This window comes from Parus major, chromosome 1 (assembly GCF_001522545.3).
Source record: "Parus major isolate Abel chromosome 1, Parus_major1.1, whole genome shotgun sequence".
NCBI lineage: Eukaryota > Metazoa > Chordata > Aves > Passeriformes > Paridae > Parus > Parus major.
The window spans coordinates 8106939-8178625 of record NC_031768.1 but is presented as its reverse complement, the minus strand read 5'-3'; the positions used below and the strand labels follow the sequence as shown (position 1 = coordinate 8178625).

The 71687-nt window shown below is 44.0% G+C and overlaps 1 protein-coding gene across 1 annotated transcript; it reads left to right on the top strand.

Annotated features, from left to right (window-relative positions):
• The first annotated feature begins 26681 nt into the window (after positions 1 to 26681).
• TSPAN7 (tetraspanin 7) lies at positions 26682 to 45767 on the top strand. Its single transcript, XM_015636298.3, has 8 exons — positions 26682 to 26696; positions 28125 to 28313; positions 30473 to 30547; positions 32014 to 32109; positions 33832 to 33987; positions 38068 to 38151; positions 44219 to 44291; positions 44630 to 45767. Exons 1-7 carry the CDS (start codon positions 26682 to 26684, stop codon positions 44285 to 44287), a joined length of 684 nt encoding a protein of 227 aa, XP_015491784.2. The 3' UTR covers positions 44288 to 44291; positions 44630 to 45767.
• Positions 45768 to 71687: the final 25920 nt, after the last annotated feature.

Below are 71687 nucleotides of genomic sequence, written 5' to 3'. Positions count from 1 at the left end.
CAGCGACTTGGAATATATATCCTTTTCCCCGTGCCATAAGGTCTTTCCCTGAGCTTTCTTACATCGGGAAGGGCCCTGTGCTCCCTGTGGGCACAGCACACGAGGACGGGCCCTGAAGGAGCTGCCGTGGCCCTGCTCTCCGGAGCTGGCCGTGGCTGCTGGGCCGCTGCTACGAGGCGGAGGCGGGCGGCAGCGGCCGGCTCTGGAGAGCTGCTGGTGAATGTGTGACGGAGCTGCTGCCTTCACACCGCCCCGGCAGCCAGCAGGCCGCCCTGCCGTGAGCCCAGCGCTATAATTAGCTGGTGGCAATCAGCAGCCGCTTGCTGCTGTCACAGGGACTCAGGCTGACTGGAGCGGCAAATGCGCAGAGCTGCGGCGCGTGTGCTTTAATGACTGTATTTTCCCGGTGCCAAAGCCAGCTGACTTTTCAACCTGGATTTTGGACTGATTTGCGGCTTTATTTTTGTAATTCGGGAGTGGATTGGTCTTTGCTTTCCCCGAGTAAATTCCAGGAGATATGCTGGAGCGTCATAGGCCTTACTGACATTTCTGTGCCGCCCTTTCAATTTACAGGAAGCTTTCATCAATTAAAAGACCTCGCTGATTGGAATATGTGCAAATCGATTTCTGGAGATGGCTTCAGTACATTCCTTAACTCATTCTGTTTGTATCACTTGGGAAGGAACCCTTGTGGGGTTTGAAGTTCTGTTTTCTGAAGGCATTTCTTTATGTCAGGAGATCTTGGGTCTTTTTTAGCTAAGATTGCTCTCAGCACTGATCAATTGGCAAAATTATGTATCCCCCTGACCTTCTGACTTGCATAATCTACCGGAGAAAGAGGATGGAGAAGAGATTGTGACACTGCACACCACCAAATGTTTCTGTGGGAGCCAGAGCTAGGAAAGGACGAGACCACATTCTGTTCACTCTATTTTTATTTACAACATGATAAGCCAGTACATCAAGATTTGTACTGGCTTTTAATAGATTTGGGGAGTGCAGTTAACTTCCATTGTTCTCAGTTAAGGTACCTGCCTGCTGTGGCACACTATCCGTTTCCATTATTTTGTTCTGTGGTGGTAGGAAATATGCTTCCCCTCTCTGAAAATGATCTCTGTACCTGAGGTTTGGGGGTTTTTGCTGGTATGTCAATCTGCAGCATAAGCAGTTCTCTGGCAGTTTTTAAGAGCTTGACTGTGGGCAGGGAGAATGAGGTCTCACATCTCGGTGAGCGGGGTAGGACCCAGAAGTCTGCATTACGTCAGAATGAGCAAGACTGATTTTGACCTGATTCTATCAAACTCAAATGCTGGCAGTAGGAACTGGAAACATGAACTCCTTTTGGTGCCTGCAGTTGCAGGGTACGATCTGCCCTGCATTTGGCTAGAGAACTGGACAAACAGTGTCTGGAAGTAAACTGGGCATGAACAAACTTGGGGGCTTCTTTTTTAAAGGTGCTTTTTTCCCTCACTCTATCAAGTAAGTTCAAGTTTGCTTGTTGAAGGATATGGGGTGTGCCCTAACAACCCTCCTTTGCAGCTGTGATCAGGCCTTGAAGCACATCTGTCCAGGCTTCGCCTTTAATTCAAATTACTGGTTTGCATGGAGTCTCCTGTAACACCTTCACACAGCCTCCTGCTCTCCTATGCAAGGATAAAGCCATTTATTTGAAAAAGCCCACAGCAAACTCAGCAGGTCTGTGCCTGGATCTCTGTGGTGAGGCTGTGAACCGCTAATCTCTCCTGTGGTTCCTGATGTGTATTTGGAAGAGCAAAATGACATCATAAGGCTTTAAGACAACTGTGCAGTCTTATCTTTCAAAGTCAAAAGATTTTATACAAATCCATATGTATGTTAGAATCCTGGGCACCTTGTTTGTACCCATCTCTTCCCTTTGTCTGCCCCCTTTCATGATTACTCACTGATTTATAAATAAATAAGGATGCAAATACATTTTGGGAGATTTTTTAAATGTTGTTTGTAGAATAAATTTGTTTGGTACAAAAGATAGCTCTAAAAAGCTATTTGGCATCAGATAACAAGACTGCAATCTAAGGACCTGCTTCACACCCAAGCTGCTATAACCTGAAGGATTTTTTGGGAGGCAGTACTGCTTGTAGTGTGTGATACTAGAAGTGTCTGATGCCTGATGTACTGTGGAACTAATGCACAGCCTTAGTGGCTGTATTTATAGCATGCAACAGCCAGATCCACGACAGCAAGCAGAGCTGCTCTTCAGTGTCATGGGATTTCCCCAGTGTTCTGGCTTAACAGAAGGATGGGGACATCTCCTTACTGAGACATTTGGAACTCGAGCCCTCCGAAACAATTTCCATTAGGCTGTGTCATGTGCTGTGTGTACCGAGTGTTTTATGCCGAGGCTGGCACAAACCAATTTGTAGATGCTCTGTTTACCTTGCACTCCATACTGTGCCGTGTTCCAGAGAAGAAGGGAAAGCATTGGGTCTGCTGCTCTCATCACCTGGGAGAGGGATTATGAAGGGAAGCAGAGCATCCACTGGAGCTGGAGCTGTTGCCCATGTATCTGCTGCTCACATAACCGATAATCTCCTACGTTCAGCACGAAGCATCCGGAACAAAGTGCTACCCACGCCGCTCCCCTGCTGACATCCATCGTTCCAGTTCCCATCTGCTCACAGGTTTCCAGGGCATCAGCTGTGCTCCCAGCTGCTGGTCCTCTTCACGTACCACCCAGGTCCTGGGACAAGCTTCCTGAGGAGTTGTGCACTAAACCAAGCCCTAAGAGCTGGCACATTACCCCTTCAAAACACAGCTCCTGAGATTTTTTTGTACTTGGATGTCAATATGTATGGATATTCATTGAATGCAATGTGTAAAATTATACATGCAGAACTCGTACAAAGAATAATTAGTTTTTCATGTGGTATTGGCTGCTTTTCCAGGCTTCTCTCTCTTCACCTGATCACTTTCAGCCCTGTTTCAGCCTTCAGTGTCTTAAAGCCTTAGATGTGTTTTTCAGTCACTCAATCTGCCACAGAAACATTTTTCTCCTCTGGACCTCCAAGTTTCTCTGCCTGAAGCGAATCAAAGGTGTAATTTAAACACCCACAACTTTGAGCGTGTTCTTGGACCACTCCTCAACAAGATGTGCACTGCAAGAGAAGTAGGAATTTTCCTGTTCCATTGGGACTTGTAGCACTTCCATCTTACTTTGGAAAGGACCCAAGATACCAATTTTTAAAATTCTTACTCTCTTTACAGGAAAGTGTAAGTGTTCTACATCATGTAACAGACTTCAGCATGCTCCAAGCCTTGTATCCATCATATTGAAGGGATACAAAAAAATAGCTGTGCTTGGATTTGACAAGCCATCTGATGCATTTCTGGAAAGGTGACATATGGATGATATATACAGGGTAGCTCTTTTTCAACATTTCTATCTTGCTACCCAAGCCCAATTGTGCCTTCACCACCTGTGAACAATCCATGGTTTCAAACTCTTGCTGCAGTCACCTTTTATACCCTTCCTCCCCATCACATATTCCAATTCCTGCTCTCAGACTCTGCTAGGGAGTGATTTGAAGGGACTCCTCAGTTTTGGCAGGAACAGTGTGGCTGCTATAGAGCCTCTAATGCATCCTTCTGCATTTTCTTCATCACTGAAACAGGATTTGGAGAGGGTGGGGATTCTGAATAAAGTGTGTAAAATTTTGCTGCCAGCAGGATGATAATTAAAGGGAGAAGAAAGCAGTACATGTAAAAATATTGTTACATGTGCACAAAGCAGGGCTGATCTTAGTGTTGGAAGCTGGGTATTTCTGAGCCGTGTGCCTTTAAGACCTACATAATGCTGTTACATTACCTTAGGGTTTTTCTTTTGAATTTCCAGCTTCAGAAAACCAAGCTTGATTTTCCTTTTTTCCTTCCATCCCCTGACGATGCTCTCAAAACCTGGGGGTGTTTATTTGAAAGAAGACTCCTTGCATGTAAGATATTACGGTGTGATAAGACACTGCAGTAAATAGGGGTGGAATCATGTGGACATCGCTGTCAGAGCTGCCATGGCCGGGTGATTGTTACTCCCCCTTTACAATGCCAGCTCCGTGATTTAGGGCAGCCACAACTAATTTTTCTCTATTGCTCCCTGACATCTCGTGGCAGCACCAGGTAATGCAGTTTAATTGCTTAAAATTTTGCCAAGAGAGTAGCTCCGACATGAGATTTTGAAGCTTCAGTAGCTTTGCTGGAAAAGAAACTAACTTAGCTGTTGGTATTGTGTTTTGGAGTGATTTTTCCCCCTGCTGGGGAAGAATGCTTCTCTAAGGAAGGATTTTGAACAGGCCAGACCTTCCAATAAATTGTGAGTGTTTATCTATATATATATATCTCCATATCTATATCTATATCCATATCCATATCTATATTTATATCTATATCATCTATATCTATATCTAACATTAGACATTAAATTAAAAGCTTGCACTAACATGGTGCATTCTGTTATAAAATGTTGCCAGTGCAATTTCACTAAGAACTGCTTTGATGCTTGGAGAGGAAGAGGTTGATGATAGCAAATGCTGCAGAGGAGCTAAATGCCGTTGGCTGGCTCTTTGATATTTTCTTGCTCTAACACTTAATTCCCCAAAAGAGTTAGAGTTTGCTGCTTAGCTTTGAGAAAATGGCCAAGTCTGGGAACAAAATTATGCTTCATTCTGAGCTAGAAAGAAACGTCCTTTTGCTAGAAATATCTTTTCTATTTCTTTCCCTTCCTCCCTTTCTTAAGTGCTGAGTAAAGACAAAAATGAGGACAAAACAAGCAGAATGGGCAGTAAACGCACATGTTGGTGTGGCAGGTGTAACAAAGCTTAAGAGTGAGACTCAATAATCCTTCTGGGTCCCTTCCAACTCAGACTATTCTGTGATTTCTATGATTTGAATATATGAGCTCACTGCAATTCCAGCTCAGGGGCTTTGGGTTTGTGTGTGGCTGTTAAGAAGGTGTCAGTGAACCTCCCCCTGGTACTCAAGTTTTTGTGTCACTTAGAAATAACAAGAATAACTTCTCTGTGAAGACCAGTAGCAGGAATGGATGGATAAAGCATTGCTAATAGGAAGGGTGGCTTGCTCTGTAATGGTTTGTTTTCTGTTCACACGTTCCCCTTGTACCTGTTTTTGCCTCCTCTCTGGGTAGGAGCAGTGAGACCTTGGTGGGAATGTAAACTGATAGTGATTAATTTTGTGTGGCACACTGCAGATCGGACTCCTGTTCCAGTTTTAGGTAGAGTGCCTGAAAATCCATGTTTCTTTTCCTCTCCAATCTCCAGTCCCAAGATAAGAAACCAGGTAAATAATACTGAGAAGTGCAATCCCCACAGCTTCTTACCTGTGCACTGAGTAGTGCTGTATTTCAGAAGGGGCTTTTCCACCATCTCTGCTGGTTTTGTCATGGCAGTTCTTTTATATGAATGCCATGGAATTATCAGTAGCTTGTTCCATCTTTCTCTGGCAATTTAATGAGGTAACAACTACAAGTGTCTTCTTTTTATTCTCTTCCTTGTTTTTTGGTGTTTATTCTTTGCTTGTTCCAAAGCTCCTCCTCCATCCTGGATTTTGTCTAAGGGGTTTCCCACCTTTACCTCTCAGGTACTGTTGCCATTTGTTTATCTCCATGAGTAGATGGCCACACATGCCAGCTTTTGCTGTTTGAAGGGAGGGCAGAACAGGAGCAGCAGCTGCTGGCTGCCCCCAAAAGAACACCTGAGCCAAGCGCCCGGGTTTATTCATGTCCTTAGGTCAGCATTGCAGGGCTGAATTCTGCATAGAAGAGACTTCAGAAAACACTGGCTTTGTTCAGCATGTGGGGCAGTTCTGTGGCAGCCTGAATTTCACCAGAGACCCAGTGTGTGTCTGTGTCCACTGAAACACAAGTCCCAGTACTTCAGCATCACAGAGGATGTTTTGGAGAGAGCAGGAATGTTCCAGCACAGTAGGAGATACGGTGCCTCTGAACCAAGCACCTTACCTTGAAGAGCAGCCCTTGGAGGGGTCTGGCAGATGGAGCCATGCTGTGACCAGAAGGAGTGAGAGATCCACAGAAAGGTGTCAGGGCAAAAAAAGAGAGCAACATGAGGATACCGTGAGTTTATTTATCCCCATCCTTTGCTTTGTAAAGTTTTAACAGAAATCGTGACGTAGGAAGGTGCCCAAATTAACATTTCCTTCTCCCTTTGTCCTGTTATTGGTCAGACTATGAGTTTAGTCCATAATTTTGGAATTATTTTCCACAGGGACTTTGGTGATAATATCAGAATTTTGTTCTAGTTGGACTGTTACAGAGTCGTTTCATGGTGTCAGTGTGACATCCCATGTAGAAAACAAACACCCTAAAAATTAAAACCTGCATTTTACAAGGATGTTTGTAGTCTGAGTTATTCCCAAGTCCATTATAGTTTATGGAGTAAAATATTTACAATAGGTGTTTCCCCACTGGGAATGCCAGCTAGACTTGATTAGATGCTTAAATGATCAGATATTTTGAATGAGGAATCAAGGGAAGGCTCTTGGTTGGTGGCAGAGGCAGCATTAAGGGACAACATCAGCCTGTGAACTGCCACATCATCTCCCAAGCAATAAAACTGCACTCTGCAATCTTTTGTGTTCAAGATGACTGAATCTTAACCTACATAGCAGTAGTTTCCTGCTCACCAGCAAATGAGTGATCACATGAGAGTCTGCTCAATCCTTTTGTGGAGAAGGAGTGAGTGCAAAGATCTTGGGTTTGCAGTGAACCCAGGGGACTCTACCTCCTGCCTTGGAGAATGGTGTCTCCTTATCAACTACTCTCCTCTGTGTGGCAAAGAGTAGTTTCTCCTCTCCTTCCTGACAGCTGGCTTTTGTGCAAAGGTGAAATAAACTCATTATGCTGAAGGTTTCATGCAGTGCAGTGGCTCCAAATCCTGCCGTGCAGCCCACGCCTCAGCAGAGGGGTTGTTTCATGGCACTTTACTATTGTGTAGCACCCCTGGGTTAGTTACACCAGGCACTTCTGCATGAAAGCAATAATTTTGTGTATTTTAGTTGCATTTGCTGCAATTTAGCAATTGGTTCTAAATAGCAGCAGCACAGCTCTGTGCTTGCTGTCACACACAAGGTATGACTTGGGAGCCAGTAGCTCAGCTCGTTTGTGAAAGCATCCCAACACTGCTGCCTTTCAGCATCACTCTGGGGTAAATGAGCTCCATTTTACCAGGACCTTGCCACCATCAGCCAGGAGGGGTTTGCTGCTTCCTTCTGTACAGCAAATGCCTCTGCACTGGAATAGATGATTTTGATTTAAAACCTTCATTTAGCATTTGAGAGAGGTTTTTTTCCTGTCTGGTTATAATTGTTAAAGTAGGTCAAGGTTGAGATCCAGATCATTGTAAATCACTCCCCTTTAAAGGCAAATGTTTTGCTTTGTGGCCCAAGGGACTGAAATCAAGTCTGACAAGGCGCACAGAACTGCATTTTATTCTTGGCTTTTCCACGCTGCCTCTGTCATTTTTTTCTCCATCTGGAGAGCAGTGCTTACCTTGCTCTGCTGTTGTGGGGATTAATTAATCCCTCTATTTGCACAGTGCTTTGAACATGCCCAAACGAAACGCTGTTATTTTAATTGCCTCGTGGCTCTGCGCAGCCTCCTGTGACAGCAGAGGCTGAGGGACAAATGGATGGGCAGAGCGAGGCCCCTGGGCCAGCCCAGGTGCTGATTTCTGAGCTCTGCCTGCCATCTCCCAGGCAGCCCAGATGGAGAGGAAAGCAGGTGTGACAGACCTCTAGCTTGGGCAGAGGCTTGTGCAGATTCCTGTTTTCTGTGCCCTGTGGTTGGACCAGCTGGTGAGGAGTCTACAGCAAGACTGGCTTGCAGGTTACAGGTTGCTGTGCATCTAGCACTGACTGCTAGAAATTTGGACATAAATTTAAGAGCCAAGTGGCTATCTTATCTGTTGGTGTTTGAAGCCCATGAGTGGATTTGACTTCTGCTTAGAAGATATCAAACCACCACTGGATGACAGTATAAGCATCATGCAAGTATCTAAGGACCAAATGGTCACTTAGCCATCATAAATGTAGATTATCAATTGCATGTGTAATCTATTAGTCATTTAGGTCCGCATTTTTGTGTATTTTTTTGGCAGAGGGCTCTTTGATACGCTTGTGATCTCACCTCCTAGAATTTTCTTTGTTTTACTGGTTCACAGTGAAGCTGGGGCAAGTTAAAGGTGTAACAAGGATATTACCCAGTTGTAATTACAGCATGAAGTATTTGCATACTAGAGATGAATTTTTCCTAGCATCTCCTTCTACAACGGAGATGCACTAGTAAAGCATGTAGGGCTCCACTGATCGGCTGTAAAAGAACAATAGGAACATTGTAGCTGTGTTTGCTGTGTCATTTCCTTCCATCTATTCATTTGCTGTCTTACTCCATCACTCTTCCTTTTTCTGTCTTGTCAGTCCCTATTTACTTTGCTCCTTGCTGGCGGAGTTATTTCAAGTGGAAGTGGATGGTTCACATCACATGGTGATACTCACGCAGTCGTGTCCTCACCAGCTCAGCCAGGCTGGCTGACTGGGAGCTGCAGAAAATGCAGTCCATAGCAAGGGATGGGAACCCAGGATTTACTTTGCTGCCATCATGACAGTGGATTCTTTTCCAGTGATGTATTCAGGACACTTGGATGCCACTGGGAAGAAACTGAAGTTAAAAAAAAATAGAGTAGGAAAGGCCTCCAGAAAAACATTTGAGTTACTAATGATATGCCAGGAAACAAATTTGGGATGACAATGCTGCATGGGCAGGGTTGTCTCTGGTCAGCCCATGGTGACCTGCTGGAGCAGCAGTTGGGAATTGTCCTTGCAAGGAAGAGGAGTATGGAAAGGACACTTTTCTTAAGGATGCTTTTCTTAAGTTTCCTAAGCAGAAGAGATGCTGCATAGGTGTAGCTTTCAGAAAATCCAGTTCAGGCGTGAAGGAGGAGCTTGTGGAGAAAGCTTGAATCACTCGACTGAAGAAGAAAAACAAAACTTGATGATAGCTACAGAAATCCATCCAGGAGAACCACATTGTGTCACCATGTTTCTGTGACAAAATGCAAATGTCATTATGGCTGTGAACATGCTCACTGCATGGTCTGAAAAGATGCATTTTGATCCAGTAACAACTGGATTTCACCCACCTTTATTTTGTCAAGCCATGCTGCATCACACATTCCTGCTAACTGGAAGTTTTGGTGTCCATGGGAACTATGGTGTGAAACCTGGGCGTTGCTGGGAAATCAGAGCTTGGAGCTGACAGACTCAGCCCATGCCTCGTTTTGGAGTGATATCAGTGTGTTGTGATGTATGGATTGCTGTTGTTTCCATCTTTCTCCGTGTGCTTTGCCACAACTCAAAGGACTTAAAGATGGCATTTGATATAAAGCACTACCTGTAAGAGGGATAATTGATTATCAGCACAGCTGACTATGTATGTGTCACTGAAACATGTACTGACCTGCCTTCTTCATTTAAAGCCCTGTTCCCTCTGCTTTCTTCCTGCCATGGACTACATTCCACAGAACAACCCAAAGCCTTTTTGAGGGCATTCTCTTAGTCACCAGTTTCCTGTTGGCCATCCTTGGATCTGCTTTATACCTTCTTGCCAGTGTCCCTCATGCTAGCTGCTCTGATGTGAGCTCCTCCTTCTCAAAAAAAAATAAAAATTAACCCAGTTGCCTTGGGTAATGTTCATTCTACTAATGCACATTGCTACGATAAGAGGAAGGGCTGTCACTTGAGATAGCTGGGAAAGGAAATGAGGCATTTATTCAGCAGAGTGAAAATTCTATTGCTTTCTCTTGCAGGGACCCAGCAGGTACCAGTGGTTGGTGTGAGGTGGAGAATTGCTTGGTATTGGATACATGACTGTGGCCCTCACCTGGGTCTCATCTCTGCTGCCTGGGCAGCCCTGGGCTGGGAAATGGGAAACACCCTCTTGTTTTTCAGACTGAGGTCCAGAACCTAGGCAGGACTTCAAGCCTTGAATATACTGATGTGGGGTTTTGTAGGAGAAAGCTATTTGAGCAAAGTGACCCAGGTTTATTTGTGAGTTTGTACAGGGTGAAGGGAGTGGCTTCGTGTTTAGTTTTGATCAAAATATTTTTAGAAGCTGGTCAATTACACAGAGCATTTCTGAGCTTTCATTTCCCTGTCAGTCATTTGAAATGTTGCATTTTTGTTTCCTTTCACCTCTAAATTGAAATAAAGGAAATAAAACTTATTGGAGTGTATTTACTGTGCTCTCTCATTACCTCTTAAATGCTTAAAGGTGGTTCAGAACTGAGTATTAATAATTGCATTGTATTCATTTATTTTTAACTTGACTCTAAGCCTGAAAGCAACCAAGCAGAAAAAGTATTTAATAAACAACAAACTTAGGGGAGCAGAATACATAGCCCAGTGCTGTTAACATCCTTCAGCAAAAAAGATTAAGTACTGCTGTTGTCATTTAAGCTTTGGGGGGTGGGAGGCAGTGGGGGAAGGGAGAGAGATGTCTGATCCACTTAATGCAAAGTATAAATTGATGTCATTTTAATTTTCTTCTTATAAGATTTACCACTTTACATGTAAATACCAGGCAGCACTGTGGCTATGCTGGATTTCTGATTCATATGGAGAATGTGTTCATCTGCTGGAACTTAACTGATCACACTGAGTTAAGAGGAGGATAATAAAAAGCTATGGAGTGAATAATGGAAGGATTTTAAAATGAGGCATGGGGGGCAGAAGATAGGATACAGAGTAATTTTGGAGGTAAAACTATAGTTGAGATTAACAATATATTTCTGGACATCTGGATGATCTGAAGTCTGTCTGATGATTGTTTTGTAATTGTTAAACCTTCTGCCTTTATGTGTGGGATTAGGCCTGTTTAAATATGCATGCAAAAGGCAGAATGGTTATTGATTCTGTGCAGCATAATTTGTGTGGATCTGAGTTTGGAGTCAAATGGAGTTTATTTCTACTTTAGTTCACACATACTCAGTTCTTGTTAAGCTTTTTTCTCAAATGCAATGTCAAAATGAGCATCTGTGAGAAACTTAGTGATAGGGATAGAGTTTAAAACAAAAGTTACCATTTTTAGAGGGATTGATTTATAAAGGATAAATGAGCATCTTATTAGTTACTAAAAGTATACCTTCTGAACAATTTTGTGAAAAGTTAGCATCTAATAATCCTGCATCTGTGTTTAATCCCTTTCACTGCCACAGATCTTTAATTAAAGACTCTTCTATCTTTATGCCAATTAGTCTGGGATCCTAACCTTTGTGTTTAACAGAAATGGTTGCAGGAGCTCTGCTGACATCCTCAGTGCTGTTTGTAAAGAAAGGAAACTCCAGGAAAAACACATCAATATCAGCCCCCATGGAAACACCCGAGCATTTCATTAGCGGTTGTAAGCTGCAGAGACAATAAGCTGGAGGGAAGGCTTTATTAGGCCAGAGGTGGTAAATGGAAAATTGGCAGCAGAAAATCAAAGTTTGATCATGAACAGCCCCTCACAACTGCAAACAGCATCTTATTGTTCGTGTGTTTGCATTTCCATCATGCCCTGATCACAGCTGTGTCAGGCCACGTAATAAATAAATAACCCAACCTTCTCGAGGAAGGAAAAAACAATATGATGGCTCAGAGCCAGCAAAAGCTGCTCTGCAGCCATCTGCTCAGCATCAGCCCAGCACCAGCCTGCACGCTGTGAACGAGGAGTACAGATCATTCCCCAAGGCCTGGTGGTCAAAATGTCACTGATTTTATGTTCTTTGCAGAGTATATTTAATGTGATCTTTTCCTTACAGCAACCATCTCCGCTGGTGTTCCAGTTACATGGCTATATTAGAAATCCACTGCAAATATGTTGTGTCTATATTAACAGGCTGAGGGTAGAGAGCTGAAGTATTGAATACTTTGATTTGCTGTTGTAAGATGGTTTAAATGGAAAAAATGAACGCAAGTCAAGGGATGTAAGAGAAGGGACAGAATAATGCTGACATGGGAGTGATTAGGAAAGGTGATGTTTTATGTAGAGTCACATTTCCATTTAGTTACCTAAAAGTGCTGATAGGTCCTGGGTTTTTCAGATGGTCAGGCTGCTGGACCTCTGTGCAATGAAAGGCAGCCTTTAGAAAACTGGATGCCTGTTTTTTACTGCATTATCTCTACTGGATATCTTGGTGCTTTTGAAATGTCCTTATTCACACGCTAGACTTTTTGCATCTCTGGCAATCTGGTTTCAGTAGGTGTGGAAGCTGTGGCCTCTGTATTTTATCCTCTGCCCTGTGTTGCCCATTCTTGGGTGCTTCATGTTTTAGTAGTGTTGACAATCAAAGTCAACACTGGGTTTTTGGACAAGAGATGGAAGAAAGAAATAGAGGACCTGGGAGCTCACAACTCTGGTTTAGCCTTTATATACCTAAAATCTGTTAAAATAAGTGACCTGTAGTCTACTAAGTGTTTTTGTGGATGGAGAATTATAAGCCTTTATTTCACTGTTTCTGCTGTCAGTTCAGGCACTAGTTTGTGGGTGTGGGTGCTCTTTGTCAGTGGGGGAGCTAAACACTTTAAGGTGTTAAAAAAGTAAAATTGACACCTGAGAGCTCTATTCAAGTAATTCTGGGTGGATTTAGAGAGAGCCATGTGCTTGATGTTTCGGAGATGGGGATTGAAAGTGTAGCAAAAATTGTCAAGTGTAGCAGGAATTGTCAAGTTGGAACATAAAAGCAGTAAATGAGACTGAGATCTACCTTTAATCTTCTTTTCCCAGCCAGCTCTAATTTAAACTGGCTGTGTAACCAATTTTACACGTGATTCACAGAGTCACGTAGGCCATGCGAGCTTACAAAAAGAAAAAGAGTTAGGAGCATGACTGAAAACTGCCAGTAAAACTGCCCTTAGACCTTGTGCTTCTATTGTTGTGAGCATGACAGGTGCTGCTGCTGAAGGAAGACAAGGAACCGTCTGAGCAGCCTAGAAAACTGTGGTTTCTGCAGCATTCATGGTGTTTTCCATACTCATCATGTAATAATCTGAATGTGCACAGCTCAAATCATACTCTGCTCCAGAGGAGAGTTCATCAGGGCTTTGTTCTGTAGTACCCATATGTGCTGGAAATCTATAGTTTGCACAAGCATTTTTCATTCCTGCTTTGCCCTAGTAGATAATACTCACCTTCTGAGCAGCTGGTGCAAGTCTTCCATCTGTAATTCCCGAGCACCGAGCCCAGGCTATGCCAGAGGTCTGTATACATGTGCTCAGGACATTACACAGTTATCTATGCTCAGGAAATTCACAGTTATTCAAGTTCCTTCTCTTTTGGTGTGAAATGTCTCCATTTCCTCCAGTGTCCTCTGTGTGACAGTGCTGGCCATTTTCATCCTCAATGAACTTTCCTTAGGATGTCCCTCATTTTTTGTGGCACTCATAAAAGCAAGCCAGCTCCAAGGCTTGCAGAATTTCTCTAACAACTCCTACTGGCACAGGTGATTGCAGCTTCCCCTGTGTTGCCAGCTCCTTTGCCATCAGGCTGTTTCAGTACAGCTTTTCCATGTTTTCCACGTGCTGCTCTGTCAGCAGGTTCCCTGCAGAGAACTCAGATGGTTCCAGTGGTATTTCTGTTGCATAAAAAGTGAGTCAGCTTTTCAGAAAGAGTTATTTGGGTTAATTTGCAATAACCAAGCTTTAGTGAGCCTTGCTTTCTGCATGGTTTTTATCCCACTTTCTACTACCTCTGTGCCTTCATTTAATAAAGCAAGTAAGGCAAGCTAGAAAAAATATTTTTATGTTAATTTTTTTTGTGGTCAAAATAGGACATCTGTTTAAATTAATAAAACATTGGTTTTTTGCTCCATTTAGCTGCAGTTTTGCAAGCAATGCTGTTAAAGATGACACTGATCATCTGGATATGAAAATTAATGTCGGTTATAAGTTTTGAAATGAATGTTTTTTAATATTGTTGCATTTTGATGGGACATTGAGAGTTTAGGAAATAACAGTGAAGATAATACCTTGCTGATGGCTTGCTTCCAGGTGCCACCCATTCCAAGAAGTGGAGGCAGTGGCTTATACCCAGTGGTATGACCATGTCTGATGGTAGATGTTGCAAGAATATTAATTTATTTTCAATAGATCAGCCCTACTTTCCCATTTATATTGACACTTTATAAGCTTGTACAATGAAAATTATATCTACATTTACTTAACTTTTTTTTTCTAATTATTCTATTGCTTTTCTTACTTTCTTTTTGTATTTGCATTCTTAAACAGTGCAGTTGCTGTAATGATGCATCAGGGGTGTATTTACTTGTGCTGACATTAAAATATCCATTTGAATGAGAAAATATTTTCCTCAAAAGAAGAGTAAATGTGCTTTTGAAGCCCTTACATTTCTGTTTTGATCAGCAAATTTGACTAAAGTAAATTCAGCTTACTTTGTCACGTTGGCATAAAGCATTTGGCTCCGTTTGAGCAATTCTGTTGGGGAAGAGGGCAAAGTATGTAGAAAGAATATTTTTTCATTATAGTTTAAGCATTTCTTTGCTTTGAGGCATCTCTTGGGGTGCACTTGCCTAAGCTGTGTTTTATAAGGCAGCCTGATCTGATGGAGGCACCATTTATCCCATGTGGAGTATTCCTGGGATGTGTTCTTATCTGGACACCCAGTTTGGGAGCATTTGTGCCTTAGCATCCAGCCACAGCTTTTGCCTCTATGAGTGGCATGAATATAAATCTTTATGTCCAGGTTGCTCTGCTAGCCAAAGTGTTCAGCCCCACTCCCTGAGCCAGAGAGACCATCCAGACCTACCAGTCATCCCTCTCCTGTCTCTGGCAACACCACATTGCTCTTGAAAGAGATGCATCAAGTCCCTTTTCTGTGTCTAGGACATGGATGTGGTTGGTTGGATGTTTCACCTATAATTTCTCTAGGAAGATACAAAGTGGGAAGCTGGAAGATGGATAGTAAGAACTTGGTGGCCTGAGAGACAAAGGTTTTTGCCTGATTTGTTGAAATGGTGTAATGGTAGAAGGGGTTAGTTCTAAGCAATTTGCATTTTGCAAAGAACTTTGTAAGTCAGGTTGTTTGTCTTGCTGTATTACAGAGTGGTACTTTTCTTTTCATTGACAAGGCATTCATCTGCTGTTTCATTTGTGGTGTTTGAGTGACTTACAGGTCAGTGAGTTTCATCCCTTCTGTGCTTAATTCACAGTGTATCTGGAATATCTTTTGAAAATATGCCCCTATTGGCACAAACAGAAGAAGATTCATTTTTGTTAATTTTAAATCTTCACATTTCTTGATGTGGCATGTTTTGGGATGCTTTCTACTGATCTTTATTCTCAGTTTCTACAGCTGCAGTGTGACAAAATGCACTGCAAAATGCATCAAGACCTTGCAATCTAGAAACTTGTAACTGAAGTACCAAGATCAGTGTAAGTGAAATGTGAGTGGAAATGCCCATGTGTGAAACTGCTATAAGAAACAGCAGAATAAGGGCTAAAGGAACAGCATTTTTTGGTATAGAGGATGCTTTGTGTGAAGTTCAATGAAGGAACCAAACAGCAAGAAGGTAAAGAATGATTTTAGACTCTCTCAGAGAAGTTCCTGTTACTTGTTGGATTGTGTCTTCTCCAGACATTGATTTTGGAGTATTCCCTGTCAGTAGCACTTAGATAGGAATAGCATGTTTTGTTTTTGAGGAAGCAGAACTTGCTGGGACTGTTTGACAGGGCTGTCACAGCTGGAAGCAGCCCTTGTTTTCTCCCTGTGAATCCTAGGAAAGTGCATGATTCCCAAACTTTGACCTCTGCAACATTCACACAGGAGAGCTCCCCAACAGCCTGGCATGCTTGGAAGCTATAAGGTCCCCCTTATAATAGAATCCATATCAAAATGCAGACCTTTATATAATTTTGTATGTTAATTAAGTAGGAGGATGTGGTCCTTTTGTAAATGCCTGGAGTTTGGAAGAGAACCCTCTACTTACTGTGTGTTAACAGCGTGCTTGGCAACATGAGGTGGAGAAGGGGTGTCTGGTCTTTTCCCATGCTGTTCAGTGTCAAGGTTTTCCATTTTTTCTTTAATTATTATTTCTATATATGGATGAGTGTAACAATTTTATTTTTGTTTCCTTCCTTGCTGCTCTGTCATTCCTCCCAGGCTCTGATATCCTAGGCTTAGAGCAGCCTGTTTGGTAAACCACCGTGGTGCTGGTGGATCATCCTGGATTAACAGTGTGCATCACCTACAGCCAGCTAGGATGGCAAATTTGGGAGCTACATCCCTGCCTGGAACCACTCACAGTACAGTCCTAGTGACAGCTGCTGGCAGGGTGTAGTAAGAGCTGGTGGAGTAAAAGAGGAAAGCTTGGTAGAAGAATCAGCTAGGAATTTTTATGGCTCATGCTCAGCCTTTTAACGTTTTCTATTTTCTGTCATTAGTAGGTGGTTCCCCAAATTGGAACCTATAAAGAGCATAGATGAGGCTTGAATAAGATCAACTGGCAACAGTGCAAACATGAATTTTACAATAACCAGTCAAATGAAATAAAACAGAATGATATGTATAATGATGGTAACATTAGCTTGCCTTACTGCTCATATGAATGCTAGTGAGATAAATATTGGAATATCTGTAAATAAACTAGCATTATACCAGCATGAAACCCCCCTTCCAACTGTAATTCTTCTTGAGAAAGATGCAGTGGTTTTCTTTAATCTTTTCAACAGGGGCTCTACAGTGAATCATTTCCTTTAATTGCTGTTCTGAAACACATAACAGGTTTTTTAATGCCTACTTTTTATATTTGTCTTTTTTCTTTCCGTTAATTGCAGTACTTCCATTCAAGCTTGAAAATGAAATTGCTTCCTCAACATATTTCTTCTTTGCTTTATGTAAACATAGGGGGTTTATTAGCCCAGTTTCCAGGGAAGATGGAAGTGCACTAAGGCCGAGCACAGAGAGAGGATTTTGCCAGTTGTCGTAGTTACAGGCACTTTAAAAGAAACTCAGAAGAGTTGCCAGGCAGAACAAACCTCATCTCCTTCTCTCACTCTGTGGAATTTATCTCATGCCTGGGGCACTGAAGAGCAGCACCAAAATCCAGTGGGATGGCTGCTCCTCTCTGCTTTTCCAGTGCCTCATCCAAGAGGCTCAGAAAGGCTTTGCAAGGTGCACTCTGGAACTGTGTGCACCAGGGCCAAGGATCAGAAAAAGTCCTCCTCTTCATTTCCTTTAAACAACCCACTTACTTAATTTATTTGCATTGATTGCAGATTTGGTTAGCAAGTGTGTTAACTGTATATCAAAACCTGATTAAAGCTGATGAGATGAACAGGAATTAAAAAAACTTGAAAGTATTTAAAAATGAATCATCTTTCATAGCAATAAGATATGCAAAATACCATCCAGTTTCGTCCATCTGTCATTTAGGACATCATTTCAGCTGCTTCAGGAAAGGAAAACTTGAAGGATTAAGCAGCAAGTGAGCCCCAAGTACTATATGTGGAAATCTAAGAGTTTGATTTTAAACCCTAGAGTAATCCATCCCTTCTGCAAATCTTACCCTGCATCTCAAATAGCAGGAGCATTCCTGCTCAGTTTTGGGGCATTTTGGTGGTCTTGACAAAGAACATTTTACAGGCCAGGTGGAGATCCACGGCAGGGATGAGGGGTCTGCAGATGGAAACAGAAGCCATTGTTGCCTCTCAAGGCTCTTCTGAAGGGGACTGGCAGCAGCTCAGCCACAAATGACACAGACATTTGTCCCTGTGCTCCCACAGGAGCTGTGGCAAAGCTTCAGGGTGGGGTGAGGGAATCCTGCATGATGGAATCCCACAGATTCTGCACCCATGCTAAAAATGAGTTTAAGTAGTGGGAGACCTGTGGTTCAAAGGCTTTCCTGGTGCCATCACTGTCCTGATGGGGAGCTGCAGGTTTCTTGTGTCTCAAAAGGGCATTTAAAGTACCAGCAGTATAGTTACATGTGTGTTATCAGCAATATGATAGTGTCACCTTGGAACTGTAATTATCTGGTATTTTTTACTGGTTTTGCTGTTGTGGTGCTGGGTTTTGGGGTTTTATTGTTGTCATTTTTGTTGCTCGGGTTCATTTGTGTTGCTTTGGTTTGGTTTGAATTTTTTGCTTTAGTTTGCTTTTGCTTGGGTTTTTTGGGGTTTTTTTCTTGTAGTGTTGTTTTGGGTTTTTTTATAATCAGACATCTGGGTTGAAAATTTTTAAGTTTTGTTTCTGCTCTGGCTGTCGTTTTTTAGTTTTGTTTGTTTGGGGTTTTTTTTTGTTTCGGCTGGAATTTAGCAGTTTGAGTGCAAGCTAAACCCAACTAATATATGAGGAATATACCTTCATTTTCAGACACTTACTCAGGTGAATACCCACAAACAGGAACTCTAGCATCTCAACCATTTAAGCAGTCTATGTGTATATATAGGAATAGAAAACACAATTCAGTCATTTCTTTTAATTTCATCCAGAGAATTTTGGTGAATGGTTACAGGTCTTAAACTATTTTGAAATCCTATTTATAAGCTATGGTGTGGAATTTTGATTTTGCAATCCTCTTGGGATTTGGGGCAGATATTTCCTTCCTCTCTCTAAAAAAGCATTGAAGTATTAAAAGCAACTTCTGGCTTTGACTTTGGCTCCTGTAGCAGGAGCAGCACATGAAAACTAGAGCTGTTCACAAATGAACAGAGCAGTATGAAAACTATTGTATAGATGTAGAACCAGAGTGCTGGACCTTGGATGGGGAAAACTGGGTTGTTTTAGAGTAAAACAGACCTTGTTTTTGCCATCCTTAGCCTTGTCTAGTGACCTTTTCCACTTCCTTGACTGTGTTGCTGCTTGTGTTTGGGAGGAAAACAAGTAGTAGCCAAGGTGTGGGTGAGAGCAAATGCAGATGGTTGTGGAGAACATGGCTGGTTTTGAAGGACTGGCTGAACTGAGAACATTTTATTTCTCATATGAGCTGTACAACAGTGTAGTGGGGATCCATCCTATGTGCACTGGCTCCACCAGGAAAAAAGCAAACCACCAGGAAACGCTGGAGCATGGTGTGTGAAGAACATGAGGGGAAAACACAGCTCATGTGAAAGGAGAAAGAGCCAGAAGTTTTAATGATGAAAGAAATGTGTCCTTTCTGGGGAAAAAAAATACAACAGCCCCACAGTAGGAATGGCAGTTCTCAGCTCATTTTGAGTGTGATTAGGAGGATGTTAATAACCCATGATTTTCCATAAAATGGGATCAGGACATGAGGGGCTTGGTTACAGTAATAAAATCCTTTTTTAAACTTTAAACAAAACCTTATCATTACATGTGTCCCCAAGCCGATTTTTGGATGGACTGAACTGAAATTAATGCTGCAGCTGATGACCTTGCCAGAGCCAGCCTGGCTCTGCAAGGACAGAGACTGGGACCCCGCTGTTCCCCCTTACTCTTCACAGGCTCCAGCCTTTTAGGCATTCAGTGGGACCCCCCAGCTCTCCATGTGTGCAGCCCCCATGCCACGGTGAAGGGATGAAAGCTGCCCAGCTGTCACCCTCTGCAGGCTCTGGTTGTGTTGCTGGCTTCACCCCCTTCCCTGCTGCAGAGGAGGAGGAGGAGGAGGCTGCTCCCACCCTCATTACCCTCATTTGCACCCTCAGCGCATCATGGCCAGCATGTGCTCGCTTTGTTCCCAGCTGGGCTGTCCTGTGGCTTAACCACAGCTCTCTCTTGTCCTTGGAGTGTAATCCCCTTACAGGCAGGTTTACATCCCCTCATCCCTCCTCATCCCGCTTCACGCCAGGCTTTGGAAGCCACGCGTCTCCGCTCCTGCTCGAGGGGCTCTCCAGGGCCTCCTCATCCCGGCAGTCCTGCCATGGTCCTGCTGCAGCATCGCCTCAGCTTTCCTGAAACAGCCTCCTCTGGAAATGCCTCACCTTTGGAAATGCACCACTGGGTTGTGGGTGCCTTCTTCTGTGGGTGTGTGCCATGAGTGGCTCCTCATAAACACTGTGCTCAGCTGGCAGTCAGAAATCCTTTTCCACCACTATTATTTGCAAATGTAGGGGCTTGAAACTGCTGGAATTGGTCCCAGCACCATGACCTTGCATTTGGTACTAGTGAATTTATCATGTCACACCTCAATGCCATATTCTGCTTTTTCTGGAGGTTATTAGGACTGTAGTTGCTTGAATAAAAAATGGTTCTGAAAAAGTTTCATGCCACTGCTGCTGTGTGCAGTGACTAATGAGCTTGTTCATCTCTTTTTAATTATTTTCAAGTTTTCTTACTGCTAAATCCAAACTTTGTAAGGCTGTTACATGTGCAGGGAGGAATTTATGCACTGATTGATCACTGAAATTACCAAAACTCCTTGACTGGGGTCTCTCTCAAAGTCTTCTCTGCCCTGCTCAGTCCTGAGGAACAAGGGAGTCTTTCCACTGAAGTCTGACTTGGCCTGGGCTTTGGACACAGTGCTAATCTCATGGACATGGATAGCACTAGAGGCTATTCTTCAGAGTGTTTAGTTTTATTCCTTTATCTTGTTCACACAGGGATTATAGAAGTTTAGATTTTGCCTTGATTTATTAGGAGGCAAACAAACAACAAGAGCATTTAAGGAGCAAAGTATTTAAGTAGAGGATAGTCCTGTTTCAAAACATTTTATTGTCTTGTATTTTTTATCATGTGAACTCTTATATCTCAGTAAAAGGGGGGAACTGTTTTAAAATTTGAGGCCAAGCTATGTCATGCTGTGTAAACAACGTTTCTGTCACCTCTGTGTATTGCTACTGAAGGGATTTGAAAGTGTGAGTATGAGGGGCAGCTGTTGCATTTAATCTTCCAAAAACTTTCAGGCCCCACAGGTAAATATTCTCTGCCTGTATTACTTTGCTGATGATCAGTTAGTTCCTTCTGTTCTGTGTACTACTAAACCTGCAAAACAACCACAATTCCTATGGCTAGGAGTGTGCCTTAGCCTTGCAGAGTGGGATGCTGCTTTTGAAGTCTCCACTCTCTAAGTTCTTTTCCCTGAGATGTTCAATCATGCATATTTAAAGCTACATTTCAAGAAATCAGGTCTGAAAATTCCCAGAAGAAATATATTTTTGCTTTTTATTTTTATCCAGAGATGACCACATTTTTGTCTGCAAGCTGGCTTAAAAGATACGTCAATTAATAGAGCCACTGGTGATTAAACTGTAAAGCAGAGTATCTTCTCTCGTTTAATGAAGTGTCTTACATAGAAATAAGTATAATTCTCATGATAAAGAACTTAATTTTACTGAGATTTCCAACTTCGTTTCTGAAAGTGCAAGGTGTAATAAAGCTACATCTTCAGCATATGAATATGGCTGTTTATTATTCATCACAGGCATGATATTAGTATAGAGTTCACATCCCAAATGTCCTTATTCTTCTTGAATCTTCCTGCAAGTGGCATGTGATCAATTGTTTCCTTATAGAAAAATTCTCTAAGAATAGATATTTGCACTGTATTAGTGAGAAATCCTTAGTTTTGAGCATTGCTGTGAGGTTGTTTTCAAGTTCTTGTCTCCCCACTGCAGTCCTTGTTAGTGCTCCTAGGACTTCTTGGGCCATGTCCAATTTTCTGTCCTGCAGCAAACAAGATTGCTGTGATGTTTTCTTCCCTGCTGTTCACTAAATGATCTGGTTGCAAGGAGAAGGTTGCACTCACCTCCATGTGATTTTTCATCTGTTTTCCATACAGAGTAAGTGATACAGTCCTGGTTGTTATTTCTGCCCCAGCCTGCAAGCAAAGCACTATTAGACCTTGGTGTGTGGTTGGTGTATGGATGGGTGAGGGTGCTGGGAAACTTGTTTATAAAATGTTCACTTCCTTTCAGAGGTCATTTAACTCTGTACTTGATAGAGGCATTATTAAAGTTAGGGATCAGTGCACACTCTGTTGTCTGCAGAGTTGGTGGTGAGTGCCCAGATCAGCTCCATGATAATTTGGTATTCACTTTGTTATCTGTGTGAGAGCAAATATTTTAATCTCTTTTCTTTTTTTCTTTCTTTTTATTCCTTTTCTTTTACCAGCACTACAATTTGGCCTCTGAGGACCTTAATCTGATGTCATCTCACTTGGGACAACTATTCATGTACTTGTAGTAGTGTCCCAGCTAGGACAAACATTGAAAATTAAAAATATTTTTGAAAAGGGAATAGGATAGTAGTCCACTTAGAGAAAGGAGCTGTGTGACAACAGGTTGTTAAGCTTGATTTCAGTGTGTGTAATAAATCTCCTCCACTGTATTTCAGGGCAGATTCAGTGTCTGTCCCCTGACTTGAGTGCTCTGGCTACTCAGCTCTGACTGGTGCTGACATGAGAGCAGGGGCAGCATCCCCTCTGCTGTGGTTTGCATGTGATGCTATCCCTGATGATGGTTTCCACAGGGAGGACGTGGACCAGTAGTTTTAATACACAGGAATCTCAGTTTTGCACAGAAGCAGCAAGGGCTGTGGTGGATAAGCAATTTTGTGACAGCAGCTAGCTCTAGATGGATGCTGAACACCAGGGATCATAACTCAAACAGATTCCTGAGGTGAAGGGAGGAAGCAAGATTTGTTGTGCTGGACATTCCACACATGCAACAGGGAGAGAAAACCCTGAGCCCAAAGCGTGGCAGCCTGCCCAGGTGAGACAGGCAAGGGATCACAGAGAGGAATGTGAATTAATTTTAGGGCATTTTTCCTTTAAATCCTTTTGGCTGTGTCTTTTTAGGAAGGAATTATTTACATGGAGAACTGTAAGGAACAAAGAGGAAGAGGGACAGGCCTGAGTTACAAGAGCAGAGGGACAAAATAATCTTGTTCAGTACTGGGGAATGCATTAAGAAATGGTGAAGTCAGGAACTAGAAAACACTAGAACAGTTCCATACAAGAATGGCCACTGCAAGTGTTTTCTCCTAACACAGTGACCTTTATGGGCTGCCTCTCAGTTTGCAAAGGGGCCAGGAATAGTTATTAATTGTCTTGCAACTTGTTGCCTTCTTCTAAAGGTACAGGTGGCAGCATCTTCATTTCCTGTTCACTCCATCAGAGATCAGTCCTGTGCAAAGGTGAGCCAAGTTGGGTTTGCAGGTGTAGTCAACATCAGCAGATGTGAGGACAGAGAAGGCAGGTGGAATGGCTTACAGGCATTTCCATGTTCTCTTGTGTCTTGGCTTAATGCTTTGCCCCTACCTGTGAAGAGCTGATGCTGAAGCTCAAAGGAAGATTTATGTTAGTTTTAGTCACCTGCCTGGTGAGAGCCCAGGGGCTAAGGCAGGAGAAGACTGAAAACCAGCCACTCCCAGTGCTTGACAAGCTGCAAAGAAAGAACATTTTGAATGTGATCCACTGCCTATTTTGGGAAAGTTATAAAATTTTCAGAGGTAGGCCAGTTATTTTTAAGTCTCTCTGGACACGCTTTTAACGCAGGATTTGTTCTGGATGTTGTCAAGGTCGGACGTTTTCCTCATGAAAAAGTTTTCCTCCTTTGGGGAAATGTCTGGGAGAGCTAATTAGCTGTGTGCCTTGGTCCTCTTCATTTCCTCACAGCCTGCTAAACCTATTGCTAGACCTTTCAGCTTCATCCAAGATGGATTGAGATAGCTCTTGTCTGCTTTCCCCTGGCTTCATCCATTTTATGCACAGCCTTTCTCTAGCCTGTTTGAGGAGAGGGTTGCAGGAGGGCTGTGCAGAGACAGCATGCCTCTACCAAAATGCAGGGAGGTTGGTGTTTGGAAAAGGAAGTATTCAGAATTGAGAAACTGAATATGCCAACAGCATGGTTATTTTCCTTGTATCTGATTCTCTGCTGCTGCTTTGAATTTATTTTTAAGTTGCCCACATTTTACATTCATTGAGCAAGGTTGAAAATATGAAATAAAATAGAATTATACCTATGGTGAGATCCTCATTAATGAAGTTGCCCTTTTGCATCTCACTTCTGTAGATAAAGAGCTGGTCCAGAGAAATGCTGAATTCTTCCTGCTGCTTTTGGGAGCAGTAGGGATTGCTGTGTGCTCTGCAGCAATCAGGATTGGCTTCCAAGTTTTATTTTGACAGACCTTAGGAATCAAAATAGCTCACATCAGTAATAAACAGGAGGACATGAATTATGTGAGCCAATAAACCAGCAATTACTGCTGCACATTTATCTTCACCTCGGTAATTGACAAACTTTAAATATTCCATATGGCAGTCCTGAGTATAAATAAGGGTTTGAATTAGGGTCTTGAAACTCTGTGGATGTGAGGTGTAGAACCTTTCATGCCTCCTGTGTTAGCAGCAGCAACCTTCATATCATGCCACCAGTGCTCTGTGTGTTTTGGGTGTGAAGGCACCAGACTCTTTTAGGAAAGGATTACATAGTGTTTTCCTGCCTAATTCTGACAGAATTAAAGAGAGTACACTTTCAGAAGTTATTTTCTGAACACTCCTCTCTGCATACTTTGCTGCTGTTACCAGGAAGAAGGGGGTTGATAGTTTATCTGTGTTTTGGCACTATTAAAAGAATTCCCAGACATTTTTCTGTTGCCTTTTATTGAGAAACTGCATGTGTTCAGTGTTAGTTCTGATTTCAGCAATGGCCAGTGTAATCAGGACATCATTCTCCCTGTGTCCTGTAAAGCTGTGGCACATGCCCTTGTGTCAGTGCTGTTGGCCATATCTTTGTGTGTCCCTAAAAGGCAGCTGGTTTATTGGGCAGGTGAAGTTAGAGCTGGCAGTCACTTCTGCTTATTTCTGCCTGCCTGTTGCATGGTAACTTTTCCACCACATCCAGAACTGGGAACAGTACTGCAGGTACCACTGGAAGCATCTGTATTGATGCTGGAGGAAGGTAGGAGGACTAGAAAACCTGCCTTTGACTGAAATCAGGGATTGGTGGGATGTGCCTGTGATACCATGCTTGAGGGGAGGCAAGAGGTAGAGTTGGGGGGGGATTGGTTCAAAGTTTTGTTTTGGTTTTTTTATTTTATTGTTTAAGCCAGAACAATCCAATTCATCCAGATTAAAACATTCTGTGGGAACATCTTGATTTCAGTGGAGTTTTTTCTTAGAAAAAGTCCAGGTGGCCCACCTGCTTCATTTCCTGCCATCTCATCAGTCAAGGGCTTCTGGGGTGTGTTTGCTGAGCCTGAGCTCAGAGCACTGAAATGTGAGACCTGCTAGGGCTAAACAATGTGGTTTCTACTTGTGTGTTGCCTTTACAATCCTTGCCCTACTTGGATATCTCCTGTATTGCCTTTTTTTTTTTCTTTTAACCTTTAAAATTTTGACCTAAATGAAGGGCAGGACTAATAATGTTTTATGGAATGCTACATCTCCGGTTTCCTGGCTGAGGAAACATGAGTCCAGGGGCTTCCACTGCCATGAACTTTTGTAAGGAAGATAACATCTACCTTTGATGAAATCCATGATGAAATAGCTTTCTAGTAATTTTGCAAACTAGAGGAAGAACACAGAAAAGAAACAGAAAGTACAGGAAAAATCCATCAAAACAGTGGGAGAAGATGAGGAGAGGGTGCAAGCATGAAAAAGAGACAACCAAAACCAGCACAAACCACTTGCAAGCCCATTTGTGGACACAAAACCTGAGTTTGTGGGGCTTGTTTTGATCATAGGAACTGGTCCTAAGCTTGGATAAATCAGGGCAGCCCTGTCTGCTGGCAGGAATCTCTCCAGTGATGCTGTAGGGTTGGGTGTGGATATGAGCTTTGCCTGTGTTATCCAGGGTGGGCTATTACTGCTTAAACCAAGGCTTCTATAAAGTCCAAGGAAAACTGCAGATTTTTTTTTCTGAATCAAAAACATTCAATATGTTTGTGACAGGCCTTGAAACCTGGTATTTGGGGTAGTTTTTTTCTTTTGCTTTCCCTTAAAAACACCAACATCTTTACATTTAAATGGGTTGTCCCTGGCAGTTAGTTGCTTTTTCAAAGTAAATTTTTTTCCTTTTTTTTTTTTTTTTTTCCTTTTTTCTGGTTTTGTTTTTTGTTTCTTTTCCTTTGTAAATGTTTGTTTTTCTGTACACTCCAGATGTCTCATTTGGGGCATTGTGCACTGTGCAGCTGCCAGTTCATTTCTTCTGTGTCTGCTGGGGATCTGGAGTGAGCTTGTGACACTCTTTCCTCACAAGCTGTAGCTGTCATAGCATTTCCAGGACAAATCTTAAAATTCTTGCTGGGCCATATGAAGACCAGGTTTTGCTGTAGAAGTCCACTGGTGGAATTTTACTGCTGCTCTCGTGCTCCACGTGTGCTGGCTCTTCCAGATGTTTGTAAATAAAGTTCCTTTGGATGCTGAATGCTCAGAGGGGCTCTAAAGGTCAAAGGGCTGGTAATCACTCTCCTCTGACTGCCAAGATACCGGAAATATTTTGTACATCTCCTGTATGATCATTTTCTGAGTTGAAACTTGACAGAGGAGAGGGAGTAGGGAAGACTGGGGTGAGATTGTGCATTGCAGAAGTGGCTCTGAGTTCCTTTTAGACCTTTCAGGTGTAAATGGACACACAGCACCCATGCTTTTGCAATTATTGACCCTGACTCAGAGGTCACAGAATTAGGCTTGTGGAGAGATTTTAGATCAAAGGAAGGAGATAAAGGGAAGATGTGTGTACAGATGGTGAGTGGCAGGAGCCGTGTCTATCCTTGCTGCCTTGTTCTCAGGCCTTTACTGTCCTGGTCTTCCATCTGCCCATGTCTCTCCTGCTTTTAAAGAAAAATCTGAAAACCAAACCAGAAACCAGTACATTCATTGTTCCCCGGACTGTGTGATCTAGGCACAGAGAGATAGTGATGAAAAGTGTGTCTTGGAAATAAGGAAATGAGGCTTGCCTTGGGGTGGAGGTAGGCATTAGTCATACCACTGCTTGTGCTCTGCTAAACAAAGGTCATGGAAAGGTTTGTAGGGAAGTCTTAAGGTTTTTTTGTCTTCATAAGCAATATTCCAGCCAGCACTGCTGCAACCTGAGGTGCATCTTCAGTGTGTTTTTGTGGAAACATCCCAACCCGTCTGCACTGTGCCAAGCTTGCCAGGGGCTTAGACCTCCCAACAAACTCAGGGATTTCCTTAAATCCCTGTAAATCACAGCTCTATTAAGAAGCAGAAGGGGAATAAACCACCAAGAGGCTTTCCTCCTTTTTTTCCAAAGTCTGTGTGTGCCATAAACTGAATAGCCCCCCACCCGAGACCTGGGGAAACCAAACTCTTAAAATGCATGCTAAAGGGTTAGTAATTGTTTCAAACAGCCAACTAAAAATGCTTTTTATTACCAGGCTTCAGCTCTCTTTCATATGTGAAGCTGTTTGTTCATTTTGGCGGTGAAGGCTGCTTTTATGCCTCCCTGGGGACAGTGGTAAAACTTTCAGCAGCTTAGGCACAGAAACCAGCCCTTTGTGGAACTGGAGGCGAGAAACCAGAAGTTATTCTGCAGATTTCCCAATCCCCTGCAGCTTGCTTTCAGATTTTGCTGATTAATCCGCTTTTGTTCGGGACAAGGAGAGGTGAAGACGGTGCTGTGCAGGGATGGGACCAGACTTGGCAAGGGCATTTGGTGTCTGTGGCTTGGTAGCTCCTCAGTGATTTTTTCTGACATTCAGCTGTTGGGTGCAGTAGCAAGGAATCAGCACTTTTCACACAGTTGCACTGAAAGATGGACAAGAGCTGGGTTTATTCTTATTGCCACTGTGAGCAGGAGAGCAGAAATCTCTGCTAACCCTGTCCCTGTGGGAGTAGAAATGCTAGTGCCTGCTGAGGCTGATCAAGGGGAGCAGGGGACACAGGGACATGTGGAGTTGTTGTCTCTCAGTGCGCTGCAGGAGCAGAGAGCTGTTCCTGCTGCCCTGCATCAGCCTCCCTTGGCAGTGATTGGTCTTAGATGTTTGCCCTTCAGTGGCAGCCTTAATGTAACAGATGCTGGAGTTTAATTTTGTCTGTCTGTCCCTCTGGAGTTCCTCGAAGTCTTGTGGCTTCCTTGTGCCAGCAGCATCCCTTCAGGATGTCTGGGTGCTGGCTTTGGCTGCCTGACACGTTTCTCCCCTTGCTTTGCAGATCACCGGCGTTATCCTTCTGGCAGTCGGCGTCTGGGGCAAGCTCACCCTCGGCACCTACATCTCTCTGATTGCAGAGAACTCCACCAATGCCCCCTACGTGCTCATCGGCACGGGCACCACCATCATCGTCTTCGGGCTCTTCGGCTGCTTTGCCACTTGTCGTGGCAGCCCATGGATGCTGAAGCTGGTGAGCAAACACAAGTGCCTTAGGAGGGGAGGGGGGTTTTTTGATCAGTTGGGATTCCCCCCACCCCCTGGTAGATGTTGATGAAGCTTTTTAGGCACATAAGCTAGATTCTATTAATCTTTATGTTCAACATGTGTGCCTTTTGGACAAAGGGAGGAAAAAACCCCTTCTCCAAAACCAGTTTGCGTTTGACTAAGACTGAATTTTGCTACACATCACACATAGGCCCAAGCGTGGAGCAGGGTGGGATGCTGCTGAGTTCCCTTGAGTGATTCCACAATCATTCTGGTTTTCTGTGAGCCAGATAGATAAATACATTTACAATCTTAAAGATGCCCAAAGCACCATAAATGTGAAATTCTTTCGAACTGTATTTTACGGGGTCAGTTTAATGCCCTGCTGTGAAATTATGGAACAAATACTTGGTACCTCATAAAAGCACACCAGCCCTTCTTTTTCTCCTAACATTCACTAGGATAGAACAATTCAACCCAAAAAGAAGAGCACTGTATGGTATGTTTGGCCTCATCTCAGAAGCAGCAGGGGCTCGAGGTGCACTGAGGAGAGGGGAAGCTGTTGTCCCTCAGTCCACTTTAACCTCTCTCTGTATGAGTTTCTCTGTTCTAAATTTTCCAGCCTACCTTAAAATTTAAAATAACTACAGGTTGAACAAACTTATATGACAAACTGTGTTTCTAGGCATATTTAGAAGCAAAATCCTGCATGTGCAATGGTTTGAAGGGTGGAAACAGCACTTGTGAAGCACTGAACTAGTGAGAAAGGACTTGACAGTACAATGCATCTCCAGCTACAGTATTTTGGGACTGGTTTTCCAAGGAGATGGGATGATTTTTCTGCAGTTTAAACTGCATTTTAAAAAAAGAAAGGACATGTTAAAAGGGAGTTAATTTCCTCAAATGATGGCAGGGAGGGGAAGGGGAGAGGTAGGGGCTGCAGTTCCATCAGCTGGTGGCCAGCTGGCAAGTACCTCACTGCTGTCTCTTGCTGGTGATGTGCTGTCAGGGCATGTCCAGAGTCTTGCTGGAGTCACTGCAGTCCAGATGGGAAAGGGATAAAGGTGAATGGTGACACAAATGCATAGGAAATCAGGCTCTGCTAGCTGCTCCATAACTCATGTAACTTCCTTAAAGCTATGCCACTAATAGTAGCATGTGCTGTCCAAGCACGTGGGTTTGTTTTCATTGTACCTATAAGAAATATTTCTAAACTTCTTTTCTCTCCTGAACAGACAAGTGATTTGACAGCTGCATTAATTGGACACTTTTTTTTTTCTAGTTCTGCCTTCACCGTTGTGCTCCTTTCCCCAATAACCTTTCATTAAAGCTAAGTTTCCCTTTTTCCACTAAATCCTGCTAGGACTGAATTTAATTTAAACTGTTTCCTTTCTTAATCAACTTTTACTTAGAAGGTGGAGTAAAAAGGTAATTTTTCCTCCAGAAGATTAAGCTCCAAATTCAAGTTTTACTATCCCACTTTGCATTTTTTCTTTACCTTCTTTATTTCTGCTTAAATATATTTTTAGTACTTGGTGAGTGCCTACACTGGCAGCACTGTTTCCAAGGTTTATTTAGCTCCTGATCCAAATGCTGCACCTGAAGCCAAATATGGACCTTGGCTCAGCAAAGTGTTTGGAGCATATGTCTAGTGTTACTGTGAGAATATTTCCAGTGAAGGCAATGTTTCAGTTCATTCATTGGAGAAATTTCAGGAATCAGGCAGCAAATCCCAATCTGGCAGTGAGATAGATAAACACAAACCAAAACACCTGGGGAAGCCTATTGACCTTAGCAGAGCACCATGCAAACAGGAAGGGTCTGTTTGTATTCCTTATGGCAAGATCAAAACCTGAGTGACTCGGATTCACCTCTGGCATGTGAGTGTGTTTTAATTTATATAAGAATAAACGTGGGAACAGAAATGTCACAGAAGCCAGTAATTAAGCAATATAGATCAGTGATGAGTTGTATAAACACATGTATTACATTCAGGTCATAACCTGTGTATCTCCTCCAAAAGACCTTTGGTTTCTTAACATCTTTGAAGGGTGCCTAGAGGGGAAAGTTACATTTTATGTGATAATATCTGTGCTGAGACAAAAGCCTATCATGCTCTGACTTCTCTTGCCTCCTGCCTTTCAGTATGCCATGTTCTTGTCCCTGGTGTTCCTGGCTGAGCTAGTGGCTGGCATTTCAGGGTTTGTCTTTCGCCACGAGGTAGGTGGAAATGTGCTGAGTTTGCCCTGGGTGGGAGGTGCTGAGAATTCCCTGCAGCGTGGAGAATGTGAGGGGTGCTGAGCTCGGGGCTGCAGCACATCTCCAGAGATGTGGCTGATGTGTAACAATAACTTGTACAGCTCTTAAAAAGTGATGTGATTCCAAAGGAAGGGATTTAGACAAAGCTCTTGCCCTCAGCTCCCTGATGATTTACTCTGGAGCTATCAGGTTTTGTGTGTCCACCATGAAAGATCTTCTTTGCTCTTTTACGTATGCTGAGGGCTGCAAAATAGATTAAATGCTTTTCTTAAACACAGCTCTTTCAGCCAGGCAAATTCTGGTTTATGTAAGGCAGAGACAACTTCTGCATCACACCAGACTTGCTGTTTTGTAAATCTTTTTTTTTGGGTGGGGGGGGGGGAGAGAGGGGGTGGGGAGAGAGTGGGATGGGATTTCATTTCTATCTTGAGAATAAGGAGAGATTAGAAGTAGGATGAGGTAGGAAACTGGGACAGGAAGAAGCCTTAAAATGCGTGATGGTCTAGATTTGTAGTAACACTTCTGCATTATCCACTGTAATCAGGTCTATCTCTGGCTCTAAGTCCATGGACCTACATGTCACTGGTGCTGAACCAGAACAACCCCAGAGACCCTCCTTGTCCCTTCTCTTCCTATTAGCTGGTTTTGGAGTCTCGTCTTTTGACATGCCATTTCCATTGCTATAGAGCTTTCTGCTGCTCACCCTTGTGAGCGGTGGATTGTTCTCAATGCTGTCCTGAGGTGCCTGTCCACCTGCTGAGGATTCCCATTCCATCCCACCTCAGCTGCAGCAGCCCCAGTGTCAGGCTGCTCCCTTCTGGGAGAGGCAGTCTCTTGTCAAGGCCACAGCTGTGTGGGTTGCTCACATCACCTGCTTCCCAGCCCCTTTCCCACCCAAAGTGCCATTCCTGATGATGTGCCTGAGCTTTCCCAGCTGAGGGACCTCTTGTTCCTTACCCAATGCCTTTGGTGCTGGGGATGCCTGGTCAGGAGGTTTGGTGCCAGTGGCTTGTGTCTCCAGGGTGTTTGCACAAGCTTTGGCTCCCATCTGGCATCCATGAGCAGGAAGCATGCAGTCTTCCTCAGACTTAGTGCTGGAACAAAGAGTTTGGGGAGAAAAAGCATAAAATGATACCTTTTTGATAGGTCAAGTCAGTTTACAGTATTTTATCAAAACATTATCAGTTTGCTGGGGCGGTCCTGTTCCTGTGTCTGATATCCCACTGGAAAAATGGCACAAATGATTCCTGACAGTTAAGGGGGAGCTCTGCCAGCTCTAAAAACACCCTTAGAAACAACTGAGAAGGGCTGGTTTGGGTATTTTGTTAGGAAGTTTGGAAATGCATTTGCTTCTGCAGAAAATGATTCAGATCTTGTGCTTCTTGTTGCTCATGGGGGCTGGGGTTTTTTTCCCCTCATCCTCACAGATCAAGGATACTTTCCTTAGGACATACACTGAAGCAATCCAGAATTACAACAAGAATGATGAGCGGAGCCATGCAGTGGATAACGTACAGGAAAGTGTAAGTCTAAAGCTGGATACCAGAAATAGAGAAGCATTTGATCCCAGAACGTGAAGTTTTGATGGCTCAATCTGCAAGCTGTAATTTTCAAGTAAACTTTGAGGCTGGAAAAAGTGGTCTAAAGGAAAAGTATTTCAGCTGAAGTGCTTGCCCAGGATGCCTAAATTTTAGTGAGAAAACTGTCTGATAAAGGCAAAGCCTGTCCCATTGGCTCTTTGTTGTTTCCATATCTTGAGTTAGGTTTAGGGGGAAGTTCTATTCCTAAAGAGCACATTCCTAAGGGAATTTGCCGATAAGATTATAAAATGTTTTAAATTTGAGCTGGGTAAGACAGGGTTTTATAACCTTGTGTCCTGCATCACTGATAAACTGCAGCAGTTCTCTTCATGAGTACAATGAGAGGTTGACAAAGGAGACCAGTGAGTTAAGGAGAAAAACTGGGAATATTTTCCCCAGAGGAAAATGGAGGGGAAAACTGCTGATGTTGGCAGTGAAAGCTGTCCTGGAGGGATGGAGTAGGAGCTTGGTGGAGCAGAGCCTTTCTGCCCCTCAGGGGTGGGGGTTGCCTTGCCTTCCAGCAGGGCACAGGGCAGGAGCAAATTCCACAGCACAGCCAAAGCAGTTGGGGATGCCACCCACAAGAGACCAAGTCCACCAAGTACAACACAGTGTGATAAAATTCACATCTGCATTCCCACTGGAAGCTCTACCACAGCAAGAATCTATTCCTCCAGTCTGCAATACATTCTGTGAGCCCATTTCCTTTCCATATGATTGTAACTTGATGAATGAAATATCAGTGTAATTATATCAATGACTTGTACATCTGTAGAAATTACAGCTGGTACCTTGGGCCCTTCAGCACAATTGAAACTGTATTCTGACCTGGCTAACCTGGTTAGCAGATTGCTGCAGTGCTCCAAACTGAGTATATTCTGCTGTCAGATTGTCAGTTTGCATGTTAATCTGAATTTTAAATTTTTGATTCCTTAGAGATGACCAAACAAAATAGTTTTGAGTACTTTTTCAGTGTTTCTGTTGTAGGAAAATGTTCATTTCATTCCTAGTTCTCTTTTTACAGGAATTGCATTTATAAGTCCTTCCCATGCAAAAAATGCAGCACATACTCCATACATTTCAGTCTCTGTCTTCTAGCTTGGGATCTAAATCAGAACATCCCTCCCAATTTAGGGTTTTCTAGCTGACTTCCTAGATACACCCTGTGAACATATGGTCTCTTTCTATTCACAGCTCAGTGAATTGTCCTAGAAATGATTTTGGTGAGTTAGAGAGGCTTCACCTTATTGATTTGTACTAGTTTGAGCCTGTATGGGTTACATGTAATTCTGTGTAATGCTTTGAGGTCTTGAATTTATAGAGTCATCTTTAATCAAATAAAAAGGTAAAGAAAGCAAACAAAATGTCCAACAGACCATCAAGTAAAAAGGATGGGTTTATGGCTGGACCTCTGTGAAATGTTACAAATAATAGTTCTGCTTGTAAAATACCTTATTTTTAGCAGGTCATCTGCTCCCATGTTCTGTAAATTACACCCCTGGTACTTCTGTAATTCGTGGGGCAGGGGTGGTATCTGCTTTTCAAAACTTGAGGTGCCCTGTCTTTATTTTGATTATGAGCTTATGAAGTGGGCTGAGATTATCTGTTCTAGTTTTAATTCTGTTTTGTTTGTGTGCTTTAAAACCTGCCTCTTATCCCTCCTAGCTGAGCTGCTGTGGCATTCAGAGCTACACCAACTGGAGCACCAGCCCTTACTTCTTCAAGCACGGCATCCCTACGAGCTGTTGCATGAACTCCAGTGACTGTAACACTCAGGATCTGCGCAACATGACCGTGGCTGCCACTAAAGTAAACCAGAAGGTACCAGTAGTGTTGTGCCAGAGGCAGCTGTGACACCCCCCAGCACCCCAGTGGAGTGTGTGGCTGCTTGCAGTTGCACTTCATTTCAAATTGTTGGTTGATAATGTGCAAATAAGGCTGGAGAGTTGGTGAGGATGGGCTTGGTCCTGCATTTGCTTCATGTTCTTTGAGCTGGCCTTTCTCAAATCCAATCCCAGGTGAAGCAGTTCTGAGGAAACACAGGTGATTGACAGTAAATGTTGTGGTTGGTGGGTACATTTATTGTTAAAATCTTTGAACACATAGGGCTGTGAGCACAGCCAAAGTGAGCCTTCCCCGGGGTCACCTGAAGGAGCAGGTTGGGAAGGCAGAAGGAGGGTTGAGAAGGCAAGTTGGGAGAACAGGAAGAAATTTAATAACTAGAGAATAAAAATACAGAAAACCTTAAGAAAGGGAAGAATAAAGAGAAAATAATGCAGCACCTATGCATTAGACACTGTGCTGAAGAAGGACAACTCAAGTTACTGCTTCAAGTGCTAGTGTGTTATCAATTCTTTCTCAACTGGTATTTGCAAGAGAGGGAACAGTTTGTTGGTAAGAGGAATGATATTGTGGCTAAATCACCATTCTAAGCTGCAGCACAGCTTAGTCAGACTTAAGGATTATTTTCTTTTCTGTTGTTATTTTCAGAAATCTGTTTAAAAAAATAGGTAGAAGTCCTGAGTAGACAACAGGGAAAATATGGAAATACCTCTGTCTCTTCTCTGTCTTTTTCACCTCAGTCACCTGTGACTCAGAAGGTTGGACTGGTGGCTGAGCACAGCCTGAAACATCTTTGAAAACCAGCCAAGTAGACAATGTTTTCTGACATGTATTGTAAAAGGGATACTAGAGGATTATTTTCCACAAAGCCTTTCTTTTTTTTGCAATGGTTTAATGAGAGCCACTTGTTGCAGATGTGTGGAGTGTTGGTGGTGTCCATTGGTTGAGTAACTCAGTCACCACCAGCAGAGCAATCTTGCATGAGTATAGAGGGTGAGCCACTCTGTTCAGTTGCTGTTTGTGAGTTTGCACTAACTTGGTGTTTTTGGAGAAGTGGAAGGAAGGTGAGAGGCAGGGCAGGGTGGATGTAGGGCATGTGCAGTACAGCCAGCACCCACAGCAGGCATGGTGCCTCCTGGGCAGCACACCCTGAGCCCCTGCTTCTGCTCCTCTTCCAGCAGGAAAGCTCTGGTGTGACTGGTGTTCCACCAGCAGGTCCCAGCTTTGCAGCTCAGGACAGCCATGCACTCTGAACCTTTCCTTGCTGCATCACCATTTAGGTACCATTTGCAGTGCCAGCACTGATCTGCTGATTCCCCCAGGTGCCAGGACACACTCCCTGAGCACTTCTGAGTTCCTCGTGGCACAGGATGCCTGCTGAATTGTAGGAAGCAGCTGAGGGATCAGTGTGTGCTAGTCCAGGGCTAGTAACACCTTTCCAGCCATTCTTGCCTCTTGCTGTCCTGTCAAATGCACAAATCACCTGACAGAAAAGGACTGCTGATTCCTCAGGAAATAGTTGAAGATAATTACTTGATTTAATTACCTAGAGGAAATTTGGATTTTTGGAAGTTCGTGTGGTTTTGTGTCATTTTCTGACATAGCCATTGAAAACCAAAAGTTGCAGATTTCTGTTCAGCAATCTTGGAGTTGTCCCAGACATTTGAGCAAAGTAAAATGCTTCTGACGGACTCATGGGAATAAAAAGCAAGGAGACAATCTTGTTTGGCCCTATCCTTTCACTTCAGATAGGTAGCAAACATCATTGCCTCTGACCCAAGGCCCCTGCTGGTCTTGGAAACAGGCCCTGTGCTCTCTGTGTGTTGGAGAAAAAGGAAAATATTTATTGCCATGTGTTGTGGAAGAATCTTCTCACCATACCTGTGGACAAGCATATTTGGATTACATCTTTTGGTGGATCTTGCAAAGCTATCAGGAAGACGAGTTCTCTATGAGTTAATCAAATTACTAGCAGTTTCTGAGGACTAATAGTGAATTAACCAAAGAGGATTAAACTAATTATATAATTACAGGACTAAAAGACAACATTCCTGGATTTTCTTTGCCAATTCTGACCCTAACTTGCTTAGTGACCTTAGGTTAATTATTTAGGCTCTCTGTTTCTTCATCTCTGAGCACAGTAATACCTAACTTTAAGAGCTGTCATGAGGATTAGCTAATTAATGTTCATCTAGTGCTTTTAATTACAGTTCTTTACCAAGAAACCTCAAGAACTGATTCTCTCTAAAACCTTAAGAAAGGAACAGACGCATGGAGTCAGGAAAGATCAGATCCTTTGTTAAGTGTCCCTTCTGAGCTCTGGATCTCTGGATCAGCACCCAGAGGTCCTCAGAGTGCTTCACACACTTCTGTCCTGTAGTGCAGCTCGTGGGTGCTGCTTGTGCTGCCAGTCCAGCACAGCAAGGTCTGAGCTATTTGGCCATATGTAAACAATGCACTTCAGTAAACAGATTATTGTGGCTTGGGAAAACAGAGTCTTCAGGTGAGGAGGGTGATCAAAACTCTGCCATTGCATGTTTTGTTGACAGGATCTTCTGTCCCCCTCAAATTACCACTGAGCTTTGGTGTTGCATCTCTTGAAGGTTCTTCAGCAAAATAGATTTCAGAAGAGCTGGGAGAGCATTAAGCCATGTCAGGCAGAATGAAAATGCTGCTGAGAAATCTAATCTCATTGCATAACATGTAAAATATGCAAACTATAGTTGCTTGATGGGTTAAATAAGCAAGCCTGAATCAGACTTAGTGTCCACTGTGGTAAAACATAGTTAGTATGTACACATAAACATTTCAGAAATTAATCAGGACCAGCTGTGCTATTAGGTTCAGCACTTCATTATTCTCAGGATTAAATGTCTTGTGATGTTATAAAAGAAGTTATAGAAATGGTACAATTTATTTAATAAATGGTCTTTCTGTGATACAGAACATTGTCCTCACTTTTATTTTTTACAAGCACCTGATGCTCTGAAGTCATAAAGGGTTTCCTACCGTGCTTGCAGAGTGAGGGGTGTGTGGATATAGGTGATATACTTCTTTCTTATGGGACAGGAGTCCAAACTGGGAAGGCAATTCACTGTTATTTCTGAGTTTTCCAGTTTCTGATAAATTGGGTGAAGTTATTGGATAAACTGGATAAAGTTATAATGCATAAAACTCCTCAGGACTGGCCTTAAGCCAGGGTGTTGGTCATTTGAGGAAGGTGGCAAAAGGGGCTGAGCAGTGACTTTGGATTGTGGGGACAGAAGGGTTAATAATGAAAGAAAAAGGAAAATCTTTCTTCTTTTCTTCACGTATCAAGTCACTTGTTTAGATTAATTCAGGCACCACAAACTAAGAGATAATTTCAAACACTGTACTGAGGGGGAACCTCTCAAAAAAAGTCTATCCAAGAGAAGGTCAGATATTGCACGTGAATTCTCTGGCCCCAGTCTGAGCTGTGAATTGAGGCCTGAGAAAGGAAGACAGCAGAGAGGAAATTTGCTTTGGGGAGCAGGACACAGAATTTTATATCCAAGGGCAAACTAAGAAAATTCATACAAAACCCTTGATAACTTTGTTACATGGTTTAAAGTTACATGCTGTTCAGTGCCTTGCCTGGTGTCCTTTGATGGGTAAAGGCAAGCAGAATGCCTTAAGGGACACTTTATTAAATATCTAGACTATTAGGAAATCAGCATCATTTATTCATTTTTGACATCTGTATTGTATTATAACATTGGTGTATTGTTACCAGTTTGGTTTCAGGTCAAAGCTATATTGTTTTTTAACTGACTTTCTTTAAAAAAACCCATAAAAATGAGTGCAACATCACATTTAGATGTTAAAAGTAGTGAAATGTATTTGTTTCTGAGAGGAAATGGTTTCGCCACAACTCCACATCATTCACTCAGAATTGCTATTTTAAAAAAAACAGGTGACACTGTTGGAAATTACAGCAGAAATATTGTCTAGCCAGAGTTCATTCTAAATGAGAAATTTGTGTGTATGCATTCATGGCAGGGAAGGTCAGTACAAGGAATGATGATGTTTGTTTTCCAGGGCTGTTATGACTTGGTGACCAGTTTTATGGAGACAAATATGGGAATCATAGCTGGAGTGGCTTTTGGGATTGCATTCTCACAGGTAAGTGCACAAACACTCTCCTTCCCCCCTTTTCTTTTCCCCTCTTTCTTTACCTGGACTTCAAGGAGGGAAGGATTATGTAAAGGGACTGAACTCAGCATGCTCATTAGTCCTGAGGTCATCTGTTCATTGATTTTCTTTTTTTCAGCTTAAATGAAGTTTCTCCTTGGGAATATCAGTTACGGTTGAGCTAATGACTAGCTCAAGGAAAACAAATTGTCCCTCCACTGGGTCAAATAGAGGTCAACCCAATAAAACATTGGCTTAAATGGAGCATAAACAGCTAAGACAAATAGATTATCTATTGTTTGGGTAGGGTTCTATCTTCTAAGTACTCTTATTTGTTCTTAAAGGACTCAAGAATGCAAGTGAGTGCACCCTCATGCCTCCCCATTCTGGACCACACATTTCTATTTATAGAAATTCTCCCCATTCTGGACCTGGGGCCTGGAGGGGACACTTTGTGACCAATTTTATTTATTTTCCCTTTAACACTGAACTTTGAGAAATGTTAAGTGCACCAAAATCAGATTGTTAAACCAGCTCCTTGTCTGCACCAAAAGGAGTGTGGCACAAGAGTGAGGAGACCTGAGAAGGGGTTTTCTGCTCCGTGATATTCAAACTGCATTTATGTAGACAGGAGCTGGGGAAAGTGTAGGTCTGGCCAGGTTGTTCTGATCAAGAAGGGGCAGGAAAACACCTGCATCTTTCAACAAGATGCTCCTTTATACCAATCACTTCATGTGTGACAGCAAGGGCTCTACTGGAAATATGCAAAACTGAGAGAGAGGGAAGCATGCACAATTCAAAACTGTGCCCAAGCCATGTGGAAACTGGCCCCCACATCCTCTCCATCAGCATACGCACAGCCTGAGGGAGCCCTGAAGCTGGCTGGGCTCAGGCTGGCTGAATGCCCTGCCTTGAGCACATCTGGAAGCCTGATGCCCTGCAGCCAAGGTGTTGGATGTGAGGAACCCATGGTTTGCTGTGGGTGGAAATGTTGGTTCATCACAACAGCAGCTGCACAGATCATGTGCTGCATGTCAGGTTTTTGGGATCCAGAAAAGGTGAACAATCTGGAGTTGTTTGGGCATGGCTGAGGGGAGGTCAGTTGTTCTTTAATAGGCTATTCTAATTCTTGCTGAATGGTGACAGCATTGATACTCTTCTGCAGCCTCAATTATGGCTTAATTACTGCTATAGGACTCCAAGCTCAGGTTTCAGCTTGGGTTCTAGAGAGCCAGAAGGCTGTAAAGCATCTTTTTAAGATGCTCATGTAAAGCTATCCAAAAGAAAAATGAGACAAGTAGCATTGTAAAATATGCTGCTGGGGGAAGAAGTCAGGACCAATAGTGCCTGAAAGCCTTTAATGGCTGTTCCATGGCAGGCTGCAGGGCACTTGGCCTCTGTGACTGAGGGGAAAAACGAGGTGTGTTTTGATGTGGTGCTGGCATCTCACACTGCTGGTGGCACGGTGAGCCCTGCTGCCAGGTGGGGATGTCACTCCCCAGCACAGTCCCTGGGCTCTGGCACTGTGAGGACATACCCAGCTGCTCGGGGTGTTAGCAGACACGTGAAAAAGGGAAGAGAGAGGCTGCAGAGGAGAAAAATGCAGCTCTCCCAGGCTGTGAGGGATAGAAGGTGGCCAGTTGTAATTTACTGCCTGATCTGTTTTGCTGGGCCCAATCAGGGACAGTGTTTACAAATTGATTTCAGGTTAACGTGGCTTGCAGTAATGCTGGGCAGGGCTCCAGCTGTAGGCGAGCTTTCACTGCTCCTATTGAGAATAGGTTTAATCCAAATAAAAGACAAATTAAATCATGTTGCTCTTCTGCAGTAAAGCATGCTCAAGGGTCTTTCCTTCACGTGATTTGTTAGGTGTTGACTAGCATGGGGAATGTGCTGGTGCCCAGAAATGGCGAAAGTTGATGTAATGGCATTGCAAATCTTACAGGCCTGGCACAGACCTCTCCATCAGAGATTTTTTATAAAAAACACTGTATTGCTGACCTTGTCTGCTCTGCTCCTCGGGTTTGAAATAATAGCAATAAAATAAAATTTGATTGTTTTTGGACTTGGATGCCAGTGTTGACTTCCAGCTGGAATAATTTCCGTTTAGCAGGTGCTCTTCAGAGCAGAAAAATGATTGCTGTGTTGTGCCCAACAGAGAATAAAATTATGCAAACTGCATAGATGATGGAGAACTGTGCCCAGATAAAACTACAGGGCAGGCATTGGCTTAAGGAATGCAAGAGACACTGTCTGGAGGGGTTTATGAGTTGTGAGTAGGGGAGAAAAAGTGCAAGGTTCAGGCCACATTATTCCCTTTGTGCTGAAGGACTGAAAATCAGGTGCTCTCCACATGCTCCAAACCAGTTACTGGGCATGGACAGATCCCATCATTCTAAGATAAATTCCCAGGCAGCCATGGTACAAGATCCACCTCTTTAGTGTCAGCATTAACCTGGGTAGCTCTGCCTGAACCTGCCTTGCTCAGGGCTTAGGGAATGGGATCCACAGCAGCATCCAATGTGTGACCTGAAACCTGGTCTGAGACTGGGTTATTCCAAAGATTGATCAGGGTGGATCCAGCGTGGAGGTAGGACCTGTGACAGAGGCACACCATGGCTGACTCAAACAAGCAACATGTGACATAGAAAATTCTCTCTTTTAAAACAGAGCCAGAGAACATGCACATGTTTGGAGATTTGCATTTTGAGAATATGACAAGGTGTTGAGCTAAAAAAATTATTCCTGATGGATTAAACCCCCCCCCCAGTTTTGGTATACCTGATGTGCTAATGAATTCCAAATTAGTTCAACACATTTCTATTTATAGAAATTCTCCCAAAGAATGAAAAATGGTGATGATACCAAGGCCCAAAATAAAATGGAAATTCAAATTGCAGTTCAGTTTCTTTCTCTTCAGTATAATAAGGTGTAATAAATATGTCATGCAGAACAGCTTCCAGTCAGTGGTAACTCCTACAGAATAAGTGTATTAAAAAGCCTGTTATTATGTGTAGCAGGGATAAGACTGCTACAAAATACGCTGTGGATGGTTTTCAATGGTCAGAACTAAGATGTGCCTGAGATTGCCCCTAGAAACCATGAGAAGTTCACTTGATTCTGCTTGCTAGAATGACCTATGGCCAAAAGGATGATACAGCTGAGGGGTGTGGGTTTCCCAGATGTCTAAAGCAAAGAATTTGTCAGCATTTTCAAGTTTCCTGTGGCAAGACCAGGGTATGGAAAACTCTCTATTTCTATACAATAGCTCAGAAGACCTAGATAATCCTAGGTAAAAAGGGAAGAAAGGAAAAAAAGTAAGAGAGAAGACAAATGCAGAACCAAGTCTGACATCTTAGCACTCAAAAATCAAGACAGTAAAAATCAAATAAATGACTAAGTGGATAAAAGTCGAGATGGGGCATTTGAGAGGCAATGGGAGTGTGGGGAAATGAATGCAGCTCCCAGCAGCAGCTTCTTTGTGGGAATCCTTTAACACCAATTCTGCTGGTTTTTCAAAGGAGCTGCAGGGACCTGGTGCACAATAGGACAAGGAGTTTCCTCCTGCCTGAAGAGCAGGGGAGACAAGTGGTGGAACAAATGCAGACAGCAAGGCAGGGAGGAGAGTGCTGATTTGTGCTGCACAGTCTGGGAGCCTCTAGACTTAAATGCAGAGGGCTGTAGTTATGCCTGCAATGAAAGGGCACTGTGAAGAAAAATCAGTAACTCACTACAATATTGCCTCTTTTTGGCTAGAGGAGGAACAGTGTTCCTGTGGTTAAAGGTGGAAGTCAACACATCGAAAAACACGTTTTTATATGCATTCAAATTATTTCTAGAATATTTATTATAGTTCTGCTATGTCCTGGTAATACTTAGAAATGCTGAATAAAACGTGTGCAATGGCTTGATATGCATGCCATTATTTTTGAAATACAGAGTTAAACATTATGATACTATAACCACTTAAATGCCTAAACCAGCCTAAGGTCAGAGCCAAGAATCAGTAAGTGGGCCAAAGATCATGAAGATACATTCATGAGTAACCTGCCATTTGTCTTAGGAGTGAGCTGAGTAAAACAAAACAACATTGCATGGCTGCAGATGCTACAAAGTTTAGAACCACTGATTATTAGAGTTACAGCCTGCACAGAAAAGAAGAATCCCTAATTAGAGGTATCTGGGGAAGTCTGCTGCAGTTGAAGGGGGAAAGAAAAGCCTGTGGTTTCCTATTTGTAGAGGCTACAGCATCTTTCTCCTTATAAACCTGATACAAGCAGCAGATTGTGGTGAAGAACAGTGGCTGTAACCTGGGTGCTTGTGATGGAGAAAAATAAACAACTTCAATGTACATGTATTCTTGGCCATTGTAGAGAGGAATTGATTTGGGTTTGGGATGGAATTTTTTCAGGGGAAAGAATTTGGACTAAATACACTGCAAAGTTCATCTTACTGAAATATGCAGTAAGGCAGAGTCAAGCCAAGGAAGGTGAGGAAAGACTGAAAGTCACCAAAAAAAAGAAAAAGTGACAGTGAAGGAGGTGGGACAGGGCCACTCAGAGCCACTCACTCTGTTCAGCCTGTCAGAGCATGGAGAAATACATAGTACTGGCCAAAACAGAGATCTCATTCTCCAAAATTGAACTGAGCTAAAGAAACTGCCTGAGTGCAGAAGTGTCATGTAACCTGCAGAATGTGGTTGGTTTTCAGCAGCACCTTCAGCAATTCAGTAAGTCATTCTCCCAGTGATGAGTAGAAAAGACAACAAAATGGCTAAAATGTCTTCTTGGTATCAAGTGAGATTTTTCAGAGCCAAGGAGGGTTTTCACCAGGCACATATTGTCTTGGCAACTAAAAACACAGCCCCTGGACCCTGGCAACTTTGTTTTTCGTTAGAGGTTGGTCAGGAGATGGTACCAGTGCCCCACATCTAGTAATAAACCAAGGCAGTGTCATCCTGGGTGCCAAAATCAGGGGGTGCATGTGGGGAACAGTCAGGTTCAACCTGCTGTTAATTGTGACTCTGTGCCCTTTTGAAATTCCCAGAACAGCTCTGGTGGACACTGAAACAGGAAACTGAGCAAATTTCTGGCAAAAGAAGCGTGGCCTGACAAGGACTGTGACATCTTAGAGAAGTTTAGGAAACAGTTTATCCAGATTTGAGTTACCCTGGCTTGGCCTTGCTTTGTGCCAGCCCAAATTAAACAATTGCCTGGTAGAGAAGATGTGTATTTTGATGATGATTGTGTTAACAGGGAGCACTGTCTGGTCTAGGGGGAGGCACACACAATCCTGAGGAGGGAAAAGAGGAGGAGCCAGTTTGGATGAGCAGCCAGCCAGTCATACCTAGGCATGCTCTGGATGTGCTGAGGAGTTCATCAATTGACCAACCCCAATAAGCAAGGTTGAATTATTTACAGCATATTAACACTGTTGGCACATGCAAGAAGCACTAAGAAACTGCAGTAGAAAAAACACTGAAAAGACCTAGTGCTTATTGATGAGTGGAAGCTTGGGATCTGTTTTCAATAATCTGAGTGACAGCCAAGGGAATAGTGAATGACTTCTTAAAAAGTTATTTCCAGATTTACAGCGCTCATTTCTACAGTGCAGCATCACTTGTAAAGGAAGCACGACCACTCTGGGACATCAGGAAGCTTTTCCCTGGCACAGTGATAAAGAAGTTAAAGGCAGCAGCTCTCAGGGCTGATGGGTGGTGGTGAGGGATCCAGGTGGAGCAAGTGAAATACAGCCTGTAACATGCTGATACCCCCAGCAGTTTATTCATCCACATCTGGCTTGGCCAGACATTGGCAATGGGATTGAAAAATACCAGAAAGGCATGCTGCCTGTCAGAGAAATGCTAAAAATCAAGAGGAAGATCTGACAAGAAAGATGATAGATTTTGATGCTGTTTTTCTAATTAGAGCAATCCTTAAAATAGGGCATAAATACATTGTGCATAATAAGTCCAGAACGTGAAGTACATGTTTACCAACGCTCTGCACTGATGAAATTTAACTTAAATTCTGTTCTGTCTCTGTCTTGTCTGGAACAGTTGATCGGGATGCTGCTGGCATGCTGTCTGTCCCGGTTTATTACTGCTAACCAGTATGAGATGGTGTAACAAGGTGAGCTTTTCCCCTTTCCCAGGCGCTCAGACTGTGAAAGCCTTGCTGTGGTGTTGTGGCTGTGCTGCTTCTGCTGGAGACAGCGGGCAGGTTTTACATTCTGGGCGTGTTCATTAAGAGTTAAGCCTTCCCATTCAGTCTTCTTTGCTTTGGGATTTTCATCCCTATTTTGTGTGTATTGGGGAAAGAATTAAAGGGGGGGAAATGCAGCGTTGAATTTCGTCATTTCAGTTTTCTTGGAAAGAGAGAGCAGAGCACCTGCTGTTCATACTGTTAGCAACCAAAGCAACCCACTCCTTGGTTTGTCGTTCTTGTTTTTTATCCTCCCTGCTCTCCAGTCTTTCAACAAGTGTGAAGTCCAGAGCCTGTGTGAAGACCAGGAGCTGCAGAATCGGAGAAAGACTGACATGAATGTTCTAGCACACACTGTCTCTCGCACGCACGCACACCCCACGAGCAAGCCCGTGTGCGCGCACACTGCACCCCACCTCCCGAACTGTCCCATGCGTAGTGTCCCATCCTGTGAAGTTCCACGGTGCCACCCAGAGTGGCCGGGTCCCCTCGGCCCCCGGAGCCGGCGCCCACCGCCGCGGCTCGGCGCAGGACGGCACCGTCTGTATGTTCTTGGTCACGCAGTAGTTGCATCGTAAGTTAACAAAGGTAACTCATTAACAGCATTGATCGGGCTGTGCATGTAGTGACTGGAGGGCATAATTAGCCTTTCACCATGGTTAATAAGTGTTGCACACGTTCATATAAACCGGTATATGAAATATATATTCTTTTGGTTTTATCTTAATTTCTTGTTTTGTTTATTGCTTTACTAAGGTTTCCATCCTTTCCCCCCTTGCCCTGCGCCTGTCCCCCTTTCCCCAAAAACAAAGGAATCGGTAACATAACATAAAGATACTTGAAAATGATGTTAAAATGTTGTGCTTGAAGGGAACTGTTATTCCTGATGTTCTTCTACATCTTTGATTCTTACTCAGTGTTGTATGCCTAGTGCGTATCCCGGTAGGCTTTGTCTAGTGCATTTTGCCTCGGAACCTGATCCTGTGTAATACTGTTATTAAGCTGTGTTGTTGCTTACTGTGAAGGCAGAAATTTTTGCTCCCTTTATTTTTATTACCTAGCTATGAACTAATTGAACTGTGCTGTACTGCGGCCTTCATACTTTTTTCCTGTTCTTTCTTTTATTTCTCTTTTTTTTTTTGCATTGAGGTTGCAGCCACCAAATACATTGTTGAATCAAACCTAAATAAAAACACACACACACACAGACACACAAAAAAAAAAAAGATAAAAAAAAAAAACCAGGCATATGAAATATTTTTGGGGGAAAGCAAAAGTTTAAAACCTTTTTAAAAAAAAATAGGACTTTTTTAATAATGCCTCTGTCTAGCATGCCAACGAGAATGCATTGATATTGTGAGTATTTGTGATATACGTATTAATAAATGGAACCATTACAGATTTCTAGCTGTTTCCTTCTCATTCTTTAGTTATAGGAAAAGTTTTTATGGGAGGGGAGGAAGTGAACGTCAAACACCTGGGCACAGCTTGGCATGACATGTCTTTATGCTTTTTTTAATGACTAATTTGTTTGTAAAAGAAAAAAGTTACTACCCTGGAAAAGGAAAAATAAAAAAAATAAAAAAAAAAGGAGAAAGAACTGGAATTGTTTCAAATCTCCTTCTACAGCTGGTTTCACCACATGACAAATGCATGTCCTCTGCTTTGCAATTTTTCTTCTTGTAATTATTAAAAATCTTCAGTGTTTCATATCCCCCCCTTAGTGCTGTGAGTGGTTTTGGCATTAAGCATTTCTCTCTTGATTTTGGTGAGAGAGAAGAGAGCTTTGGGGTTGAGGGGGTGGCTCATGGAAAGGCAGGCAGTTATCTCTTCCTTACTTGACTAACTGCAGCATCACAGATCTGACAGAAAACCCATGGAAGGTTAAACCTGGGAATTTTGGGCCAAGCTTGCCAGTGTGGACAGAGAGGGAGACTTGAGGAGTCCTGGAGCCTTCTGGCTGTGGGAGCTGTGCTGCTGCTGGAGTCCCAGTCCTTCCTCTGTCTGTCTGTCTGTCTGTCCATCGGTGCCCCTGTGACCCCCTGCCCGGGGGGCTGCCCTGCCTGGTGCCGCCAGCATCAGATCCTGGTGAACCTTTGGGTGCTGCTGGTGTGGTCAGTGCACTCTAAAAGGCTTCACAGCCACACGGGCAGAAAGCTGCCAGCCTATCTTAAAAATCCCAGTAGCATCCTCTTCAGCTTTATTCAGAGAGCACTTCCAGAGCAGGAAAAAGACCTTTGCAAATAGAAGAGGAATCTGGTCCCCAAATTTAAATCTGCCCTCAATAGAACATCTGCCATGAGGGAGCAAGGCATCCTTAAAGGTGGAGATGCCAATACAGGTCCTGTGTCTATGCTGGACAGCCAAGCAGGACAGTACTGGGGACAAAGCCTCTTGGCAGGTCACAGCACTCATATTTGCAGCTAAAGCCCTTCTGAGTCTCTTCTGAGAGCTTAAGAACAGTCACAGCCACTCGCTCGGTTGCTGGGGCTACGCGGTGCTGGAGCGATGCCCTTCTCCTGTAGGCACAGGATGTTCACAGAGCGATGCTTTTCCGTACCAGAAAGAACTGGCCCACCAGCTGCCCCAGTTTCCCTCCCCTATTCACTCCCAGGCAGGTCTCCCCTTGCCCCAGGAGGGGAGGGAGGTGGGTGAGGCACTGAGGAGCCACCAGTGACCTTCCGGAGTACAAAAGCACCAGCCTCTCCTTGGTTTTCTTTACTTCTTTTTTTCTTTCTTTTTTTTTCCTTCTTCTTTTCATTTTCCCGAAAGAAAGAGCTGTTTGTGCCAAGAGCTGTTCCTTTTGAAGACGCTGATGTTGGGTGACAGGTCAGCAGGCCCCCAAACGTGCCTGTCCCCATTCAGGAAAGCTGAGCTGGGCTCAGCTGTAAGGCCTAAGCGCTGAATTAAGTCCATTCAGCAGAGCCCTTCAGTGCGTGGTCGATTGTTTCCCTCAGCTCAGCACCACTCCTGCTTTTATGGGGTAGGTGTGTTAATTGGGCTCCTGGCAGCTTCCCTGAAGAGGATCTGGCTGGTGGAGGGACTGCCAGGGGCTTCCCTGGTGAAATCCCCGTGGCTCAGGCTGGGACCACACGGGCTGCGCTGCCTGGCACCGCGGCATCCACCCCTGCCCTGGGTGCAGCATCCATCCCTGAGCTCCCTCCTGGAGGGAGAGGTGGGCTAGGTGATGGAGGGAACAAAGCTGGAGCTGCAGAGAACAGGTCAGTGTCAGCAAATGTGCAGGATTTTCCATCCAGAGGTGAAGCTGCTGCAGGTACCAGAGGTCTGCGGTCCCTCTGCCCCCTCGGGTATGAACTGAATGAGCAGCAGAGGAATCCTGCAGCGCTGGGCTGGCTCTGGCTGCCTCATCTGAGCAAATTGTTCTCTGCAATTACTGAACCAAATGGGCCAGAGAAGGGTGGGCAGTGAAAGCAGATGATGGGGCAGCCCCAGGAGGGGTGGGAGGAATGGGGGCATGGCTGGGGGTCAAGGAGAGTGAATCATAGAATCACGTAGGATGGAAAACGCCTCTAAGATCAGTCCAACCCCAGCACTGCCAAATCCACCACAAAATCGTGATGAATGATCATGATCAGATGAAGTGGGACTCTGGGAGGAAGGAAGAAGGGGCACTACCTTGCTTTGGTCCCAGTGAGCTGCCAGCTTGGTTTGGCTATAAGGTGGACCAGCAGCCTCAGCTGATGTGTGTGCTGTCCTGAGCTGCCTCCTGGAGGTGGTTTCTGCAGAGGAGGACAGCCCTGAGCCCTGCTGAGGGGACAGTATCTTACTGATGTTTCACAGTGTCAGCAAACTGTGGCAGCTCTTGGAGGCCCTGCTGCTGCTGCCATCCCAGGGCAAGCATCGCTGCAGAAGAGACTGGCTTTGCTTACAGGATTTCAAGCTGCTGCTCCTTGGAGGACCCAGTGCAGCCCTTAAGATGATTTTGTCTTCTGTGTTTTTTCCCTTGATTTAATGGCTCATTACTGTTGAAGATAATTTTAAAACTAGAAAATTAATTTGCTGCCAGCCATGCCCCTTGCATAAAATACCTGGCATCCCACTGGAGGGGAAGGGTTGATCAGGATGTCAGACTTCTACCAGGGCTGAGTGAGGCCTGCTTGACTATGAACCTGTATCACAAAAACAAAAATCCTCATGATTTGACATAGAAGTGATACTTCCCTATTTTGTAAGTAAAAATGTTTTGCCCTCCAAATGTGTAAAGTATGGTCAGCTTTCTGCAAGCTGTTTCTACCAGCTTGGAGCGATTTTGAAGTAAAAAGCTGTTGGTTTTGCCTTTTTCTTGTCATTGCACCTGTTCCTGTTGCAACCAAGAAACATTTTATTCAGAAGTCATTTCAGTTTTGTCCAGTGTGACTGGAGACATTTGGTCCGTGCAAGCTCATTAAAAGCAAGCTGTGCTGAGGCAGCAAGTGCTCAAGCTCAGGAGTCTGTTCTGCTCCCTGGTAGATGCAGTGTGGGGGTTTTTTTGGAGCTGTCTGTAGGTGACACCAAGGCCTTAATGTAGGTTGTGGTCCTCCAGTGTGATCAGGAACTGGGGAGTGTAATTTACAGACACAAAATATCCAGGCTGGGTTGGATGGAGCCTTGTGCAGCCTCCTCCAGGGGGGGCATGGAACAAGATGGTCTTTAAGGTTCTTTCCAACCCAAACTATTCTGTAGTTCTGTGATTCTGTCCTTGGTGCACGACACAACAGTGCAACTGCAAACATTCCCAAAGCAACTACTAAATCACCTGAATGCTATTTTTCATTCACCATACTTGGCCAAGACTTGCAGAAGCAGTAGGTTCCAGGCAACCCCTGGAGGTATTTCCAGAATGCTTTCAGAAAGTGCCAAATGGCCAACTTTTGTTAATCCAGCCCTCTCAAAACCTCTCAGGGCACTGAGAAAAGTCATTTCTGAAAGCCCTGTCTGTTCTTAAAATGGAGATCATTCAACCAAGTTAAAAAACTTGTTTTATTTTTAAAGCTGTGATTTCCAGGGGGAAGGACAACTTTCTGGCTTGTGTTTGAAGGGCATAGTTTGTGTGCTTTATCTTCTTGAGCAAAGAACCAGAAAGTATGATGTGAGAGAAGACTGATGCCCTGTAGAACTGCTGGGGTGGGACAGAAGAAGATAGAGGAGGAAAAGGAAATGTCTCCAGGGTTGGAAATGGGAAGTAGTTCAATCTGATGGTGCATTGGAGAGTAGCTCCAAGGTAAGTAGGCTCAGCAGCTCAGGTCTGCAGCCATGGGGTCTGAGGACAGGTCTGGAGGGGACTGTTGCCTGCCAGGACACCTCTTACATCCCCTGGGTGGTGAGAGCAGCCTTTTGTGGGAGTCTGTAGGTGTCAGCTAGAAACTACTGCAGCACACATCCAGTGAAATTCACAGCCAGCATCAGCCCAGGCACCTCCTGAGGCTTTGCAGGAGCATTTGGACCCTGGTAGTTTCCTACTCTGCCTCCCACAGGCTGACTGGATTTCTGTGGGATTTGTTTTTAATGTGGTGTTTGTAAGTTATTGCTTCCTCAGTACAACTCAAAGGACTTGGTCGGTGCTTGTGTCGATTTTCTTGTACCTTCAGCCCTGCTGTTATTTGTAAATAAAAGCAAATAAATGATTATGTGAAATTTTCTTCATCTTGGAGTGCAGTGTGATCCAAAGATCAGGTGAATGAGTCTTCCTTACAAGTACAGGAAGGGGTGCACTGACCCCATGGGTTATTGCTGTGTGCTGCTCCTTTTTCCTTTGTGCAGTCCTGGTGCCTGCAGGGCCAGGGATTGCCTTGTTCCTGCAGGCCAAGTGGAATTCAGCTCTGTAGGGAACCTGCCTGAGCCTTGTGCATTCCCTCTGCTCTGCCAGAGCCCTGCCAGAATCAGTGCTGTGCCTTGGGGGTGTACAGAAAACACGTCTCCACCTGCTTGGTGGAAGCAGGAAGGTACAAGACCCAGAAAACCCTGGCCAGCACCACAGCAGGCTTGAGCACTGAACTGAGCATAGCATGGTCCACTGGTCTTTGAAAAGGTGGGGCTCCCCCCCCATGCTCATCTGGATAACCTGCCTGTTCCCAGCTTCTTTGGACTGTGCAATAAGCATTACAGTATGAGAGGGAAATCAAAACACAATCAAAATTATCTCTATGAGACCCATTCAATAAAATAGTTATTGGCAATTAGCACGGATTTTTTATAAAGAAGTAATTAGCCCTCCTGCCCTGAGCATTAATGAATGCTTTTCATTACACCCCAAGGGGTAGTCAGCCCGATAATAATCCACTTCAACAGGAATGTTGTTATAAAACAACGTTGTTTGACAACAGAGGCAGCAGGACAGTCACAAACAGGAGGCGAGCCTGCTCTAGTGAGCACTGGAGCTGGCTGCATAAAAATGAAAGGTCATTAATAATTTGCTTGGATTGGTGCTGTAGACTTGGCTTCTTACTCATAAAGGAGGTGAAGCAAAAAACAGGGTCTCATTTCCCCAGGTCAAAGCTGAGAAAGCCAAAGGAGATGCAGCAGTGCTGGCCACAACCTTATGTTGATGGTGCCTGTAGAGCCTGGCGGGGTGGAACAGGACTCGTCCGTGTGGGTGTCTGGAAGTGCTGATTTTATGGTCTGGAGGTGTTTGGCAGCCAAAGAGCAGAGGGTGATGTGTCCCTGCAGCCTTTGGTGCTCCAGGGAATGACAGCACCCCTTCCCCCGTGCTCCTGTTTGATTGCTGCCATTTTCTGGTCAGGTATGTGTTAGTGCAGATGTAAATATCACATTGACTTCTCCGTTCAGTGGCTCTCCTGCTCTGGTAACCCATCACAGACACCTGGTTCTGCTCAGGATGGTGAGCACGGCACGGGCAGGGCTGGCTGTCAGAAGAAAGCCCTCACAGACTGAAGAGATGAACCAACAACTCCCCTGCTCTGGGAACTTCCTTGGGCTGCTCCCGTCTGCAGCCCTTGCTCAGCCCCGATCTGGTGGGAGCCCCAGCTGCCACTGCTGACCAGCCAGGCTATAAAACCATCCCTCTTACATTTACAAACATGAGGATTCAGGTGAACAGCTCCCCTCCAAGCTGGGCTGTCAAATTAGGAAGAAGTGGTCCAGGATGACGCTGGGGAACTTGCCCCCAGGGCTTTTCCCTATGGGAAGACAGTCAGTAATGGGAGGTCTAATTAAGGAGGCCAACAGCACATTTGCATGCTGCTGGAAAAATCCTCCTTGCCCAGACCTCCCTGTGCTATTTCACACTTATTTCCTGGGTAGCCCATTCTCACTCCAGAGCAAACAGATGCCTCCAGCCTCTCCTCCTGTCCAGCTATCCCTGTGCTCTCATGGGAAGCAATGCAATCCGCCCCACAGTGGGTATGAGGACAGCTCAGAGACGGTGCCACAGCCCGTGGGACAACGTGTGACATTGGGGTCAGGGTGGCAGCTGGCTCTGGAGCCAGCCCAGGCTGTAACAGGCAGACAAACACCTCCGTGGTGGGCACATCTCTGCTCCATGCAGAGAGAGGAGCCCCTCAGGGAGCAGGAGTTGGGATGGGAGCTCATCCTGCAGTGTGGGGCTGCCTGCAGCGCCGTCTCCCTGGATATGTCAAGGGAATTCAGCCATGCCAAGGAGCCAAGGCTGTGTCAGGGTAAGAACAAACAAGGGCAGAGGACTCGACGATCCTTGTGCATCCCTTCCAGCTTGGAATATTCCATGGGGAAAAGAAAAAAAGAAAAAAGAGAAGATTATTAAGCAGTGTGGAGGCTGTTGGGATCAGTGCAATGAGCACAGAGCTGCATTAGACTTGCTTTAGGCAATCTCAATTGTGGCATTTCATAGATTATGGGTGCCTAATTTCACAGCTGTAAGCTTCTTTGAGCACACATTTGTTTTGATGTAATTACTTCACTTCAAAAATAAAGTACATGAGGGAAAATATTTTTTTTGTGTGGAACCATAACCATCCTCTGAGGTACCCTTAGCAGGGCAGCAATCCCTGCATCAGCCCTTCAGTGCCTGTCTCACCAGCTCTTTATGGGATGGGAAGTGGGACTGTTCAGCTGCTGGCCCAAAGGAAAAGTTGCCTGGGCTGTGGAGTTGTGGGGATGAAGGGAATGCTCCCACAGAGCATGGGGCTCCCTGGGAAGGCTGATTCCCATGCTGTGTCATGATTTTAACATAAAGAGGGAAAAAAAAAGGTCCCTCAGTTTAATACTCACTAGAGTTTTATTCTCTGTTATTGCTGGAAGGGTTGGCAGACCTCTAGGGAAAGTTTTACAAGGGGGAAAAACCTGATTTTTTCCAATGCAGAAGCTTCCAGAACTTCACCAAGCTGTAATTAGCTTTGAAACATGAACTAGGAATCACTTAACTGCTACATTTAAAGTTTCTGGGGCCAAGGATTACATGTTTTGGTAATATAATGATATTTTAAATTGATGTGACTGTATTTGCAGTTTTCACTTTTTGGAGATTTGTCCTTTTTTTGGGTTGCTTTTTTCATTTTTTTCAACAAACAAAAGAGATGAAGACTTGACTTGATCTTACTAGAGAACCAAGGAAGACCAGGGCCAGGTCTCCTGCAGATTCATACAGCACTGGAGTCTGTATTTTCTCTCAACCATTTTCCTGCAATACCAGGAAGGGAAGTTTTTTCAGGAATAGTTGAAGCTTGAAAAAGGGAATTATCCTTTAATGCCATCACAGCAACAGTGCCAGGAAATACCAGCTGCTTGTATCTGCAGCCAGGACAGGTCAGACTCTGGGACATAAAGGCAGCTGCAAGCTCAGAACCAGGGGGAGTTACAGGCTGAGTGTTTTGTGTGCTGTGACCCACTTCACATTTGCACTTGCTGAAGTGAGAGGTGCTCACCAGCCCTCCCTAGAGATGTCCTGCCCCACAAAACTCCCACTAATGCAGCACTAAGGGTCCCACCCCACAGCAAATGTGAAGCCTGGGTGGCTGTTACCTGCAGGCTGTGCTGCACCAGCCCCTGGGCCAGGGCTCTCAGACCCTCCAGCCTGCAGGGGAATCCTTGTCCTGCCCAGGACACTGCCACCATCCTGGGCTCACACACCCAACACCTCCTTTTCCCTCTGGTTCCCTGTCTGGATGGCTTTGCTGGGCTTTGGAAGGACAGCTGTGCACAGCAGTGGGTCAAGAGCAAAGGCTGACAGGAGGAGGATGTGGACAGATTTTCTCTTTTATTTGCATTTTATTCTGCATTGTACTTAGCTGCCTGTCTGTCCTGGCTTCAGCTGAAATAGAGTTAATTTTCTCTACAGTAGCTGGCACAAGTCTGTGTTCTGGATTTAGGATGAGAATAAGATGGATAAACAGACTGGTGTTTTTAGTTTTTGCTAAGTAGTACTTATACTAAGTCAAGGACTTTGTATTGCTTATGCCTTATTTTTCTTGGGTTTTCTCTCTCTCTGCCTTTCCTTCTAATTACAATTATTATTAATAGTAGTATCATTTTTATGTTTTTTTTTAATATTTTACTTACTTTTTCAATATATTATAAAATTACTTTATATTTACAATCCATCTAGATGCACAGTTGAGTTTTACTTTTCTTTCCTGATTCTCCTCTCCATCCCCCTGGGCTGGGTGGGGAGTGAGGGAGTGAGTGAGTGGTTGTTGGGTACTCAGCTGCCAGCTGGGTAAACCCATTACACTATCCCAGGAGGGTTTCAAATGCTGGACACCCTGCACAGTTACAACAGTCAGGAGGCAAATTCTACCTGGGGGACAAATGAGCTGTTGTGCTTGTCACTGACTTATTTCCAAACTGGAAAATCTATGGCTGTGACTGTTCCTCAGCCTTCCTAATTCTCTCTTGCCAGCCAGTGTCTTGTATTTGAGAATAATTGGACTCTCTTTTTTAGTAAGTAGGATATGTTTTTCGAGGCCATGCTAGTCCTCTGCTTGTGGTCAAACAAGCCATGCTGTGTGCACAGGTGCCCAAAAATTCACAGCAAACTCTGTCAGCTCTTGGGGGGAAAAAAAAAAAATAAGCTGCTTTTAAGACATGGATTACAACAAGGCATTACATGGAAAGGGGCTCTGAGCAACCTCATCTATTTGGAGATGCACATGGCAGGGGGGTTAAACTAGATGATCCTTATGGTCCCTTCCAACCCAAACCTTTCTGTGACTCTGTGGTTCTATAATTCCATGATTCCTGCTGCCTAAGAAGGGCATATTTAGGAGGTGAGACAGGAGGCCTTTCCATCCCTAGAGCCTCATTTATCTCATGGTGGGGCTGCATCCCTCCAAAGGGTGACTGTGCAAGTGCAGGTGCAATTCCCACAATTCGCTCCGCCTGTGGTGCTCACCCTGGCACCAGCACACCAGGAAACAGCTGAAAAGTGCCCAGGGAGGGCAATTTTATCATATTATATATCATATCATATATCATATATCATATATCATATATCATATATCATATATCATATATCATATATCATATATCATATATCATCTATCATCTATCATCTATCATAGATCATATATCATATATCATATATCANTCATATATCATATATCATATATCATCTATCATCTATCATCTATCATAGATCATATATCATATATCATATATCATATATCATATATCATATATCATATATCATATATCATATATCGTATATCATATATCGTATATCATATATCATATCATATCTCCCCTCTCACAGGAGTTTGGATCCCTCCCCTGGCTGGTGGAGAGCACAGTTTCACCAGGTGGTGTTATGGGGTCCCAGCACACAAAAGACATCAAGAACTCATCCACCAAAATGCCATGGGTGCAGATGGGGACTGGCCTGGCCTTGCTGCCGTGCTGCAGTCAGCCCAGTGCACCTGACTGAAGCCGAGTCACGCTGTGGAGGACACAGCCCAGAGCTGCCAAGGTCTACAAGAACTGCATTTCCCAGATCTGTAAGTCCAGTCCCATGTTGGTACTGACAGTGCAATTTTCAGTACTGTGTTCCAGGACCAAGCTTTTTTGTAATTTCTCCACCAATTAACATTAACAACGTTTTGATTTTTTGAGGAAGGTGTGTGTCTGTGCCACCTGGGGAAGGTACCAGTGAGGGTGCACATCTCTGCAGCTAAGGCACACTCTCAAGACAGCTCAACAACCCATGGCTGATTGATTTAAATAATAAACTGAATGTGCTAGTGGCAGCCTAATGAACTGGCCTGTACCATCTTGAAAGTGGAAGATGGGCATGATGCACCAGCCTTTCATTTGAACCATACCTTCTCTGTTTTATCCAGGTTATGGAGCAGAAGACCCCATGGAAAACCTTATAAAAACTTCCCCATTTATCAATGTTCACTCTTTTTACCAATTACCCTTCAGAGTAAAAATATGATCAGATAAACTGTGCTTAGGTGATAGTTCATATACTGAGTATTTTCTATAATGTAAGCATGTGATGGCACTCACATCTGTGTAAGTGTAAAAAAGACAGCTATTATGCCATTTATCATCATCATCATTATCATCATCATCCTTGTATAATATACTTGTATAACTTACACTCTGATTGAAATTGAATACATATTTTGCCTTATGGGAAGGAAGAGAATGTGGCAAGGGAAGGACAAGTTAAAAGTGTCTGAGTGCTTTTAAAGCTGATCTCTGGGACACAGCTCTCTAAGGGAGCACAGATTTGGTAGCTCACCACAGCGGTCCGTACCAGACACTTTGTTTGAGGTATTCCCACTCTAAACAGTCCTCTGCTTATTCTGGACTGTAAACAAGGCCAGTGCTGGGTTTCACAAGCTCTGGGTTGTTGCATCCTTGGACGTCACCGTGGAGCCATAAGGCAGAGGAGCCCTCAGTGCAATATAACATTGCACCTCCCGCACACCCACGCAGGAGATCGAGAGGTCACATTTCAGGTCTGCAAGCTGTGACAGCGTCCCTTTCAGCACTATTGCAATGACACCTGTTACACCACCTCTCTTCATTCCCTCTTAATGTATTGTGGCACTCGTGGTGGTGTTGCAATGACAGCTGACAGATTCCCTGCCTTTGCAGATCCGCTCCTGTCGCGTTGCAGCCGCTCGCTAATCGGATAATGCCGTTGTTTTGGTGGCGCTCGTGTTTGTCTCTGCTAAATGACAAGCAGGAGCTTGTGTTCTGCTTTCTGGTGCTTCCCTTTCAAGCCTCACAGTTGTACTTGCCATTTCACCTGATTCAAGGTTGTTCTGGTGTCTCTGTGGGACGGTGGCAGCTCAACCCACGGGAAGGGTGCGCGGTGGCACCCCCGGCAGCCCCCGGAGCCGGCAGCTCCCATCAGCCTCTCACAGAGACAGCTCGGAAAAATCGATGGCAAACAAAGGGCACTCGCCTGAAACTGGTCCCAGTTTGGTTTCTGCTGATTGATCTGGCAGCTCCAGCAGGGCGAAACAAGTCATGCTGGATATCAGTTATTTGTGGGTCCACTCCCTTCGTCTCAGGAGTGCTTTTAGTCAGGGCCCAGGGGGATAAATGAAGGAAGAGAGAACCCCTGTCTCTCCAGCAGTGGCTGTTCCTGTAAATCAGCTCTTACTAATGAGTCCAGGTGTAAACGAGGTACTGCTGAAATGCACAATTAGACACACTGATCATCAGGAGAAATTGATATGAAGATTTCTGCACCAAACCCACAAGGTTAAAAAGGATTTGTCTTTATATTTATCTTTATATACAGGTGCAAAACTGAGGATTGAGATATTCTTCTGTTAAACGAGTTTGTTCACCAGCACCTGAAGCCCAGAACAGCTCCAGCCTCTCCCAGACAGGGCTCTGCCCCTCACACCATGTAGCCAGGGCTTGTTCAGGGCTCTTGTGGCAGAGCCTGAACTTTCATGCAGCCCAGGTGCTTGGGAGAAGACTGATCAGTTAATAGATTGTCTTTGTGCATGGGATCAGAACACTGAATATCAGAACTTAATAATACAATTCCCCACCTTGGCACAGATAATGGAAGTCTCATTTAGTGCAAGTTGGAAGAGCCCCTGTAGGGCAAGGCTCAGTCTCTGCCCAGAGCAGAAGACCCCTAGCCTATCTCCAGGGAAGTGTTAAGCCCAGCAGCAATTCTGAGCCATTATCTCCTCGTGGGTCACTGTGGGGCATCAGTTTCCAGCTGACTTTGGTAGTGCTTTGAGCACAGATCTGGGAAGCAGCTCCAAAATACACCCAGACTAGAGCACAGTGGTGTTTGAGGGCTGCATGAGGTATGAATTTACTTTGTTTACTTTAGAAATCCTACTACTGATCAGCCACCAAACATAAAGATGAAATATAGGGAGCATGGAAGCATGCCACAAAAAATAAATTAGATAAAGGCCTGCCTCTTGGTAAGAAAATGGGAAAGAGCACAGTCAGCGTCACTTTTTGTTAGTTTTAGTGGTGGGAGTTGAGAGCTGAGAGTGAGGGTAAGAAGGGAAGAACATTACTTCAGAAATGATACATTTTACATAAATGATCTACCAAAGATCAATGTTCTGCATAAGAAGTCAGAGATAAAAAAAAAAAAAAAAACCCTACATATTTAAAACAGACTTAAAAGAAATAATTAGCCTTGTTAGTCTGGCATATTAAAGAAACCCCATAACTTCAAACTGATCAGCTCTTGACACATCTTTGTTTAGCATCCTACAGGCGTGCAGAATGTCTCCTGTTGGGCTGTAGAAAATAAAGATACATGGCAGCCTCTGCATGGGTGCACAGATCACACTGGGCAAAGCAGAAATGAACAAACACATCTGTAACGTGGTGTCTAGAAAGCATCAAAAAGCATGTGGCTGGAAACACCAGAGTAAAGCAGACAGAGGAAAAGTGCATGAAAAACCCAGGGGAAAGGGGGAGTCCTTTCCTACAAGGAGAGATAACAAGAGAGATTGGATGATTACTTTGAAGAGCTTCCAACCAGAAAGAATCACAAGAAGCTGAAAATGGGGAAAACTGGGAGGTGAAGGTTTAATGTGGAAGGTCTTTACAGGAAAGATAGGAGCAAATTCAAGCACAGTGAGAAGACAATCTGTCAGCTTTTAAGGCTCTCACTCGTGAAAACATCTAGTGACAGTCATAGTTGACCATGGCCAGGCAAGCAAGCAGGGACCACAAAATTCAAGAAATTTAGTATGAAGATTAAAACTGGCCATGTCAAACTTTCCAATGAGTGACATCTCTGGGTTGGGTACCTGTCATTTAATCCACTAAAGTCCATAAACTTGACAAAGAAAAGCTGTAGGCTGTGAGATTGCATGTACCTGAGCTGTTAGGCCTGAGACCAAAAGGGTGCACATCACCAAAAGCTACAACAACAAAAATTCTTCCCAGAAGCAAGGGGCCAACTGCATCCATAGGAAAGGCACAGGGCTGTTCACCAGATACACAAGAGTATGTCATGGAAAAGATGAACCCTGTTCTTGTCACCACCTGCAATGTTTCACAAACCTGAAATTAAAGGATTAAAAGAAGCGTTGCAGACGAAGAGTGTAGATAGCACAGCTTGTAACATGAAATGAGAGAGAGCTCCCTAACAGTGTGCTGGTTTGGGCTGGGGTAGGGTCACGTTTCTTCATAGAGGCTGGTATGGGGCTGTTTTGGATTTGCTGAAAACACTGTATATAATATAAAGGTGTTTTTGTCATTGCTGAGCAGCACTTGCACAGCATCAAGGCCTTTTCTGCTTCCTGTACTGACACGCTGCTGAGGGGGCTGCAGGTGTGTGGGGCACTGGGAGGAGACACAGCACGGACAGCTGACCTCAGGTGACCACAGGGATGTCCTATACCATATGGCATCGTGATCAGCATACAGAGCTTGGGAGGAAGGAAAGGGGAGATGTTTGAAGTGATGTTGTTTGCCTCCCCAAGTCATCATTACACGTGATGGAGCCCTGCTGCCCTGGGGATGGCTGAACACCTGCCCAACCATGGGAAGTGATGCATGAATTCCTGGGTTTGCTTTGCTGGCACACAAGGCTTTTGCTATTAAACTGTCTATATCTCAATCCATGAGTTTTTTACTCTTCTGATTCTCTCCGCCATCCCCCTGGTGGGGGACTGAGTGAGCGGCTGCCTGGGGCTCAGTTGTCAGTTTGGGTTAAGCCATAAGAAACAGCAGAGGAGAAAAGGGGCACAGGAGACGTACCAAGAGATCTTGCTTTGACCCTTTGGCAAGATCACAGACACCAGGAAGAAACCAAATTCTTCCATGGACCGGTTTTTTGCCAGAATGTTATCAGCCAAGGAATGACCAAGGGACACTCCAAACGAGACCTCTGGCTGGGTGTGAAGATGAAGGCACCAGCCCTGGAGAGCTCACGACCCTCCTGCAAAGAAATTCCTATAGCTCAATGCAGTCCTGCTGGAAGCTCCAGCATGCACAACACGCACAACAGCTGAGGCTGTCTTGAAATAACCTTTTGGAGTGCTCTGAGAGCCAGAAACACTTCACTGCCTTATTGTAGGCACAAGGGAGTCCTCAGGAATGAAAGCGCCCATTGATGATGTGCCATGCCCGGGCAGGCAGTGATCAGAATCCCAAATCAAGGAGGACATCGAGGCAGCCAAGAAGATGCAACCCAAACCTCAGCAGAGCCAGATGTCAATCGGAGACAGTTTAATTGTGTCTGGAGAAACCAACCACAAAGGCAGCAAAGCCTGCTGGTTGTAAGCCACAAGTGAACAAGCTGACAATGAAAGGGGTAAACAGGGAAATTTAGAAATTGCAAAGGAGGTTGAAGTAGGTCAGTCTGTTCACACCCAGCCATGCAACTCAAACCACTTGCTGAAAAAAGTGCATTGCTCAGATACAGAGTAATTATCACAGCCAGAGCAGTGGACATGGTCCCTTCCAACCTTACCCATTGTGTGATTCTGAGACAGCAAGGACCTGAAGCATTTACAAACATCATCAGTATTTGTCCTCCTTCACCCTCCTACCACTACAACCAGCCTCATGCTACAGGGCAAAATGCAGCTGTAAATAAATAATAGGACTTTGCCAAGCTGTGTCAATGACTACAAAATGTTCCATGGTCAGTAGTTCCCACCTTCACAAGTGTCTCACTAGGATGGCCATATTTTCGTTCTTAAAGTATAATCCATTAAACAGTGTGACATCTGTTGATGTACAGCACAGACTTAACATGCTTGGTGAAGCTGAGAGGATGATCAAGTGTCTCTGCCTTTGGGAAGCTGCTAATCTAAAAATACTAAAAAGAACAAGGTGTCACAGGGAGAACTAAAGAGAGGAGAGTGGTGTGTCACCCAGAAAATACAGGATTGAGTACCTGTAGCCTGTAGTAGACTTCACATGAGGCACGGGAAGGATGGGAACCAGTTTGGGAGGGTGTGCCAGGCCATGTAGCCTGCACACCTGGATGTGATGGCCATCCCCTCGCTCTGTGGCATCCTAATATAAATTGCACCTAAACCTTTACATGACAGAAAAGGGAGTAGCACCTTGGCAGGTAACCATGAGCACCTTTGTTAGCAGGTTGAAAGTCTGGATGAAAAGCTGTGTCAATTCAAAAGAGCAGCCAGAATTCCACCTGGTAATTGTCAGCGTGCTCAGCTTGATGAGAAAGCAGAAGCCTCCCGTGTGAACATGATAAGGCCTAATGTGCTGTATCTCCAGCAAAAAGGGGAGAGCAGAGAAAGAAATGCAGCCAAAGAGGAAATACTGTAACAGCAACAAACCCTCAAAGTACAGGATGGTGTAACTGATCCCCCCACACAAACGTTCAGTCATTTAGGGAATATTCATGAAAAGTGTGGGCACAGTATTTCCCACGATTCTGAAAAGGAAGGAGTGGAAGGGGGAGTGTGGGAAAGCACTTTGCAGTGACTCCACTCATTGACACTGAAATGGAGAGAAAATAGCCTGTAAGTTCCAGGCTGGACAGGGAGAAGGACCTCTGTGTCTGCCCTGAAAGTGGGGGCTCTTCCCCTGGAGGCAGCTGACTGAGGGGCTCAGATCAGGGCTGTGAAATCCCTCCTGATGCTGCTCCTCATGGCACCCTGAGTGTTCCAGCACTGCTCATGCCTAAATACCCCAGCAATGCTCCAAAGAAATAATTCATATCTGAGGCACAAGAGATCTCTGGAGTTATGCAAACAGTTTACAGATTTTTAATGTCAGGCTGTGACCACACATTACCCACAGCTTTTTTAAGTCAAATCTGCTGGGATTTTATCACAGCCGGAGTATCACCGCCCTTTCCAACTACCAAAATCTGACTTCTGAAAAGGCCTCCATCTGTCTCCCATCTTACTTTAATTTACTAAGTTGTGCCATATCCCCATCTGGCTATTGGCTGAAATTTTGTTTTGTTTTGTCCCCTTGAGTTATTCAAGGAGACACAGAGCTGGCTGAGTACATTAGATCATTATATGCCTCTTAAAGTAGTTGTTGGATTTATCTGAATAGGGATTAGCAAGATTAAGAATGTTTTCCTTAAATTGCTATAGTAGCCTACAATTTTCAAATGGTAATTTTGTCCATTATATTGATTTGTATTTAAAGGACTTTGAAGTTCTTTACTACAGTACAAAGAAGGCAGTTAAGCAATGCTCCTGTGAAAACCAACAGTTTTAGAATTTTGTTCAAGACTGAAATAACAGATGCACAAATCCCATTAAAATTCCATGGAAATTGACCTCACACCTCTGTAAGTCGCTTGAAAAGCTCGTTTATAAAACTTTCAGAAGCAGCTTTATACACAATTGGTGTTTCCTACCAAACATTTTTCATACAACTTCACATATTGTTATTTTGGAGAAAAAAAATAATCAAAGAGCATTCCTGACACAGCATTGCTGACACAGAAAAGCGGTTCAGCCCTTCTGAAAAGTGATTCAGTCCTTCCCTTATGTGTCTTCATCTCTCTGAAGTGCTGGACCTCAGTTTAGCTATCTGTGCTGATTGCATCAACAAGGTACAGAAGGAGGCCTCCAAGTAGTTTGTCCTTCTATCATCTCAATTCCACCTCCAGCCACATCCATTATTTCATCCAAATAAAACCCAAAAAAACTGAGCTTCTGTAGCTCTAAGGAGCTTTAAATGAGCCATCCAAGATTCCTTTATCAGAGGGGAGCATTTGGATGGAGGGCTGGTTACTCAGGACCCCATGCCATTGATCCATCAGCTCCATGGCCAGACCATCACAGCTGCTGTGACACCAGCCCCTGGTGCAGGCTCTGCCTGGGGCTGCTCCAGCATCTCCTGGCTCTTGTTGTGTCTCCCTCAGGGAGATGGGCATGGCTGCTGCCACTGCCTTGCTTTCACATGAACCCAAGGAAAGCTAAAGGTGTGCCACTCCTTTCTCCCTCTAAAGATCATCCAGGTGCTGACCCTTCCACAAACCCACGGCTGTTTGCTGTTTGTGTCCATCTGTGGGACTCCAGCCACTCTTGGCATCAGCCCTGTGGCACAGAATGGGTCACTGCCCAAGCACTGGCTGCCTGCAGCCCCCTCCCACCCTCACTGGCACACAGGGAAGGCCTAAGCTGAGCTGTCAGAAAAGAATGCTTAATTCTTTCCTGCTTGTCTCCTGCCCAAAGTTCTGTGCAAAAAACCATGGGATTTTATTCTTCTTTCTGGAGGGAGCAAGATGGAGGGAAATGAAGTGTTTAGAAACCCTTTCTTTCCCAATCATGCTTTGTCTGTCCAAATTATTTAGTCATTCTCTGTGCACACTCACTGGGAGAAAAATAACAACAACAATGACAATAATAATATTAATAATAATAATAATAATACCTTAATTAACTTCTGCAAAGATAAACTAATTAATAAGTGCTATATACCCTTTCTGCATGTTTTCTAAATGGCACAATCATTATGCTGATAGCAGGTGAGTTCAGCCTCCCCTCAATGTGTAACTACCATCAATTTTAGAATCTGTAAAGTATAAAGTATTCAGTAATTTTTCCTCTCTGCCTCTTTGTATGCATATCCTAATACATGCAGAGACTCCACAGCTCACATTTTTGTAAGAATACAAGCAAATATCCTGCCCCAAAAGTTAAACTGAACCACAGCTCAGCAGCAATCCTTTCAAAAGCTTTTCAATGGTCTGTTCGCTGCCTTTGAACACATCTTTGGCATTCAAGTCCTCGGAAGAGAGGCATTTACTGGTTTGGATCTGAGGCATTATCTGGTGTGTGCTCTGGATGATTTAGAACCTGTGCAATCTCACATCTCATAAAATCAACATTGCTGTGCTCCTGTACTCACAGCACAGCTCTGATCCAAACTCAGCTCCCTGTATGGACAGGAGATTGGCTTTGGGGTGTCTCACCTACAATGACGCTCAGTTTGCCCAGTCTAGCACAAAAAACACTGGTTAAGGCATCTACTGTCTAAGTCTTGTCTTCCTTGCTTTAATATGAAAGAAATCCTGGTATTTTATAATCAAGCAGGAATCTATCTGAATGTTTCTGCCTAAAATTTCCACTCCCTCCCCTGATGTGCAGTGGGCTGCAATCCACATGATTCTCTTTGTCCTATCCAAGAAGGGACTGGGCTATAGCAACACTGCAAAAAATGCAATGAATTTTGAGAGAATGACTCTGAAAGTGGAGAAAAGAAACTGAAAAGCACTTTGAGATGTAAGCTATTACATAAAACTCAGCTGTTAATTTATAATTTTATTAGTCATTATTGTTGATAATGATGGAAATGCTTGTCAGGCTTAGAAAATATCATCATTTCTGCTGCAATAGAATCCCTTTTTGAAGGCTGAAGTCTTTATCCCTCCAACTCTGTGTTAAATAACTTGGGTTTGCTAAGGAAAACAGACTAATTCAAGCCATTTGTTGATTTTGAGTCCAGGTAACCTCGACAGTTCTCAAACTTACCACCCAATTTAACCAAATATGACAGAGGGCCAAAGATGTCTAAGACAGACATTTCCTGTGGGTTGAATGAAAGCAGGAAGGTGGATGGAAAAGACCTTATTAATATTCCCAGCTGAGGGAAAGAGTACAGTGTGGGCATAACTGCTATTACACAGTACAAATTCCTCTTAGGTGCTCAGCCTTAAGCCATGAATCTGTAGAAAACCAGGTCTCGCTGGATCTTGTCTTCAAACACTTCTTTGTTATTCTCTCTTGATAGCAAACCCAATAACCTCCTAAGTAAAGATTTGAATTGTAGATGACAATATAGCCTGTGCTAGCATGTAAAATGAAACTTTGGTATTATTCATAGCTCACCAAGCCTACAGGGTGTGGTATGGCTTTAGCTGAAACCTGCCAAGTTTTCTTTGTGGTGGCACATCTGTTGCCCTGTTTTCCTGTGCGGCGGGAGAGGCATTTTGAAAACAGCTCATTAGTTTATTATTGCTATCTTCACCCTTTCTGTCTCAGTCTCCAGCTTAACTCAGTCTCCTTCTGCTTTGCCTCATCATTATCTACTTTTTAAGCTGCTTGGCACACAGTTAATGTGCTTGTCCTTTACCCAAGCAATGCCAACTCCTCCCTATGACAATTTCTTAGGCCTGTAAAGATGCTTGTGTGGATCCAACTGCTGAAGGAAGTTTTACATAACAAAACCAGAAATTATTTCTAAAACTTCTCTGGAAACTGGTTGCCAAAAAAAAATTGGTTTTTTCTTCTTTAAGGAAATGGTGTTCAAAGTCCAAACCTGTCCCTGTTAAATTCAGTTCATGAAGCATGAGACCTTTTAGCTCTACATGCTGGGAACTGATTGTAAGGCAGCTAAACTCACTTATCTGTGCCCTCTCTATTTCAGAGGTGACTAGAATTTGTTGAAATTAAACCTAAAATGAAAAGGTTCAGCAAATATTAATTTGTACTTTATGGGAAATTAGGTTGGATTTGCATCTCAGGCATTTTTTCATCTCTAGTTATAGTCTTAAAAATGTCACAGCCCCAAAGTTTGTAGACACAGCACTCTTTAAATGAACAGGGGAGAACTATTTCAGAGAGTAAATCAAAAATTCATGGACATGAGTAAACCCTGTGTGTCTGGACCAAAAGGCTTAGTAGTGTTCCCGTGCTTCCAGTCAATCAGCTGTAATTCCTGTGACTCCATGGCTCCCCAATAAAATGCCTGCACATCTTTTAGGGATGCCCTTTGTTCACTGAAATTTTTGACCCAGTAATTCAGAAGAATGATCTAAAGTGCGAAAATTTTGACCCACTCGTGGACAATTTCCAGGTGAGAGGGAGGCTCCACGAAGCTGATCGGATCCATTCCTCGGTGTCACTGAAATGGATTCACCTGGCTGTGCTCCCGAGCCTTCCCGTGTACGATCCTGTCCCTCACAAGCCAAGGCAGCCTCATTTGCCAAACAAGCTGAGTGGTGGCAGCAGCGCCACTCCCTAAATCGGGACATCCGAATGACACTAAATAGCCACTTTTAGGCGACTGCAAACCAGTGAGGGAAGGGTTTCCCAGCGAGCCGCAGGCAGCTCGTGTGGCCAGCGGTGATTTATTCCCTTCCCACCGCTATGGACCGCACAAAACTCTCGCCGCTTCTTCCAGGCGGGGACAGGCAGCCACTGCGGCACGTAAAACATCCGTGCGGATTAATGTGGGGAAAAAGCCCCAAAACAAACCAAGCTGGAGTTCCGCTGATCCCAGCCGAGCCTCAGAGCCGGGTTTCGGTGCGATGCTGGCTCCTGCAATCCGGACGGGAGGCACTAGATGGCAAAGCAGCGCCAGCTTTGGCAGCGCAGCCCCGGCTGTGGCAGCGCGGCCGCGGCTCCGGTCGCCACGGGCATCTCGGGCCAGCGGGGCCGCGGCTCCGGTCCCCAAGGGCACCTCGGGCCAGTGCGGCCGCGGCTCCGGTCCCCAAGGGCACCTCGGGCCAGCGGGGCCGCGGCTCCGGTCGCCACCGGCACCTCGGGACCCCTGTGCACCCTTGCCCTGCCCTCCCTCCCTCAAACCACTGCGAACCGCAGAGATCGCGGCCCGAAGATCGGGTGCAGGTGGCAAAGAGCGGAGGTGAGGGGGCTGTAAGGATGCAGACCTGGCTGGTTTTCTCATTGCTCTTGCTGGCATTGGTGCTCTTGCTCTGCAGCTGCCCTCAGGAGCTCGAGATCCCCTGCAGGAGAAGCAGTCCTCACTCCAAAAGAGATTACACAGCACCTGAGTGGCAAAATTTGTCTCATCTCCTTATTGAACAAAAAGAGGTTACATTTAATTCCAGTCCCAAGTGGAAACACCTCTCCTTTCAATCTCATGTCAGTCTATGCTTTGGGTGTTTTACTCTGTGAGTTACTGTATGCACTTATAGTGTGAAGTATTTTTATTAGGAGGCTATTCTCCCTTTTCCATTGTGTGCAGAGAATACCTGTTTATGCTAAAAGGAGTTACAGAGGGAAAGATGGAATCCTCAGTTTTGGATCAAGTGAAAAAAACCTTTTAGGTCTAAGTGAAAAAAATGTATCTCTGGGCAGGCCAGTTAATCCCCCTCTGTTTTTTGTTTGGGAGTGTCATGGTTTAATCACTCTCTTAACAGGGAGTTAAGGTCATGTCAATAAACTAATCCTTACAACTGTGACACTACAAATTTTACCATTTAAAGGTTACCTCTGTTCTCCCACCATATCTATCTGCTAGACGCCAGGGAGTCTAACATCTAACATCTAGGATCCAGGGATCAACTTAAGTTGGAGATTGCCACGTTTACAGTTTCATCAGAAGGGAATATCCAAACTTCTCTGCCCTTTCAATGCTTGTGAACGCAGGATTGATGCAGAAATGCTCCTCCTCTCCCAACAGCTGCAAGAGAGTGTATAAGGCTCTGGATGCTAATGGTCATGATGTCACCCTGTTGGAGGTGTCTTATGCATGGTCCCTTCTTAGGAGCAGCTGAACCCGTGTTGCTGAAACAATGTTCAAAAAAGAGCTTTCACTCAGAAAGTTTGGAAGAAGCTTTGAGCTTTGTCCCTCCCTTTGATTTTTCTCTCCATCCTTGCAATATTCAGTCCTTCTCCTTCTCCCTTGCCTTCTATGAGCTGGTGGTGACAGTCCCAAAACGAGACAAAAATCTCAGAAAGCTCTTCTTTAAATGACAGTGCTCTACCAAGTCCCAGACTTTGGACTTGGGGATAAAAGGGCAGCAGTGAGTCTAAGTGGGCTGTGCACACACACTGACAGAAGGGAATTTGCTCTTCAGGGCTGAAAGAAGTCAAGATACTTGCCAAATCTAGATTATTTCTACCTTCAGGACAGGACAAGACTAACATGAAGAAAATCCTACTCTCTGCTGGTGTGGGCTTTTAGTAAGATGCATCATGCTCATCCTTGGCTACTTAAATAACACCATCTCACTCTATATAAACCAACTTACAATATGAATGAAAAAAAAAAAGCTATGGATCATGAAGCAAGTGGGAATGGATAGTCAATTTTTATCACTAATATTGTGGGTATGAGCAGTAACTCTGAATGAGTTATGGAAGTCTTTGCTCTGAGCAGATGTGTCTCCTTTCTAAGCAGTCTCTTTCTGGCACAACTTTAATAACAGAAAAAGTGTTGATTTAAGCATATTAAAACTAAACAAACAAGTATTTTCATTGTCCAATATAATTCTTCCTAAAATGTAGGAATATGAAATTCTCAGAGGCGGGCTGGCTGTGAGAGGCACAACAACAATGGATTACAAAAGCTTTCAGCTTTACAAACATGGGTTCAAATCAAGCTTAAGTAAGTGACAGGCAAAATGGGGCTATTGATTTCCTTCTAGTCCCATTTTGCTACATCAAAAACTGGGCACAAGAGTGTCTTAACACAAAGGGATGGCACCAGCCAAAAGATAAAGCTTCTGTGGGAGAACTTTTGTGGTGTTATTCATAACAATTGGGATTACTAGAGCTGAAAGACATCAAAGGGTAAATTCACATCCCTCTATTTTGGGAGGTGTGCTGGCTTTCTAAGTTTGGCTGTGCTTTCTGGCAAGCCTGTGCCCAAAGCTCCCTTCCAGTTACATGGTAGAGCAGACATGATCCATGTGTGCAGGTCAGGCTGGGAAACACGTTTTCCTTTCAACAGTCTTGTCAAAGAAAAAAGGTTCACATCGAGACAAAAATCCTCTGCTGGCCAGGAACATGTCTGCCAGGCAAGGGATAAGGTCTGCTGATTTTCCTTCCTGCCCATGCACTTGTGTTACAAGAAAGCCCCAACAGGTCCTTGAAGCAAATGCAGTGCCAAGGCTGTGTCTCCTGGCAGGTGACAACAGGAGCCAGGCCTTGCCTTGACTGAGAGGTGTCACTAGTAGAGCTGTAACTGGGCTGGACTCACAGCTCCATCATGAACCTGTAAGATCAGACCTTAGGGATCCTTCTTCACAGGCTCCCAGCAGGCACCACCAGGACTTGTTTTTTAAGCAGCTCAGTGTTCTTTGGGTGTGTAAGTCAAGTCCAAGGGGCTCAGGAATGAGCACTGGAAGCTCTGTGTAAAGCCTGGCTGCACTCTGGCTGATAAACACCTGAATGGCTGGCCCAAGGTGACTGACTCAGGACCACTGAAAGAGCCAGGGCTAAAATGCAGGAGTTTCTTGCTTCTGTATTGCTCTTCCACCTTTCTGAATTAGGTGCACCTCTCCTGCTATTCAAAGACACAGCAGGGCTCAGTGGAAGGTTGTGTGGCTGCCCTCTCCATTTCCTTACATCAGGGGATTTGTGTCAGAAGTTCAGCATTGCCAAATGTCATTTTGAATGATTTTGTAGTTCTAGGTCAATAAACTGCTTACCATCATAGGGGAACTGAACCATGAATTACTCCAGTTGCTACAGTGCATCTATTTTTTAGCCATGTACATAGAATGTGCAGTTCAGGATGATTCTCAATAGCCCTGCATTTTCTGATTCACATTTTTAATTAAATATAATTTTCTTTCTTTTGTTTCTAAATGGGCATGCTCTGTCATATCTCAAGGATCACCAAGACAAGAATATCTCAAGACCTCATGGCTGCAAAGCTCCACTCTTGCTGCAGAGAAGAAAATACCAGAGAATAGTGAAATAGAAGGGCCGAGAGCAAGAACGTTCTCTGCGTGCTTTTTTTTTTCTGTGCTTTTTTTTTTTGTTAAATTATAGGGATAAACATCATATTAATTCAAAATCTCTTTGTAGTGACCTCTCTTCAACATTATTTGAAGATTATGTTCATTTCTTATTTAGCGAAGCTCCACTTCAGAGGAGGAATGGAGAGAAAACCCCGCCCAAGCCAGGGAGAACCAGGATGAGAATAAAATATTTGCTGGTGATACTGTCTCCAGTGTAGTAGGGAGCAGTAGCACGTGGTATGTACCTTCCCAAACGTGTAAGAAGGGTGGATTCATAATCTGAAAATTATTTAAAACACATGCAATATTATGTTTTATACTCATATTTTCCTTGATGCTGTGGAAGACAAAGATGGCAAAGATCCCTTTTGGTGCCTTAGGCCGCTGAACGCTGTTTCTCCTCTCAACCCCCCGTTTCCTCCAGTTTGAGGCAAGGAACACAGTTTAAAATTTTTTAGCCACTTTCCTAGGTGCAAGCCAGGCACAATGGCTATGATTTACTTTCCAGTGGTGTCCTTTCCCTTGGAAGCTGAGCCAGCTTTCGTTGTGAATCCCGCTTAGCCCTTCAGCCACAGTAGGGAAGTGTGGCAGCTCGTCTGCCCACTCCCATCCCTTCCTGCAGGCACCACGTTATATATCCCTCACAAGCCTGACCACAGCTCTCAGAAACATCCAATAAATCAACAGTTAAAAGGGAAGAGTAGACATGGGGAGCAGGTGCTTATTATGTGTGCATCTCTGGAGAAGAATAACCCACAGTGTATTTCCATGCCCATTTGAAATGGAATACGACCATGACCCTGCAAGTGGCTCTGCTTGAATTGTTCCTGGCATGATGTTTTACTCCTAATATTTTCATTGTCTGCCTCCATCAGTTTTACCTCCCACTGTAGCATTAATTTTGTATGTGAATATGGAGGCTGTGCTTTAAATAATACAGCATATGCTTTTTATTTGCCATGTAGAATAATATTTTTTTGGCTGATTTATGTTCCACCTGGACAAAATTATTTTTTATGATGGGTTTATTTCATTTGTTCCCACATCCCCAAATGGCAGGGGGGGGAGTGGGGGTGGGGGGAGTGAGAAAGAGGAATCTTGTAAACCAGTGATAATGAAGGACACAAAAATCTTCTTTGAAATACAAATTTACTGCAAAAACAGATTCTCTCCAGCCATGTAAATGAAAAAATGTTGTTGTAATAATTTTAAGGCTGCAAATGCATGTTACTACTGGAGAGAGTAATCTTCAGGCTCTTGTGTCATCCCTTACACAATGCTGGGAGTATGGAGAAATTCACTGACAGCTATAAGCTATTCCAGTAGAACAAAATTACACATATGGCTGCAGCATGGATTTAATTTAGCTCTTTTCAGAACTTCATCTGAGCCAGGACAAAACCCTGTGGTCTTTTGGTTTAGAGATTTGCCCCAGAACTTCATAGGCTAAGCTGCCAAATCTACCTTATTTCCAGTTTTCACAAGGACTGTAGAGAAATATGTTACTTTTCATTGAAACAAATTCATTTCAAACACATAATCTGAGTTACAATTAAAAAATAATCTATGATGTACCTCGTGTTTTACAACTCTGAAAAATTTGCAGTATTTTTATGTTAATCTATCACCTACAGAAATAAGTACTATGAATAGATACATTTTTTTTTAAAAAAAGTTGTATGCAGTCCTTAGCACAACTTTGTTCTCATTTTGACTTCCAACTTTTGGTGCTTTTTTTAGAGCCACTAAATATTAGTCCTACAAATTCATAATAGTCATAGCATTCGGGAAGCTCTGGTACTATTTTTGGTTGTAATAGTCGTCTTTAACCACACAGCATCCTCCAGCCAAAACCACACTGTAATAGGAGTGCTTATAATAAGGACACATAGTGCCTCCATGTCAGCTCTGAACTACAGAGCCAGGAAAAGTAGGGTATTCCTTCAGAGCAACTTCTCTTATAATGTAAATGAAGATATTTGACTTTCACAGGGAAGTTCTGCTGCTTCTATTCCCACCCTCTAAGACCCCATCGGACGGCTGAAATCCAAGCTGGTATCTTCCCCTCGGCATCTTCTGGCAGCAAGCAGATTTGTTGGTAGGCAGGAACAATCGTCCCCACACAGAGCTCTCCTCCAGCCCCTGTCCTGCCATGTCCGCAGCTCTCGCTCCACCGCCCAGCACGGAAAGCTTCAGTGACGGTGGCCACCTTTGTTCTGCTCCTTCTCCTTCCGAGGTGAGGAATTCACCCGGCAAGCCAGGCGCTGAAAATCAGTGACTGGTTTACA

Excerpts from the sequence above, each read along its gene's own strand:
- TSPAN7 (XM_015636298.3), top strand. Across the intron at positions 32,110-33,831 it reads TGGATAACGTACAGGAAAGT|CTGAGCTGCTGTGGCATTCA; the intron begins GTAAGTCTAAAG and ends TATCCCTCCTAG. Across the intron at positions 33,988-38,067 it reads CCACTAAAGTAAACCAGAAG|GGCTGTTATGACTTGGTGAC; the intron begins GTACCAGTAGTG and ends TTTGTTTTCCAG.